Source organism: Cupressus sempervirens, chromosome 9 (assembly GCF_028749045.1).
Source record: "Cupressus sempervirens isolate cs-2001-9-10 chromosome 9, ASM2874904v1, whole genome shotgun sequence".
Classification (NCBI taxonomy): domain Eukaryota; kingdom Viridiplantae; phylum Streptophyta; class Pinopsida; order Cupressales; family Cupressaceae; genus Cupressus; species Cupressus sempervirens.
Genome location: NC_143126.1, coordinates 698,673,541 through 698,745,629, shown reverse-complemented (window position 1 = coordinate 698,745,629; position 72,089 = coordinate 698,673,541). Strand labels below are relative to the sequence as shown.

At 34.1% G+C, this 72,089-nt stretch overlaps 1 protein-coding gene and 2 long non-coding RNA genes across 4 annotated transcripts; all 3 read right to left on the bottom strand.

The window, feature by feature from the left end:
- Positions 1-6,590: 6,590 nt before the first annotated feature.
- Positions 6,591-7,061, bottom strand: LOC149540644 (uncharacterized). Its single transcript, XR_016356034.1, has 2 exons — positions 6,957-7,061; positions 6,591-6,817 (listed from the first exon to the last, which is right to left on the bottom strand). It is a non-coding gene; the product is annotated as an uncharacterized LOC149540644 (long non-coding RNA).
- A 5,755-nt stretch (positions 7,062-12,816) lies between these two features.
- LOC149540643 (uncharacterized) lies at positions 12,817-13,336 on the bottom strand. Of its 2 annotated transcripts, none has more exons than XM_089799681.1 (2): positions 13,020-13,336; positions 12,817-12,898 (listed from the first exon to the last, which is right to left on the bottom strand). In XM_089799681.1, exons 1-2 carry the CDS (start codon positions 13,326-13,328, stop codon positions 12,872-12,874), a joined length of 336 nt encoding a protein of 111 aa, XP_089655807.1. In that variant the 5' UTR covers positions 13,329-13,336; the 3' UTR covers positions 12,817-12,871. The 2 variants fall into 2 exon arrangements, with proteins under 2 accessions (XP_089655807.1, XP_089655808.1); XM_089799682.1 differs by having other exon boundaries at positions 13,024-13,336.
- Positions 13,337-20,685: 7,349 nt separating this feature from the next.
- Positions 20,686-32,533, bottom strand: LOC149540642 (uncharacterized). Its single transcript, XR_016356033.1, has 3 exons — positions 31,653-32,533; positions 30,269-30,479; positions 20,686-20,822 (listed from the first exon to the last, which is right to left on the bottom strand). It is a non-coding gene; the product is annotated as an uncharacterized LOC149540642 (long non-coding RNA).
- Between the last annotated feature and the right edge of the window lie 39,556 nt (positions 32,534-72,089).

The following is a 72,089-nucleotide window of genomic DNA, read 5'->3' as shown; positions in this document are numbered from 1 at the left end:
GACATAGGTTCATCAGCATGATCTTGTGCCACATGAGTCATTAGAGGTATCAACAATCCCATCATAAATGAGATCTTGGATCTTATGTTTCAACACTATGGAATCTTTAGTTTTATGAAATTTTCTTCCATGGAGAATAATTTAAGAATGTCCCATGTGTATGTAAAGGTCTTAAGGGAGATTTATTTAAGAATGCAATATTCTCCTCTAACCTTTTCTGAAGTTTAGAATTGATTTCTATCATGTGCTTAGAGAGATGAAGGTAAGAAAGATTATTTGTCTCTTCTAGCTCTTTGTATTGAACATAAAGAAAGAGAGATGACAAGTGAACAAATTTAAGTGTAGTCAATAGATCAAGGAAACCATTTAGTGAAATGAATTCTTAGTATGCATATCATAGACCATGAAGTTAGAAAATACCAATAGCTCTAAGACCAAAGAGCCATTTTAAGCATGTTCAAGCACTAGAGACATAGAAAATCAAAGTCAATTTATGAAACTCCCCTTAGCAAAAAATGCAAACAAATATTTGCATTTGACGTTTTGACTTGGTTGAAAAAGTTTGACAATAATTGATAATATTGCAAGCTTGATGTTCAAAAGAAAAAAAATTTTGAGGAAAGATAGTGACACATGGAGTAGTCTTCAAACAATCAAGCAAGTCACAAAGCAACCTTTCATGATACAAGTCAAAGGGGTCAACCTTTCTTGACAACTTTTCAAAATGTAACTCCTAACAGCTACAAGTCAGTACCATTAGCTCCAAGTGGGTGCATGAACCATAGTGACACCCCTTTTCCAACCACATAGATCCTCTATCATTCGTGGCCACCCCATACCGAGGAGTCCCCAAGGTTCTCTAAGTGCTTTTTGAGGTCGATCTTCTGAGGGTCATAACTCGGAGCTCGTGAGGACTATCGATAAACTATTGAATGCTACAAGATGCTGATGTTGAGGCCTAAAATAACCTATCTCATTTTTGAGAGATCACATTTCGTTTGGATTCGGCATAGCGATCTCGCTCGATGCCAAAACTTGCAGTGTGCCTTAGTTCATAGGTGCACCGCAAGGTAACTTTGAAACCGCTGATCTTGGCATCGAATCGTTAGTGCCATTAGCTCTAGATGGGCGAGTGAACCCTAATCACACCCTTGTTTTGACCATAGAGACCATTCATCATTTGCGGCCACCTCGTACCGAGGAGTCTCCAAGGTGCTCTAAGTGCATTTTGAGGTCGATCTTTCGAGGGTCATAACTCAGAGCTCATGAGGGCTATTGATGAACTATCAAATACTATAGGATGGTGATACTGAGGCCTAAAATAACCTATCTCATTTTTGAGAGATCACATTCCGTCTGGATTCAACACAGCAATCTCACTTGATGCCAAAACTTGCAGTGTGCCTCAGTTCATAGGTGCACCACAATGTAACTTTGAAACCGCTGATCTTGGCATTGAATCATTAGTGCCATTAGCTCTGAATGGGCCAGTAAACCCTAGTCACACCCTTGTTTTGGCCACGAAGACTATCCATCATTTGCAGCCACCCCGTACCGAGGAGTCTCCAAGGTGCTCTAAGTGCATTTTGAGGTTGATCCTTCGAGGGTCATAACTCAGAGCTCCTGAGGGCTATCAATGAACCGTTAGAGGAGAAAAGTTTGTAAGGATAGAGTGGCTTAGTGTTTTTGCTAAAATAAGTTAGTGGGAAGGCTTTATTAGAGGGTCTTGGCCAACCTAATGTGGTGTTTGCCCACTCTCTAATTTTAGAGACAGTTAGGTTTTGGAGAGAGATTAGGGGAGCTCTACTACAACTATCCTTACCCTAGCTTGGACCAAGGTTGGTATCTCAAACTTGCTTCTTTTCCATTTCTTTCTTTTAGCATAATTAAGCAAATATGCAAGTATGGAGTTTAGCAATGGAGTATGCATTGCATTGCATTGTGGAGTAGCATTCATTTGAGTGCTTGAATGGTGTTCATTCCATGTAGATTAGTGTGACACCATTGTGCATCTTGTTGTATTGTGTGGATTATTGTGAGTATGAGGTTTGGATTTCATCTATTTCCTTGTCATATTATGGGTGTTGATATTGTGTTGTGAAAATGTGATGTGCTCTTGAAAATTTCTTGTTTTATTTCTACTTCGTTTTGTTTTCTTTGTTTGTGCTTGAGTATTGTTATGGGCATGGGACTTAAACTCGCCCTTGTGGGAAGGGAAGAGAAGTCCAGGGTGAAGGGCTTAAGTTGGGTTCAAAAAATGTATTGAGAACCTTGGAGTATGGGCTCCATTGTATGCCATATCATTTCATATCTTGCTGGGGGTGATAAGGAAAGTATGGTGTAGAAAGGAAGTTTGAGGAGTTACAGCTGATGGTAGTGGGTTTGGAGGAGGAAATGTGGAGGCCCCGAGAGGGCATTAAATGGTTGATTTATGATAGCCCTGAGAGGGCATGAAATTTTTTTATTGCAAATATGGTTTGGTATGGAAAGTCTCCATTTTAGAACACACCTTCACCCTATGTTTATGGTTCCATCTGTGAAGCCATTGTGAAATAGCCTTGGGGGGAAATTGTTCAAGTTTGAAATGTAATGTTTATGCATTGAAAGATTGTATGTGTATCCCAGTTTGAGCCTTGTTCCCTAGCACGGGGGTGGTCTCTTTGAGGCCTATGGTTGGGTGGAAAGCACCCATGGTACTTGTTATTTTGTTGTGTTGAATATGCAAATTTGTGTCCAAGGGAGCAATGGAAATGGCTTGGAATGATCATCTTGCAGATTGATGTTGGATGAGAAAACTTGACATTGTGTCCTCATTTGTGAAGGAGGATTCACCAGCTTGTTCATGTTCTCAACGATCATGTTGGACAATGTTCATGTTACTCATTGTCCATATCTTTCAATGTCCATGTTCCTTATGATTTTGAAAAGTCCCTTATGTTGCCCCATTGTGATGGAAGGAGATTGTATCATTGTTACCTAATGTACGTGTAGAAGAAATAATTGATAAGGTTGTATATGCATGTTTCATTTGGAGTTTATATTGTTATGAAAGCATTGGTACGAGTCACAGATTTGCTTTGACATCATTGTTATCATTTGAAAATGTGAAAGAAAGTTTTCTCCTTGTGGTATTGTAAATGACTAGTTGATAATAACAATCCATAGATGTTATGTGATACCATTGATTGTATAAATTTAAAACTTAGTAGATTGCTTACAATCTTGTTGTGCACTCAATAATTTGGAAGGAAAATTTTATGTTCATATCACATGCATGGATAACATTGATTTTAATTACCAAGCTTAATGCAATTCTAAGCAAGGAAATCATCAAATTAATTTCATGATGTAACAAAATGAAGTTTGTTGTAAGAGAAGACATAATAAAATCTATGAGATACATTGCTGTAGGCATGCATTTTCCTCTCTAGAGAATGTATACTAAAGGCAAATAAATCCCTTCCTTAATACAGAGCAATAAAATATTAAAGAATATTCCCAGATTCTAGACTGCTATCCAATAAAAATAATAATAATAATAGCATATAGAGACTGAGTGTCCTAGACTAATATATTTCCTAAGTGACAGAATGGTACACATTACAATCTTGTGACCTCTAAGTCACATCCAACACTCAAATAATAAATTAGTAATTAAATAAATAAAGGCATATTAGTGTGCATGTTAGAGAATATGACAAATTTAAATATTTAACTCAAAAATAAAATAAAAGCCAAGATTGATCTTGACCGCCCTTCTATAGTAGCCCCCAACATTTCCTAAGCCATCATAATGCAAAAAAATTTCTCCACTCCCCAAGGCGTATTGTTAAATCTGACATTCATTCTGACATGTCATGTCAAAACTTTTATCCTTGAGCTTGCCTTCTTGAAAAGGGGTTTCATCCCCATTAATATACTTGGGTGCATAGGAGAAACGGTTTATGTCACATCCTTGTCTTATGCACTAGTTATCCCCTCCTTGCAACAGTGGTCACGTGTTCCCAAGCATAGGTAGTCGACTTGAAATTTCTTGTAGCAGTGGTCACATGTTCCCAAACATAGGTAGTCGACTTGAAATTAAGGGGGAGTGGGATAGTAATCCCAAGGGATTTGTACTTAGGAGAATGTCAAGTTGACATTTAATATGACTTGTTCACATTAGGATTGTTGATTGGAGGGATGGGAAGAAGATGTCCTAAGGCTTGGATTAGTCAAAATTCTGCACATGACCCACGTGGGACCTTTTGGGGACCACATGTAGGAAGAAATGTGTCCTTTGTAAGAGTTAGGGAATGATGAGGATTTAAGATGGATAGGAGATTCACCCTTTAGATTTGTTTTTATTTTTATCAAATAATTATTTAATCATTTCAAGTCTTGAATAGAGGATAATGGCACTTAGTGTATTTGACCTTAGTTTAAGGGTAATGTTTATATCAAGGGGCTCATTTAGAAACATGTAACAATTAAACCATATGGTAATGGAAAAGCTCAATATAGGAAAATAAATTAAATGAAATAAATAAGTTTATGAGAATGCATATATAATTGAACATGATATTAAGTACGGAGGGTTTAATTAAATTAGTGTTAAGACTGTAAATTAGGATAGTTGGATGTACATATAATAGGGTTAATATGAAGTAAGTTGTCGGGATGATGGAATTGGAGAATCAAGGATAAGGATGGATGGTGGATTAAAATAATAACTCAAATCTAGTTCATCTACTCAATAAAGCACATTGATAGATAAGAGTTACTAGATAGAATTGAATGCATGACAAACCTGTGTAGATGTTGGATTTAATGTCAAGTGAATTTTATATTTGGCTTGAGGAAATGTTAGTTAGATAATGAATGTTGTGGATTCGATTGAAGATATTAGTAGAATATCAAATTTGATAGAATATATATACCAATTTGAAAATGTAGTGTAGGAATAAAGCATTAGTTAGCTAGTATGTAATAAGGGTCAATAGGCATGTCATTAGAGGTAGCTCGTCAGCTCATGTACCCTATGTATAATTAATGATAATATGATTCATGTACACCACATTTTACTATGTTAGTTGCATGAATTGATGAATACATATATTTTAGAATGACAAGGTATGTTATATATAAACCTTATTTATATGCTTGTACCTAATCCTTGCATAAACAATTCATCTAACAAATTTAAATTGACACACTCAATACGATGGTGTAGTAGGATGTGTTTAAATATAGATCGTGAATTATTATTGAGTTAAGTACTTTGAATTGGCCCTTAGAATTACTAAGAGTTCCTCATTCTATGTTCTTACTAATTCGTACTATGAAACTACTTTGAATCTTAGCATGCTTTGATAATAATAATATTGATAGTGAGAAAGTGAGCTTATGGTGAATAGTTAGATGTAATAATGTAAAAAGTAAATGTAATAGTATAGTAATTATAGTAATTAAAATAGTAAATGTAAAAGCATGGCAATGTAGCTAGATTAGTTAGTAGTTGATGAGCTAGATAGTTAGTAATTGTCTTTTGTTAGAGTGAGTTTAATTTATGTATTGAAATAGTAATTTTTGTGTTTAGAAAACTGTAGTGAGTGCTAGTTTCGTGAGGAAGCAATGTTGATAGAATGCATAAGGATGACTAAATAGAGTAAAGAGGGAGAAAATGACTCAGTATTGGTCCAATCTTCGAGAGGACCTGTAACCAGTAAGATATGGATGCAAGCACATGATACACGTTTGGCACATAAAACAAATTGTTTATTCCATAAGTTGTGTAACTAATGTGTTGAATGATGGTTACTATCAATGCAAGTGGCCCCTTCTCCATCATGTAGACTTCGAAGCTGGGGCATATCTTTTCTAATTTCCAATGGTTAGATCCGATATAGTGTGGTAGATAAGTGCACATTTTCTTATTTGACTAATGGTGCTCATGTGATGAGTACTAAATCTAAATTCTCTAGATACGTGTGTTTAATCGATTAAGATATACTACACTTCCACACCATATAGTAATTGTGACATTAATATATATTGTAATGATTAATGAATGTGTATACATTGGTAATGAGGATAATAAGTAATTCTGATCCCCTTCCCTTACATGCTAGAATCACAACCTAGTCCATATGATACAACTGACAGACCCTAATAGAATATTAGTATCAGAGGCTTGTTAGGATATGAATTACTTCACTAATTTATGAGTTTTGTATCTTGAACTTGCTCATTTGACTCATGATGCTAACTTGAACTAGACTATCATCCAATCTATTTGAAAACCACCTGTGACTAAAATGTTAACACCTTCACACTATCCACATGAGTCTTGAACTCCTATTCAATGATAACCTTGTTTTACAATATGTAATTTCTTATGCAACTTCATAAGCTACAAAAAAAAAAAAAAAAATTGTTGTGTTTTTACTAGTAAAATTTGAGGCATGACACATGATCCATGATAAATTGAACAATACTAGATACTAAATTAATATGTATATCATTTTGCACGTAAATGAAAAAAATATATATTAAAATACATGTATCCATAGACAAAATTTTACACAAATATATATATCAAAGATCATGTATCCATAGACAAAGTACTCAAATATATATCCAAATACATAGATCCATATACAAAATGTGGCTGATCCTGCCATCAAAATGTGTATAATATCAATGTTTCTGTATACAATGTGGCATATGCCATCTCAAAATGTCTCATGATGCATCCTACGAAAACTATACTATCTTAGGGTGCTAGTGGATGATCAAAATGCAGCCTCTTCACTGCACTAGGTGGATCGGATGCCTCCTACATAAACAAAAAAGGAAAACCCAAAGTTAGACTACTAAATTTATATGATTCTACGTATCTAACATTGAATTACTCAAATGCATAATGATCTTTCCCGTAATGGAGATTAATACTATCAAAATTTCATAATAAATACCTCTCTCGTCGACCTCCTACACCAGTCAAAAGTCCTCTCGTATGCCCTCGGCAATGCTGGTACCTCTCTGATTGTGGGCTGTATATGTTCAAATACCTTTGTCAAATGAATCTACAATTTAAACTATAACATTATAATTCATAGCATGCTAAATTTATAACATATTTAATCATGAATTCAAACTACAACTTACTATTGTAGGCTCCTCCTCAGGAGTGAGTGGACGCGTCATCAAATCTACATAACTGTCCTGTCGGACCTCATGTGCACTAGGAGTCTCCTATGAGATACAAAATAGTAGTTGTTAATATCATGGAAATTAGTTTTGAATTTATTTATGAAGATAAGTGATGCAGGAGCATCCCATGCTCATCAGGGGAACATTGAAGATCCAAGGCATTACAGAGGTCATGGAACATCTCTTGAAGTCAATTGGGCAATCCTTGCACCAATTATGGCTCATGGAAACATACAAAGTTATAATGTTGGACTCATATGTGGAAAAAAGTTGTAATTGGGCATGAGATAGGATTTTAGGATTTCATATGGTAGATGAGTCATTTGATAGGTTCATGTAGGTTGGTATGATCATATCTTGTCATTAGATAAGTCAAAACATTCTAGAATTGAGTTTTGGGGTTTGAACAAGTAGGCCCTAGTTTTTAAGCCATTTTAAGTAGCGTTTTGAAGTTTGGGTGTTTAGGAGTGTGACCAAGACCTATAATCTTGAAAATAATTTGATTTAGATCATTAATAGAGAATATGAAAAAGGATTAAGTTAGATTTCAAGTTTGAAGGGTACTTGCTTTGTAAAAGTGGTCTAATTAGGCCTAATTCTGAGACAAACTGCCCTATTCTGTACAATCTTTTCAAAGGAGTGATATCTGATTTTTTGATATGTTATAAAACTCAAAAAAGGGTATCTAAAAATCTAGTTTATTTTCTTGGTGTTTTGAAAAGTTTGGGAGGAAAATTAAGAAAATAGGGTCTGTTGATCCAAAGAAGAGAATAGCCTAGTAAAGGGCAAAACTGGTCTCTTTTGTATCTACTAAAGATTTGTGGGTTTGGAAACCTTAGAAACATGTTGGTTGAAGTTTTTTAAGGTGTGTAGAGGTGGAGGGAACACTTGGTGAATGTAAATCCAAGTTTGGAATCTTTGGTGGCATTGTGTGCATTTGGGAACACCATTAAAACATAGGGGTTGGGTCCATATTATGCTTGAATTTGCAATTTTGTGTTTAGATCCTCAATCCTCTACATCAAATAGTATCATAGGATCAAAAATTTCTTTTGGGAGTAGATAATTTGTAGGTTTCGTCATCATAGGAGTCTTTGTCAACCTTAGTGTGCTAGTCCCTTTGTTGAAGCCTTGGCATGTCTAATTCCTCCTTGTGTGTCCCAGAGTTGAAAGGTACATAAGTGGTGTCCAGAGATTTCTTAGTGAGGAAAGAAAGAGAATCAATGAGTTGGCCCTTGGGAAGGAAGAAAACTTGTTGTGAAAATGCCTCCTAAAAATCAAATGGCTAGAGAACTTGAAGAATTGAGAGAAGAGTTGGCAAGAGAGAAAAGAGAGAGGAGAGAACTTGAAGCATCTAGAGTGAGGGAAGAAAGACAGATGAGAAGAGAGAGGCTAAAGCTTATTGCAAGGATAGAATCCTTAGAAAAGGAAAGGCAAGAACCTAGAGGAGAAGAGGTTAGAGGAAGAAATCATGGAGAGAACCATGAAGAAGAAGAGGTTGGTAATGCAAGGCAAGAGCATGAGACAATAGATGATCTTGAAGAAAGTAGATTTATGAGAATCATTAAGGCAGTACAAGGTAATGGTGGGAAGAACCATATTGATTTTCCAATATACCAGGGTAAAATGGATATTGAAGAAGTGCTAGGGTGGATAGAGGCCCTTGAGAACTACTTTGATCTTGAAGACATAGAGGCAGATAAGAAGGTAAAAGTAGCAACAGCAAGACTGAGAGGAACAACACTCACTTGGTGGACTAGTGTTCAAAATGAGAGAGAGGAAAGATGGTGCAGGGTACCTAACCTATGTGGCAAGGGGGAACAAGTATCTATGTTGTCGAACACCTTGCCACTCCATGAAAGCGATGATTCAAGTACATTAGGAAGTTGGAATAAAGGTTTGGTCCATATTTTACAAGTTGGTCTATGTTTTGTAATAAAGGCACATGTAAGGCCCACAAGAATTTTTGTGTGGTTATAAACCAAGTGACTCCATGGGACCAAAAGGCCTTAGAATAGGGTATTTAGAGTCTAAACAGTATTAGCAAAAAGTGGTTGTTTGTTTGTTTTATGGTTGGGAACACCTATATGGTTGTTCCAACAGTCATGTAGACCTTTATATATGTCATATGTGATCTCAGTTGAAAGGGGGAGATCAGAGTGTATGGTGGTTTGAAGAAAAAAAATAAAAACTTCAATTTTATGGAAATTTACTAGTAATCACTCGGCTGTTATGTTGGTACAAATCTGTATGGAACTTTTATGATTGCTAAGTGTATGAAATAGTTTCAAGGGTGAGTTAGGAAACTTTTAGTTTTGGTTTGACTCAAAAAGGAGTTGAGGTTTAAAATTTATCTGCATTTTAGTAGAAGGTGGTCTGAAAAGCCTTGTTTCCTAGACCCTTCCACAAATGCATCCCTAACTTGCATTCCCACTAGTGGCACCCTCTAAAACTGAGGGATATGCAAGTTAGGAGACTAGGCAACATAATGCCAGAGGTTGGAGGCTTGGAGAGAAGGGCAACTATTTTTCCAAGTCGGCCCTAGGTCAAGCATGCCCATGTGCTTGATCGATTTTTACAAGGTAATTGGTGACAATCATGGTTGCAAGCACTTCTGATCAGTCTGAGTACTGGAGTTGGATGCATTGACTATGTTGGAGATTTCCTTAAGTGTTTTGGGTCTTGGAAACCCACCTTGCCCATTCTTCCTTGAAGCCCTAGCCTAACTGGATCAACTAGGCCTAGGTACCAAGAAGCAGTTTGGAGGGTGCTGGAGCAAGATCAACACAAAAGCTTTTGGATTCTTAGTAGGTGCCAAGAAGGGTGTTTGGACCTATGGAGAAGTCCCTATGCTGTTAAGGGATACTAGGATAAAAGTTCAAAGAAGCTAATTAGAAGGCTACAAGGTTTGTAGGCCTAGAAGTGCAAAGGTGTGGTGGGAGTTCGGTGGAACCAAACAAATTGATGAGTTTGGGTTGAAGTGGGATTGCCTTGTTTGGCTTGGAGGTTGAGTATACCCAGAGTGGGTAAGAGGACTTGTGAGAAGTCCTAGAATCCTAAGTTGGATTGTGACAGCCATTTATTGGCTTTTGGAAGGTAGTTGCTGCAGACTCTGCATCAAAAGGGGATTGAATAAGATTTCAAATTGGGAGAGAATGAAGACCATGGTGAGAAATCAATTCTTGCCATCTGATTTAGCAATCCAAATTTAAAGATAAGAAGGAACAATTTGAAACAGAGGGATATGTATGTCATGTCCTATACTGAGAAATTCCATACCCTAAGTATTAGGGGAGGAATGGAAGATGAAGATGAGAAGGTGGCTAGATACATTAATGGCCTCAAGTACAATATTCAAGATGAAATAGGATTGAATGTACCAAGGACACTTGGAGAATTTTTTCAGTTGGCAATCCGGGCAGAGGAGAAGTTGAAAAGAAAGAATGAGAGGCAAGCAAATCAGAGAGGAGGTGGAACAATGAGAGGAAGAGGTGTAAGAAGTCAGTTTGACACTTCAAACAATCAAGAAAAAGATAAAGGAAAAGAGATTACATCTGAGACAAGAGGAAGTTTCAGGGGAGGAAGATTTGTAAATGGAAGAGGTAATAGTGTTTTCATAGGTAAATGCTTCACATGTGGAGGAGTAGGCAATCAATCCTACAAGTGCCCTGAGAAAGGTGTGGATTTCAGGAAGGAGGAGATGAGAGTCACCTTGACCCAAGGAGAAGAGGAAGAAAAGAAGTACGATAATGCAGACCCTGAACTTGAAGGAGAATCTTTGATGGTGAGAAGAGGACCACAAATGCAACAGCAAAAGGAGACCAAACCATCCATTTTCAGGACAAATTGCATGAGCCATGGTAGGATTTGTAAGATGATAATAGACTCTAGTTCCTTTGATGATTTAGTGTCTTATGAAATTCTAAATAAACTAGGATTGAAGAAGTATCCTATTGATAGACCATATAGGGCATTTTGGGTCAGTGATGCACAAAATATTGTTGTAAGGGAGCAAGAAATAGTGGATTTCTCTATAGGAGAATATAAAAGATCAAGCTATATGTGATCACATTCTAATGACATGCTGCCATGTAATCCTTGGAAGGCCTTGGCAAGCCTCAAGGAACACTATTCATTTTGGCTCATCAAATGTTTATATGGTACACAAAGATGGTGTGAAGTTTAAGCTAAATCCTTTGACTAGTCATGATGAGGAAAGAGTTATTTGTTTTGGCAAGAAAGAGTTTGTGGACTTGCAGGAGCAGAGGGAGAGTAAACATGATATGACAGATCTGCCACTGAAGCCATCTCTTTTGGTTATGAAGGATGAGATTGTTCAAGAAAAAACTCATAATTCTTCTTAGAAGAAAACAGTGATAGCAAAAGGAGTGATGATAGGAATAGTATGGTGTCCTTTGGTGATGAGAGTGAACAAAGAAGTGAACATATCCATGGAGGATAAGAGACAGGGTCAGCATGACCTCAGACAACAAGTTATTCAGCCTTTGTCAAGGGTAAAACATGATTGTTCACAATCAACAGGCAGTAAGGTTACCATGACTGGTAACAAGGATCCAATGCTTTTTGTTTCTAATGATTTGTATCTAGTTGTGTAGGGTAATACATTGTAGGTTCAAAGTTGCAAACATCCCTCTAGAAGGATGGGAGGAAAGAAGATAGTACCCCTTAACTCTTGGGACAAGAGTTGCTTTGAAGGTGGGATTTTTGGTGTAAGGGCACCTATTAAATCATCTAAGAGAGCCTTGGTACCAGATGAAGATAGAGGATCAAAGACATCATTGATTGTTAATTGGGATATATTAAAACCAATAATAGAATTATGTAATAAACAATGTACTTTGAAAGACAAAAGTCATAAAAGTCCTAGTAAGGACCTAAGGGCAACATGATGTAAAACGGCCAAAAGAGCCATATGGGGTAGTCTTAGGATAGTTTCATACTTAGTTGCATTTAATAAATCCATATGACCAATTTTGAGTCAATGGAATAGTTTAGAAAGTTAGGGAATGCATAAAAACTATAGTTTGAAATTTGAATTTCAAATTCAAACAGTCATATTAGTTTTGGAGGGAAAGTAGTAATTTGGTATTTGTTTGATTAAATAAACCTTTGTAACCAACTTGGTCGGTTGGACAAGTGCATGTAAGCCTATTTAAGTTGTAATGAACATATGAAAGACATGAATCATTATTGGTATGGAAAAAATCACAGAAATTGTATGGAACAAAAATCATACTTTCCTCTGCATCAATAAGAAAAATAAAAAATAAATGATACTTATACATACAATGGGGCTCTCTATGCGAATGGAAATCCCTAATGATCTAGGACGCCGAATCTGTACAGGCTCATTGCCAGTAGCCACACCCTATATACAATAAAGAATGTAATTAAATGAGATTACCACAAACATTTTACAATAATGCATCGATATTTAATCAATTAGAAAACATCTAATTACCTTTCCTTTGTCAATGCATGCTGGCTCACCCCCCACACTTTGTCCCCCTGGGGTAGGTGGTATCTGCAAGATAAAAGAAAGATTAGCAACCATATATGCTACAATATCAAATAGGAAAAAAAATGTGAACACAACATAATGTACCATAGATTTCTCAAGGCCAAATGAAATGGCCAAGAGTGTAGCATCATCTATCTATCTGAGCTCCTCCTCGGTCATCAACTAAACATGAATGAAGATCACATACATGTAAACGTTAGTATGGCTTTAAAATTAAAATTACTCTATTATAAAAATTAACTTTAAATCGCATATGTCATAACAAAAAAATGTATACACATACCGACATCGAAGGAGTCCATGCCTCTGCATTCCCCTCCTCTCTCGCATTAGGGTCTGTAGCCTCTGCACGTGCGTCTAGTGTATCCTTGTCTAATACAAAATGATACTCAGGAAGATCACCTATGGGACCCAGGCAAATATTCTTGCATGTAATGCAAGTGTGAGGCACACAAATGTGTGATGAGCTAGCCGATGATGAACTGGCACCAACATCATCAACACTAGGAGGCAGGACTGACATAGCCTGAGATATCATTAGGCTACTCAGCCTATGAATGGCTCTAATGGTCTGAGAGCTAGCCTCTACCATAATAATTGGATGCTGCACTCGAGAAGGGGGGGAGATATCGAGGGGGGACAAAAGTGCTAAGTTTCTTCCACTGGGAAGAGGGTCTATCCTGAGGAGCTCCTAGTCCTAAGCCCATGTTGGGCTTCATGCTCCAATAGTTCACTTTAAGTTTCAACACAAATTCTGCATATAATTTTCTAAGGAAATAAAATGGTATGTCTAAATTTCCATGTGGAGGGCTATCAAAGACCATCCACCAATGATCCCAAAAATTTGCACATATGGCATCATTTGTGCACCATTTAATCGATAGTTTGGTTTTTTTGGGTCAACTGGTATACCTGTTTTTGGGTTAGCAAAAAGGCTAGCCAAATCGTCTTTGGTTATGTTGAGGGCCATGACCTCATCATAATCCAAACCATCATCAAAAATCTGGTGCATTTCATCATGCCAACGAAGAGCGGCATTTTGTTGGTTTGTAAGGGTTTCAATGTTATCCACTATGGTGTTTAACATGGATAACATAGGAGCCAGTGCAGGTACATTATTGTATGTTCTATGCAAACCTCTCAACTCGGTGAGATTTTCATTTATCAAATTATCGATCCGAGGAGGGTTTTGAGGAGGTAGAGGATCATTTGGTGGAGGGTTTTGTGGGGATACTAGATCGTTTGGTGGTGTGTTATGAGGAATATTATTTCCTACCTCAGTGTCATCATTTTGATCAGCCATTCCTATTGAATTAAAAAACGTAATATATATTTTAAAAAAATCTAAATTTTAACCATTTTTGTCAAAAAAACCCTAGATTCAACTAAAACAAACAAAATCATGTTAAAATCTATTAAATTTAGGTTAAAAATGAGTTGGGGGGGGAAAAAAACATACCTAATATCTGATATCTGATCTCGTATCTGATATCTAATCGACTATGGCAATACTGGCCCCAAATTTGCGTAAAATGAGGGCCCATGGGTCTGTGATTTTATTTAATCCAATGTACAGGTATCGGATATCTGATATGGCATAATAACATATAATGAGTACAATATATATAATATAACATATAATATATAATATATATTACATTATATTACATTTTATATATTTTTATATTATATTTTATATATATTATATTAATTTACTATATATTATAATATAAAATATTATATTATATAATAATATTATTATTATATTATATTATTATAATTTATAATATATTATACTTTTTTATTATATATTATATTATAAGATATTACTTTTTATTATTATATTATATCTTATATATATATTATTACATTACTATATATTATAATATATTAAATATTATATTATATTATTATAATATAATATGTTATTATAATATAATACATTATAATATTATTATTATAGTATAATATTATACGATTATAATATATTAATAATAATATTATTATTATATTATAGTATAACAATAATTATAATTATAATATTAAATAATAATAATATTATTATTATTATTATTATATAATATGATATTATTATTATTATTATATAATATGATATTATTATTATATCTTATTATTATTTAATAATAATATTATATTAAATAATAATAATATCATGAAGTAAATATTAATATTAATTAATAATAATAATATTAAATAATATATCATACTATTATATGATAATAATTATTATTATTATTATAATATGAAATAATAATAATAGCAGTATAATAACATGTCGAATATTTGAAATCGGATATCTGATGTCAAATCGGATATCCGATATCATATCAGATATTCGATAAGGCTCGGCTTAACCTTTCAGGTTTGGTTCCTGGATAGGTAAAAAAAAGTCAGAACGGATTTTGAAGCACTTTTAGGCGTCTTCAAACTCTTTTTTTTTTACATCGCCACTTTTTGGCACACCATGATCCTGCACATACCCGACTGCCTTTGTAGGACACCTATTAATTAGATAAACTGTTGTTGCCACAGCCTCTCCCCAAAATTCAGTTGGGAGACCTTTCTCTTTCATCATGCTCCTTGCCATTTCAACAATGGTCTTATTTTTTCTTTCAGCCACTCCATTCTGCTATGGTGTATAGTTGGCTGTGAGCTCTTTCTTTATGCCATGTTTCCTGCAAAAATTTACAAAAGAATTGGAGGTATACTCCCCTCCTCTATTTGATCTTAAGACCTTAATATAGTGTCCACATTCTCTTTTAGCCTGGGCTTTAAATTCTACAAATTTATCAAATGCTTCAGATTTATTCTTTAAGAAATACACCCATGTCCTACGACTGAAATCATCAATAAGTGTCATGAAATAAGTACTCCCCCCAATGGAAGTAACTTGCATAGGACAGACTAGGTCAGTATGCACCAATTCTAATGGATATCTAGCCCTCCTAGAATTTCCAGAATTAAAGGGAAGCCTATGTTACTTACCCAAAATACAAGCCTCACACTTGTCACATGAATTTCCTTATACTTGCCAAAACATCTACCATTCTTTTATTTGATAATAAATTTAAACCAACATAACCAAGATGACCATACTTGAGATGCCACAAACGTGAAGGGTCCTTAATCACACTCCTTAGAGCTGATTATGTGTGAGGTGCAGCACAAACTTGAGATGAAAAACATGTCTCTATCCTCAAGGGAAACATTCTATTCTTTGTCATTTGAACTGCTGCAAGTAAGTTCTTGTTCCCATCCTTTTCATGGATGACACACTTGTCATTCTCCATCAGCACTTTGTATCCATTTTGAATGAGTTGACCAATGCTCATCAAATTGTGCTTCATACCAGGGGCAAAATACACATTTTGTATTTCCTTCTTCTCACCTTTCTTGGTGCGGACCATAATAGATCCTTTTCCCACAACTGGTAGGGTTCCATTGTTACCCATCTTAATTTCTGATTTGAAACTCTTGTCAATGAATGAAAACAAGGTTTCATTACCACTCATGTGGTTGCTACATCCACTGTCGAGGTACCAAAGCTCAGGGCTTCCTTCTTCACCAACATTACACATGATGAAGGCAGTGTTTTCACTTCCCATATTCACGTCAGCCACATTTGCTTGTCCTGACTAATCTTTTTGCTTCTTCCAACATTCATTTGCATAATGCCCATATTTATGACAGTAGTAGCATTCTACATTACTCTTATTTGAGTTGTAGTTTTTCTTACCTACTCTTGAGGCATTTTGAGAGCTACTTGCTCCATCTGCTCTTCTTGAGCTTTCTGCTGTAGCATTTTTTTGTCCTCCATTACCTCAACCTTTGCCTCTGGAGTTTCTTCTAGAGCCATTTCTTCCTCTCCCCCTTCCTCTTGGATTTTTTTGAGCCTTGAATGCTTGCTCTTGGGAAGTAGAAGATGTAGATCTGTTGATCCTATGCTCATGGGTTTGAAGTGTACCCATCGACTCATCCATTGTCAAAACAGTGAGGTCTTTTGCCTCTTCTATGGTCATGACCAAATTGTCATATTTATGAGGTGAAATCCTCAATATATTTTCCACTATCCTTTGCTCTTGATAGTCTTCTCCATTTGACTTCAGCTGGTTAATCACATTGGAGGTCCTTGAACTAAAGTCTGCAACTGATTCATTTTCCTTCATCTGAAGGTTCTCAAACTCCCTCCTGATGTTCTGTAGCTTTACAGTACAGACTTTATTAGTCCCCTTGAAGTTTGTCTCAAGGATATCCCAAGCTTCCTTTGCATAATTTTCTGCTGCAATCTTTGGGAATATTGTCTCTGTCATTGCTGCTTCAATAAGACTTAATGCCTTTGTATCTTTCCTCCTTGACTATTTCAAATGAGTCTTCTGTGCATTTGTGAGGGCAGCATACTGAGTTGGATCTGTCACATCATCAAATCCATTAACTACAAACTCCCACAAATCATTAGCAACCATTATGGTCTTCATCTTCTTTGCCCATGTATCATAATTTTGTTCATTAAAAGATGGTGGCTGCTGCCATATCTTTTATGCATCTCCTGCCATGATAAATATCCTAGAAAAACAAATGCCTTAACTCACTGTGGATGTGGGGCCTCAAAGCTCTGATAGCTTGTGAAAAATATATTAAAAAATTAATTTAATACTCATAACCCTAAACCAAAAAAATCTGCTCAGCACATAAAAATTGCTCAACACATGAAGGTGCCGAGTGCCAGTTTTACTCAGCACTTGAAGGTGCCAAGTCACAGATTGCTCGGCACTTGATGGTGCTGAGTGAAAGGTTTCTCAAAACTAGAAGGTGTCGAGTGACACGCAACATGTGCTGAGTTAGCTCGGCACTCAAAGAAATAATACTCAGCAACAATGGATGCTGAGTAAGCTCAGCTCCAAAGGAAATGCTCAGCACTTGAAGAGCTCGGCACACAAAAAATGTAGTAGGTGCCAAGTGTTCTGTTCAACTAAAAAATTATAACTTAAGAGATTCCAATGTGAATGCTTTCACCATTAAAACCAGAGAGCCAAAGCTTTAAGCTTTCAAACAAATTACTCAAATGCAACATACAAGGGAAGAGCAATGGATTCAAGTATGTCTACTTGCCTTCTATTTAATCTTTCATTCAAACTATTACAAAATTTGGGAGCATTCGGCTTCAACCAAAAAAACCCTAAAATAATCCTAAATTGATAATACTTCAAACTTTAATAAAATTTTAAATTTGCAGCTCTAATGGCTGCATACAATGGTGCCTGGAGCAATCACTACTTCAACAAGACGAATCTAACAATGACAAATTTATAGAGTAAATAGGGGAAGCACATGCAACTGCAGGCACAAACTTCTTTCCTTCTTCCTTCTCTGCTCAGCTCTACAACTTCTCGCTGATCTGCTTGATCTGCTTGAACTCTACTAAAAATTGAATGTCGAAACATTCCTTTTTGTCATATTTTTTCCCCCTCAACATCCAAATTCAAAATCTCACCTACCAAAAATAAATGCCTATGGTGACCTGACAGGGTAGATGGGCGTGGGGCTCGAGGACAACCTGTAAGCGTTTGACGTTTAATTCCAACAAGATTCCTCTTGGACTTGGGAGTGCGAAGCTGCATGAATTGTTTTTAGAGAATAATAAGTTTGAAGGCAATTTTCACTTAGAATTGGTCAGTGGATGACTCTAATTCAATTGATGAAAAGAAACTACTACTTCAAAGGAATGATTCTTCTGGAAGATGGGTGACTAACAAAAATTCAAGTGCTTGAAGCTAGAAAGACCAGATTCAGCAGAATGGGGACTTTACTGTAAGAGGAAAATTATATTTACCTTAATCCACCATCAAATGCATGCTTCCAAATGATCAACCCCTCCTCTATAAACAAGCTTGAATTTTTTTTGATATTTGGAATACGAATGTGGAGTTTTGGGCACTACGAGAACCAATGGAGTCATGTAGATAATAATAAATGAATGAATACAGTCCATAGATGCTATTAGGGAATGAAACTATGGCTGGAATCATGCTAGACACTACAACATGAAGGGGCTTTTTAAGACAATATTGGAGACAATTTTTAAGTGAATTGTCGTAATTTGAGATTAAAAAAAGCTGTGTATTGTCTTTAAGTGAGTGTCTTAAACTATTGTCATAAATTATTGTCTTATAAAGACAATAAAGAACAACACTATTATTGTCTCTTAGAGATGATTTTGATTTTGTCTTTAATCTCACTTATTGTCTTTCTTAAGATGATTAGATAGAAGGTGGTATAAACTAATAAATTTAAAAAATCATATCATTTAATATAAACTAAAATATAATTAATTAATTCATGTTAAGGCACAATGGATTCGAACCACCGTCCCCTGTTTTTAATGCAGGTGCTCGTCCATTGAGCTAGCACCTTTTAAAATAAGGAAAATTACTAGTCTTAGGGTTTTGCAAATATGACCTACAGGAAGGGAGCAAAACAAATTAATTCAATGAGTAGGAACATTGGTGGTGAGTTGGACTTGCATTTGGATAGACGATGCTAGGTTTGGCACATTCAAATCTCGCACTCAAGGTTGCTCGCTCATCACACAAATATTTGAACAAATTGGATGGGACTTGGAACTTTTTTAATTGTAGACTATAAAGCATGATTTCAAATGTTGATTAAAAGCTTTTGATAGTTTAGAAAAAATTGAATTCTAATTTAAAAACCTTTACATGTATGTTCTCTACATGTGTTGACCTGAGGCTTTGAAAATGGGTATGCACATACAACAACAAAGAGATTTTAGCTACAGCTGATCTAGTACACATGTACACCTAATGTGGAAGCAAAGATAGGCATGTCAACCATTTGTCATCACCATTTATGCCAAGAATGAAAGCCGTTAAAAGTAACTAATTTATCAAATCAATTGTAAATCACTACATTCCAAGACCATTCAACTCCAATTCTAAACATGACAATATGCATCAAGTAGAAGTTGAATCTCCTTAGGGAAGTTGAATGGAAGAAATTTTTTAAAAAGAGGGAGTTGCATTCAGTTTTAATAAAAGAGGGAAGTGCATTGGAAATTAGGGAGGTTGTTGTTGACAAGAAAGAGATGTGGGGTTGTGGGTAAAGACAAGGTTATGTGAGGAGGAAGAAAATAGCTAAGAAGGGTGCAATAAGAGGGAAAATAACCCAGTGCCTACGGACTAATAAGTGTGTGGGAAGATAAAAACAGAGGGAAAAAAAAAGATAAAAGAATGCATACCAAAAAAAAATACAAGACTGGAAGAAGAATAATGTATGGCTAAAGAAAGACAGGGATTGTGTTTCTTATTTGGATTCATCATTGATTACGGAAAAGTGAATCATTGTCAAAGACAAATTTTAGATTTCAATATATTACAAATTGATGCCATTATAATATAAGTTAGTTTTTGCAAGCTACATCAAATCTCTCTAGATGCACAAGGAATTAAAACCATGAGCAGTTTATACCAAAAACTCGCTAGTTTAAGTCTAGCATTACCATTCCTATTTGGAGGCCGATGTATGTGAATGGTTTTGACAGGCTATAAACACTAGTTTATGGTTTTTGGGTCTCTATCACAACAGTAGAATCCATTCAATCAAATAAAGTAATTTTTTACTAACCTGGTGTGTATTTAGTTCCAAAAGCTGATGTTCTAGGCACGGTAGAGAAGATAAAGTTATCAGTGTGATATTTGTAGTCTTGAAGAGGACTTTCCCGATCAAGAATTCCTACACAAAACAATGCATACCCAATTGTAGTCAATCCATGAAAATAATTTGTAGTAAAGCATCTACTTAGCTTTATTTTAAATAATATAAGACAGAAAATACCAAAAATGAAAACTTGAAATAAATTAGTACCCACAACTTCAATTTTTTGTACCTTTGATAAAATCACTCTGGTTCCAACATGTTAATTGATCTACCCAAATATATTGTCTGATCCATGAGCTCTGAAACTCTAGCTATTTTCTTGAATGTAGATCAAATATTTGTCACTTTTTATTGCTTCATATATCCACCTAGCTCCCCGCAAAACTTCATCCTAAGAGAACACCCAAGAAAATCAATTCAACTAATATTTTGCTGCAGTATAATCTAAAAGCATACCACATTTATTTACTTTTACCTCTAACCCCGAAGAAGAGAAATAGAATGGACAGATTGCAAACTCAAGCAAGTTACTGTAAGGTCCTTTGTGCTTATTAGCGAAATCAAAAATCTAGAATAGGGGGGTTGATGAGCTACTCAACAAAAATACGATTTAGTAAGATTGAATTCATGAAGCTGTTAAAAATTTACCACAATGAAAGTGTGAATGAGCCTCCTAGAATACCTTAACAAATATGGTGCCTAGGTGACCAGTATTCTTGAGAAGATATTATGTGGCCCATCGTATGGAAGTCTTTGCATTGGAGAGCTCACTACCTATGAATCTACCAAACTCCAAACAACTCCAAGAGAGCATTTACCTATTCAAGTGATTGTTGGGCACAAAGTTTATTGGGCTAGAAGAGGAGACATTCCTAGCCACTACAGCTTGGCATAACCTTGAAAGCTTGTTGATGGGATTTATGGGGTGTGATACAAGAATTTTAAGGCTTGACATTGTATTTTTTCTAGATAGATCATAATAAGCTTAGTTAGGGATATTCCTCATTGATTGGGAACATGAGGAACTTATCACACCTTTCATTATGAAATGATGGTCTCCTGTGTTATGAGAAGCTCCTCGGTCAAGATTTTAGAACTATATGAGGAAAGAATAGACTTTATTGAAAGAATGTTGGAAGAATTACTTCAAAGACTAGGAACAATCTCTGCAAAGACATCTAGAGATTTTATATGATCAAAGTACGAGAGGTGTGGATGATGTTGAAAGGGATTTGCAATCCCTAAATAGGCAATGGAACATGCCTGTAATCTCATAATAGATGGGGGCGCCTAAAGATAAAGTGGGTCTCAATCTCTATCTTTGATATGGTGCAAAGACAACACACTTGTTCCTCTCTGGTCAGGTGGTGATCACTCTGGCAACAAAGTCAAAGTGACCCAACTCTAAAAGACCCCAAGGCGATGTAGAAGGAATGGCTCCAACGTCAACTCAAGTAAGAGTGACGAATGGTAATGCCATCATAGGTCACTAGAAAGTGCTACAAGTAGAAGGCAGTCTAAGGGCATAACCCACCAGGAGGGCTCATCTAAGTCCTAAGGATGTCCTGCCTGAAAATGTCGAGTCTGACATGTCCATTCAACTCCTACCAAGAAGGGAGGAGATGGGTGGGAGCATCCAAGGAGAACTCATATGGGGAAAGATGATGGATGTCAATCCTGATCAAGCTCAATAAGATAGTGGGCTGGGTATACCAAGAATGAGCCTTAGCCATCCCCGCTGAGCTAGCAATGTCTACAAAGGAATGGTAAAAAAGGTACAAGTATTTGAGTCAGCCCTCAGCCAAGTCTGCAAAGCCTCTGAGATGGTAAATCAACCATCTCGATCAAGACCCAATCATAATCAAGTAGAGACAGTCCCCAAACCACCGCACCAAAAAGAATTATGGGTCTAACCATAGATCAATATAAATATTAGTTTGAGAAATATGTTAAGGAAATGCTATAGCAGTAAGCTTATGAAATACAATGAAGTCATTGCTGCATCAGTGATGATAGCACTAGGGCAACATGTTATTGTAGTGGTAAAGTGTAAGTATAGGAGTTAATGCACTCATTGAGCAGTCCTAAATCAAAAGAAGTCATCAGCAATAAAAGAAACATTAATATAATGAATACTAATGATATCTCATGAAAGGAAACTGTATTGTAAAAAGCAACATGATAGTACAATGGAGGTGTTAGCACTGATTAATAATACCATTGTCAATTGCAAGAGATTATTATTTGATGGTCTATAGAAGTGCACTGCCTTGAATGGCAATCAACTATGTTTATAGTTAATATTGATGATGATCAGCAAAGTCATATATTATGACAATGTCACCAAATATGCCACTAAAATAGAGATGGCATAAAACCCCAGGATTTACTCACTAACGTATCATGCTAAAAAATAATGAGCATTTACAGTACACAAATAAACAAATACAAACCCCAAAGCATTAGTTGTAGATTTCTTCAAAATGGAGATGCATGATGGTTTATTAAGTAATAGCATACAAATCAATTATGTCTTGTGGCAGATAACATCTTCCAGAAACCAATCAACGATTCTGAGAATCAAGTTAGCTATTGTTATTAAAAAGTGCAGGGACAGAAGCTATTGATCAAACATTCTGAGATTAAAAAGAACTTGCTTCATGTTCATGACTAATGGCTAACATCTCCCCTCGATCTAGCTTGTGTTTTCTAAGGCCTTGGGAACCATGAAACAAAATAATTTTTAGGTACTTCTCTAAAGCTTCATTTTGAAATCGGTGAACTTGCATAGACAAATATAAAAAACAATTATAAAGTATCATGATGCCATCACTTATTACCAATAACTTGTTTGAGTATGTTTTCCACCTATGAACTACTTTTGTATATAAGAATCTTTCCTCAGCTTTCGTAAATTTTTTCACCTTATAATATAAAGGGAGTGGTCCCCAAGAATAAGAAACTAGTGATTAAAGCAAACACATAATTATCAATAATGATAAGAGTCTATAAGTCTCAAATAAGTGAGTAAAATTCCAATTCACAATGATAAAAAATTATACTTAACATGAAAGAACATGTCTATAAAACTGCTATTTAGTCATCAATTTATTAGAAATACATAATATAGAATACCCAAAATGGATTCACTCCAGATGCATTCTTCACAAAGTTAGTAAGATCAGAAGAGCAAATATTATCTCTTGATAATATGATATTTCCACTGGCATTCAGTGTCTTCAAATTTCAAACTCAACATTTATCATTTGTATTGTCAGTTTATTTTCAACATGAATAACACATTGAGACCAATATAAACTATGAATTCAAGCAAGAATCAAGTCCAAAGGGATTGTGATGACCTCCAATGGAATACTCTTCACCGTATTCCAGAAAATAGTGTTCTGAAACAATTTAGGGTGCACCTGTGAGAGCAGGACCTAGATTAATATCTCTATTACTGAATTCAGGAGACTAGTTACATTATTTGAAAACTTGATTAGCTATAAAAAGTTCTTGTTTGCTGGAGACACTTGAATGATTTTCACCATTCCCTCCGTGACCTCCAATTGCGTAAACACAACTATCCAACACTACACAAGAAAATTCATAATGTGCCACATTCATTTATGCTAGGTTGCTCTGTCCAGCACACAGTCCAGTACCAAGGGCTTATCAATCTGGCATTTCCTTATGGCAGAATGGAGTTAAAGCCTAAAGAAATTTGAAATTCAATTATCTCACAACCTTAAAACTATCTGATCTAATCGAATTTAATGTCAGATTTAGAATCTCAAACAAAATCAAGACTGGTCAAATTAGATTGTTACTTTCCCACAATTTTAGTAAACTAAACAAACATATTACTTTCCCACAATTCCTAGACATGTCACCCTATACGAGTGGAACTGCCGAAAAACCACCGTTATATATGCTATATGCTGTAATAGTGCATTTAGATATGTGGAATGCTTCCTTTTTTGGGCATTATGTATGTTATGTGAAGTATTTGCACGGGACCTGGTACAAAATTGATGACACCAAGGTTTTTACTCTCAAATTAAAACTATTGATATATTTATAGACATTTTATTCTCTGCAATGTGCACGAGTATCAAATTTTATTTTCTTAAATGTGACACCATGCTAGTTGCAAAAGGTGAACATCTAAAATAACTAGACTTTAATGCGAGGGATTAAACTAGTACAATTTTTATCACTTTCCGTTGTCCATATTCATAAAAAAAATCTGGTCTTGCATTAATTCCCAACTTTGACTGACGGGTACAGCCTGTGGTGATTGATACTGTAATGGAAGAAGGTGCCTACATGCTTTTGTACTCGAGGTATGATGAATTAAAACAGTAGCACAAAGAATGAAAACAGAGCATAAAAACAGAGCTTAAAAAACAGAGCAGCAAAAAACAAGACTCAAATATATCAAAGAGCTATAAAGTTTCTTCATGTTATTACAGCTGAGAGGAATGCTCTATGTATAGAGCTCATACATATTTCTAGAGGGTTCTTGAGAAGCTTCAAGAAAGGAAGCATTCTAGAGATTTCTACATAATTTTAAATTCACATTTTGCACAAAGAGAGAGGCTCCAAGAAGCAAGTAGAAAGTTTTGGACTGTGCATTAAATGCCCAACTACTATAATAAACATTATTTTTAACACCCCCCCATAATGTTTATTTGGAGAGAGTAGGAACATCTTTGAGTTGCAATAGATCTCTAAATTTCGTAGATTTTACAATAGACAATGCTTTTGTAAATATATCAGTAAGTTGATCTTCTGTTCTGCAAAATTGAAGCTCCACCTCTTGTCTTTCAATTAGATCTCGAACAAAATGATGATGCACTTCTATATGCTTGGACCTTGCATGATATACCGGATTTTTTGCTAGCTTGATAGTACTTTGATTATCACAAAATATTGTTGTTGGAGAGTCTTGTGGATGATGCAATTCTTCAAGTAACCTCCTAAGCCATAATGCTTCTTGAGATGCCTTTGATAAACCAATATATTCAACTTCTGTAGATGAGAGTGACACTGTTGATTGCTTCTTGCTACTCCACGAAATCGGTCCCGATCCAAGATGGAAGATATATCTTGAAGTTGACTTTCTATCATCAATGTCACCTGCATAATCAGAATACGTATATCCAACTAAAGTAGGTTCTCCTCCATATTTGTATTCGATGCCAAGCTGGTAAGTACCCTTAATATATCTTAATATTCTTTTAGCCGCTTTCCAATGTTCAATGTGTGGATCTGCCATGTATCTCGATACAATACCAACTGCATATGCAATATCTGGTCTAGTTATAGTAAGATACAAAAGATTTCCAACAAGCTACCTATATAATTTTCCATCCACTTTCTTTTGAGTAGAGTTAGCACCTAACTTTACTCCTATTTCACATGGTGTATTACATGGTTTACAATCACTCATATTGAATTTTTAAAGTACATCAAGAGCATATTTAGTTTGAGAGAGCATGATTCTTCCTTCTTCTTGCCATACTTGCATACCCAAAAAATAGTGCATTAGTCCTAAGTCAGTTATTTCGAAAGCTTGTTTGAGTTGATTTTTAGTTATCTCAATATCATGTGTGTGATCTCCTGTAATAATCAAGTCATCCACATACAATACAATGATAACAACCTTATTATCACAATATTTTACATACACATCTGGATCAGCATTACTTATTTTAAATCCAACTTCTAGGAAGTACTTATCAATTTTTGAGTACCATTCCCTTGGTGCTTGTTTGAGACCATAGAGTGATTTTCTTAATCTACACACCAAATTCTCTTCTCCATACTTAATAAATCCTAGTGGTTGTTGCATATAAATTTCTTCTTTTAAGTCACCATGCAAAAATGCACTTTTTACATCCATTTGAAAAATTTTCCAACCAAACTTTGTAGCTAAAGCAACTATTGTACGAATGGAAGTCATCTTAGCTACTGGAGCAAAGGTTTCAGTATAGTCTATACCTTCTTCTTGTGAGAAACCTTTAGCCACTAACCTTGCTTTGTATTTTTCAATAGCTCCATCTGATGTGAATTTGGTTCTATAGGTCCACTTGCAACCAACCACATTTTTGCCTTCTGGAAGTGTTGTTAGTACCCATGTTCCATTCTTCATCAAAGAATTGTATTCTTCTTGCATAGCTGCTTCCCATTCTTCTTTTCCTTTTGCTTCTTCATATGTGTTTGGAGTGTCAACCTGCATCACCTTAGTCATAAGAGCATAGTTAGCAAATATATATCTAGGACCTTCTTGATAAATTTCTTTGATGCTTCTAAATTTCTTTGGATTTTCATTATCACTTTCATTTGATTCTTCAACTTGAGTCTCATCCCATGTAGTGGTTTGCACACCTTGACTTTGACTATTGGTAGAAGTAGGATTTTCTTCATCAATCAAAATTGGAAAGAAAGATAATGTTGGAGAATTATCATTCTTAACATCTTCATCAAACCATACATTTCTTTTAATAGAGATTTCATTAGTTCTAAGATTGTATAACCTATATCCTTTCGATTCCTCACTATATCCAACCATTATGCACTTCTCGCTTTTCCTTTCAAGTTTGCTCCTCCTTTCATCAGGAATGTGAGCATATGCTTTACAACCAAAATTTTTAAAATGAGATACTGTAGGCTTTCTTCCACTCCATGCCTCTTCTGGTGTTATGTTCAAAAATGCCTTAGTAGGTGTTCTATTCAAGATATATACGGCAGTATGAACTGCTTCAGCCCAAAATTTGGCTTCTAGATTTCTAGAATGAAGCATGCACCTAGCCATTTCTATTATAGTTCTATTTTTCCTTTCAGCAACACCATTTTGTTGGGGTGAATAAGAGACAGTTGATTCCTTTTTAATGCCATGTTCTTTACAAAAATCTAAAAGAGCTTTATTCATGTATTCAGTCCCTCTATCAGTTCTTAGTATCTTTAAGTACTTTCCACTTTGTTTTTCAGTCAAAGCTTTAAACTCTTTAAACTTTTGAAACACTTCATCTTTCTTTTGTAGAAAATACACCGAAATTCTTCTACTATAATCATCTATAAAAATGAGGGCATACCTTGATCCTCCAATTGATGATGTTTTGAAAGGATCCATTACATCACTATGGACTAAATGTAGAGGAGTTTTTGCTCTCCATGATTTACCTTGAGGGAAACTTTCCACATGTTGTTTTCCCATTGCACATCCTTCACACACCTTAGGGCTTAATGATATCTTTGGCAGCCCATGTACCATTTGTAATTTCTCCATAAGCTTGAGACTTTGAAAATTGATGTGCCCCAAACGGTAATGCCATAACCTGCTCATATCATCATATTGGGCAATAGCACACATATGTTTATCTCCACATTTAGAAGTAAATTCTTGAAATTTATATAATCCATTCTCCATTTTACCAATTGCAATGACTCTATAATTATCATTGACATCCTTGATTAAACACTTATCACTGTAGAATTCTATTTTATGTCCTTGACTTGCAATTTGAGATACTGAAAGCAGATTTGTTTTTAATTCAGGAACTAATTTCACATTTTTGAACAAACCATTATCAACTTTGACATTACCAGTCCCTTTAACTTCTAAAGCACTATTATCCCCCAAATATATTTTCTCTATATTATTTTCACTTATTGATTCAAATTGATTCTCATTATGAGACATGTGTTGTGTAGCACCAGAATCAATAACCCAATCTTCTTTGAAAGTATTATTTTCTTTAAGTGCAACACAAAATGCATTTCTTTTATAATCTCCTAATTTTGGATAATTATTTACTTTCTTTTCTACATCTCTTTTCTTCTTGAAACATTCATTTGCCTTATGACCCATTTTGCCACAATAATGACATTTCCATTTACTTCTATTATGATCTATATATGAAATACTCTTATTTTCATTCTTCCAATTTCTTTCTTTAGATTCATTTTCTTGTGACTTTTTATAATATTGTTTTCCTTTTATTACAAATGCTTGAGATTCACCATCAAATGATTCTTTTTCTTTAACTTGTCTTTTCTCTTCTTGAACCAACTTAGCACACAATTCTTCTGATTTAATACTTTTTAATTTATCTACAGTATCTAAACCCCTTATAAATGATTGATAAGATCCTGGAAGACTTTGTAATATAATTTGCACAAAATCTTTATCATCTATATCTTTTCCAAGAGAAGCAAGCTCATTTTTCTTTTCCTTTAACTTACTTAAATGTGGGACTATCTCTTGTGAGCTTGACAATTTCAAATTGTATAATTCAGTTGTGAGAGATAAGATCCATACATCACCTGAATTTTGATATAAATCTTTCAAAATCTCCCAAACTTTGACTCCACTTCTCTCATTACGAACTTCTGAAAAAACTTCTTCTGAAAGTGTAAGCTTGATTAGTGCTGCTGCCCTCTTGTCCCTTTTATCCCAATTATCTTGATCATTTCCTGAATTTGTAGGCCTTTGTTCACTACCAGTCACAATATCATAACAATTTTGAAGGGTTAGAGTGATTTCAACATGAGATACCCAATCATAATAATTTTTTTCATTTAATTTAACTGTAGGCAAAGTCACACCAAGTGATTCCATTGTTAAATTCTCTCCCTTTTTTTTGGATGAGAATGAAAGATATTTAAAAACTTGAACACCCAAGCTTGAAACTGAAAAAATCTCACCAATTTGTTGAAGAAAAAACCTTTTCTTTTGCTGCAATATCCTTCCTTTGATGTAGTGTTTTTTTGTCCAAACCAAACTGCTGTTCACTCCTTAGTTACAGCCTGCAAATGTAAAGATTCACACAAGAAAAACACATATATTCATTCCAAAAGCATCATATATTCACAGCCCAAAGAACTGAAAATGCTCTGATACCATGATGAATTAAAACAGCAACACAAAGAATGAAAATAGAGCATAAAAACAGAGCTTAAAAAACGGAGCAGCAAAAAACAAGACTCAAATATATCAAAGAGCTATAAAGTTTCTTCATGTTATTACAGCTGAGAGGAATGCTCTATTTATAGAGCTCATACATATTTCTAAAGGGTTCTTGAGAAGCTTCAAGAAAGGAAGCACTCTAGAGATTTCTACATAATTTTAAATTCACATTTTGTACAAAGAGAGAGGCTCCAAGAAGCAAGTAGAAACATAATTTTTATTGTTAACTCTCATATCCTTTGTATGTATATGCATGCTAAAAATATGGTTTAACGAACTTCCTCCATTAAAACTATTGGCTTTTATTATTATGTTAACTTTACAAGAAACTACAAAACAATTGTGTCATATCAAATCAGAACATCTGTAGATTTAAGTTGTTTCAGACTATGTAAGTGTAAATTTGATGATAATTTGAAGGAAAATACAAAAAGACTGAAAAGACAAGTTAATTATTCAACAATTTTCCAGATCATGCTATTTGTTAAAGAGAAAGAATCTAGAAATGACCATGTATCATCTAATATATAATATAGTTGAACCTAACCTATTTATTCACACTCAAACCTATAGATTTTATTAAAGCAGAGAGAAATCAAGAGTAGAGAAAGGAATATTACAAAAAAATATTGAACAGCAATATAACCCACCCAATGATCACCATGAAAGGAAAACTGAATTCTCTGTTTTGACAGAGTATACTTTGTTTTTAGAATGGTAGAGAAAAGAAAAATTATGTTGTGTTTGTTATTTTACCAAATTATTAATGTAAGCTTCTATGTTTTATGTGGTATCTATGACATAAATTTAATGGAATAAATAAATAACTAACTATTTTAATGATAGTTGCAGACTATGCATACCTTTGTAGCTTGTTTGTTGAATAAGACATACGTCAAACACAATGTCATCATCATTCTTTGCAAGGAAGCTAACACCAGATTCAATTCGCAGTCGATATGTATAAATAAAAATAGATTGAGCACTTTGGGAAAACCATTCTATTATATTCCCTCACTGACACCTCATTTTTTTTTTGGGTTCCGCTTTTCTTTTCTGTTATGAAACAACTAGCTGTCAATTACACCATGTACAATAGAAATTATTTCAGAAGGTTGTCTAATATATTTACTAGATAAAATACAAACTGAAAAGTTTAAAATTTATATAGAATCAGATTGATTTAATGTGTAATCCATACACACAAATAACTTTCCCGCAACACTATACTCTTGTAATGAACTTCTCTCAGGTTTCCCTCTACTAGTGGGAGAGACAGGGAAGTGAACTCTTTACCTAGTGTATGAGGAACCATCCAATGAAGACCGAAGTTGATAATGGCTTCAAGCGTTATAATTTAGATTGAATATGCAGAGCTTCTATTTGTGGAGTCTCTAACAAAAGTTTTGAAATATTTACCATAAACTTGCATGGTAAAGGTTCAAAGAAAACTTCCAATCATACAGCCCATGTATATATGATTATACAAAATTGCGCTAAATCTCATGTATTAAATGCAATTGTTAGTGTACCAGATCTGGGAAAAAGACCTTACTAATATGTCTAAGCCTGGAATTTTTACTTTTGGTATAATGCACAGGCTTCTATGGACAGGGTTGTTAATATCAAACTAATAGATATAATAGAAGAGTACACTAGTATTGAGAATACCAAACCTGATCCAAACTTTGCGTGATACATGGTAGCTACATAGGACTGAAAATGTCTTGAGATACCTACATTCAAAAGAATTTTGCATAATGCCCCTAAATTTTCATTTTTATCTATCATGAAAATTGGAAGACACCTTATTATACCCCCAATATTCATTTTTATCTATCTATAAATTTTAATGTTCTCTCCTATAAAAGCATATTATATAGTTATATGCAGGAGGGTTTATTGGTTTCATGACTGCTCGAAGCAGAGGATTTGGTAATTGTCCATCTAATGTATCTGGATGTAATAGAAAGCTAGAGTTCCATGAGACCATATAGCCTTTCAAATGGGAGAGAAGAGATAGGGAGAATTAATTTGAATGCACCTACCTAAGCATAAATGAGTCACTACATTAACCAGATAAGAGAAATATAGTTGGAGTAGATAAAGAAGTCATGTACTTAAGAATTAAAAGAATCATGTCGCAGCTTTCTTACTAACCTAAATCTAGGGATCAAATGCGAAGTAAATCTATAAACGTATTTTTTATCAACAATAGGTTTTAGAAGTAGTCAGAAAGAACCTTACTAGTGCCAAAGACAGATACTTGCTCTCCCACTTGAACGAGAATGATCATCACCCCATTTTCTCCTACACTGATGAAACCTCAAACCCTTCATATGAATTGGAGATTTATTCATCCAGCTGAGCATTCAATGCCTTTTGGAAGATAAGAATTTGGTAGAAGAGAAGGGGAATGACGAGCTGGGGATCATGTTTAGGGTAGGGGGCTAACAAGCTCTCAGTATGAAAGGGATCTTGAACAGTTCTCTCCTGGATCTACTAGCACTGCCCCTACTAATCTAAAGGGCATATATATATCTATAGAGTGGGATTTTTTATGAACGGATCTAGATGCTTCAACTGTACCTGCCTACACTGAGATAGGATAGTTAGGGCCCTCCTTGGCCTTTGCCTGTAACTTGCCTTTGCCAGATCGACTACTACTGGATATAGTTCTCTTGCTTCTGGATCTAGATCTGGAAATGGAACTAACCAACTGGATGATCTGCTAGCTTTTCTATTGCTGTTGTTAGGTCTACTATTACTGCCTCTGTTCTTGGTGTTGTATGCTATGGATCTTTGGGATATGCTCCATCTCCATATAATTATAGGGTTGCATCTGCTGCTGATTTTACTGCATCCCTGTTAATCAAAATATTCCATGATAATTTGATGCAGATGAGTCAAGAGGTTGCCAAAGAAATTAGAGATGCTAAATGAGGTGAGTTGCATCAGCAATAAAAAACAAAATAAAAATTCAAATAAAAAGAAATCACAGATAATTAACGACAACACTTGGATTAATTGAAAATTTTAAAATTTAAGTTTATTTTTCAGGCACCTTCCTAAATCATTAGAAAAATAAAAAAATGAAAACTGAACAACTCATATAATGAGCTACACATTTCAATACATCCCAATATGCAAACTGCAAAAATAAGAAATTTTAACATTTTAATTTTGTTTCCAAAGGTTCATTATGCGTGTGTGTTTAGAGGTTGAAAGAAGATGACATCAATTGATGTAACCATGGCAGAGGATGTAAAAGTGTATGGTAGATGTCTACTTTTGTTGAGACAAGGCTCTTTCAAAACCTAATCCTTTGCACCACTTTCATCTTTTTGGATAATTAAAGACTTAAATATGATTTCTTTTGGGTAAAAGAGTGCTCCAATGGACATAGATTTAGTTCTAGCTATGAAAACAAATACTAAATCTCCTCAGCAAGATGTCGATTTCTATTTCTAGTTCCTACCAGACATGGCATAAACTATTGCCAATGCATCAAATTGTGATTAAATCAAATGAAACTAGCCGGTCAGATTTCAAAATTTTCCGACGTTCATATTCAATTTTGCTTCTATTTTAATGAAGTCGCATATTTTTAAAGGTAAATATTAATAAAAAAATCTTTGAAATGCAATTTCCTTGGATCTAAATATGGCGATACAGATTGCCAGAAAGGAAACACTCTTATCAACAGAAGAGAAGGCAGAAATATAGAGAAGTCTGAAAGGGAGAAAACTTGGGGCCAATATTCTGCAGAGTATTGACAGTAGGCTATAATTATAAACAATGTTTGCTAGCTAGAATTGATTGAGATTTAACAACCAGTTGTACAATATCAGCCTTGGCAGATTCTCAGTGGCCAAACTGGAGGCACTATAGATTCTTTGAAAGAGAGCACTGAATTACAGAGGAAGGTGGGTGAGAATTAAAGTTTTGGAGTTGCCATTTTGCAGACACTTAACAGCTGGTGATTCAGGTTCTGTTCGGGCATTACATGTTACATTGTATCTTAAATTCTTGTTTGAGAAGACAATCCATTATGTATTTTTTCCCAAATGTTGAATACAATCCTAGCCTAAACATGCAGACAGTCCATGTGCCTTATCTAAGTTTCTACATTCTTGCATATACCTCAAGAAATGAATAAATCTTATCTTGTATCTAACAGTTTCATTTGACGTGCTGCAAAATATTTTTCCTCGGCAGAGTAACACCCCCAAATATTTGGATTTTCTTTTCATTCTCATTGACAATAGATTGAAGTAGTCTGAGACAGCCGCTGGAGACGCTCAAAATAGGGAAACAACATTTGATTGCAAGAAGAAAATGTTTAGATTTCCTATTTTCTGGTAGGAGTCTAATTAAGTCATCCCCTGTTTCACTATTAGGGGGCCAAGGCATTCCATGGCTACCTGAATAAAAATGAATGGCTACTCTTCTACCGGCAATGCTTAGATTGAGCTTATGCTGTAATGACATGTTGTGTACTTGGAAGGTTGCAAAGCATGCCTGGTAGAACGTAGAAAAGAGAAACGAAATGGATATCCACAGATAGAGGTTTTTCCTTATTTGAAATGGTTGTGGTTATCAATGGTATGGACACCAAAAAATTCTTTCTTGAGAAATTAGTTAGTATTCAGTAGATTTTTTACCAACCGTTTCTAGTGTCCTCTATTTCCATCACCAAAATCACTCCACCTTGCACCTTGTTCTACATGTAGTAATTTCCTTCCTTTCTGAAAGAGTATGAAAGAGGGTCTCGGTCACTTGTTATTCTCTAATCACTAAATTTGACTAGAATTTACAAGCCTTATTCTAATGCTCCTGGGCAGGCTAAAAATGAAGGTAGTTTAACTTGTACAACCCTCTTTTGGTGGATTGCAGACAAGTAGTAGAGGCAGAGTAACTATAACTATGCATAGAGTGAGGACAAACAGAATAAGAGCGTTGACAAATTCAACACATGGTTTGTGGTATGTTCTAGATGCAATTGGAATTACTACACAGATTGGAAATTGAGTGCTGGACAACATGTTGGGCACTATGACGGGCTTGGAAAATGTGATAGACTTGGATAGCCATTTTAGTGAATAAGTTTGGCACCTTTACTCCCCCTATAATTTTAGTAATAAACAGCTGTATACATTTGGTATTGTAATTCACTGGGAAAAAGTCAGAACTTTGTATGGCTTTGCATTAGTATATTTTCTTCCACTATACCCACACCGTCATCTATTCAATATGACTACTGGAAGTTAGCTCTGAGATTGATTTGTCAATCTGAAAGTTCATTGCCAATTGCTTTATAAATCTAGAAATACATCTTCTTACAACTGGTTAGTCGCTCATCAGCTTCATCAATACTTAAATGCAATTTTTATAAGCAAGTCTACAATATGTTTGATGAGATGTATGTCACCAATTATTTATTTTACTGCCACTATTAATGTCTAAATTTTTGTGAAGTCTATTGGGTGCAAGTGTATGTTTCTTGTGACTTGAGTCTCACAGTCGCACTAAGTGGTTTTCTTCAGCAATAATAAGCAAGTGAAAGCGTAATCTCCTGGAGCCCATGTAAGAAGAGAACCAAAAACGTTATATTGTATCCAAGTTCACAATAGACAAATTGATTATTATGTGAGACTTCCGCCCGGAAAACCTTGCTCGAAGATTGCCAAACTTCTATTCATGGTTTGAAGGATGCTGACAAACTGTGCGCAGAGATGTGTAGAAGATGCAAATTCAATTGAATAGATAAGCGAATAGCCTTTGGAATTGGACAATGAAGTATTTGAATGTTAGATAAACGTATGATGCCCACCAAATGCAAGGAACTATGAATAAAATCATAGAACGAGTCCAGTTAGCAGTCTGAAGGATAAGACGTTGGAATAGAGCGAGAATATGAAAGAAGGCATTTCACATATTATGTCAAGAATAAATCAATTCTCCCTACACGTCAACATATGGGTGACGTCTGGAGTAATATTTGTGAGTATTTCAAATGAAAACATTGTGATATCGAATGAACCATAAACCCTGATATCATTAAAAGTGAAACTCGGATTTTAATGGAATGGAGAACAAAGGAGGATATGTTTGAATCGCTATCTGTGTACCAGCGAAAACAATCTGAAGACAACAGAAGAAAACTATATACCTTCACAAATGTAATATGCGGAGTCAACTGTGTACACCTAGATATGCTTGCAGTGAAGGTAGAGACGATTTTGAAGGATAATTCTGAAGAAAGAGATGATTTGCGCAACGTATAGGCGTAATATAAAGTTGATTAAAGTTTTGTGTGATGTAAATTTTCTCTAAAGGCAATAAATATGAAACTTAAAAACAATTAATATTTAACAGCAAAGAAGAAAAGCCTGATAACCACAAAGTTAGTAGTGATTATCTTTGAAAGGGTGCGATTAGAATCAAATACAAGGATTCCATTATGTATTGAAAGAGAGTAACTTTTCTATTTGAAAGGTCGCATTCTGAGAAGAAAAAGATATAAATACAAGTTGAAAGTTGAAGTAATAGGACATATTCAAACATTCATATCCACAAGAAGTAGTATTTTATGCATTCACTTCTAAGGAAGAATAAGGAGCAAAAACATGACTTTGTAATGTAAATTCATATATTTGATTTTAATAATAAAATAAAAGATCATTTTTTAATTTATAAATGGCATGGAGAAAATAAGAAGTTCACCATGAAAAATGGTGAAAGGGCAGATGTGAAATTTGCTGCAGAGGAAGATGAAGGGAGAACTGTTGAAGGGGCAGAGGAAGGAGATAATTCACTGAAGGAGGAGACTAGAGATATGTGATGTGTTAGAGATTTAATCTCTCACAATGGAGTATGGTTCACACCAAAGATGGTTAATGTCAACGGTTTACCCAACAGAATCCCTGGCACACAATTACATGTTGTGGTAGACAAAGTCATTCAACCTTGGCACGACTTGGTACCCAGGATTGTGGATGGTCCGCCCGACACTCCCATATTGGTGGGTAATAGAGATTGTCCTCTTTTTGCACTTTGTTATTTGCAGAGAATTTTATTGGTTTCTAATGGAGAGTCATCTAACGGCAGAGACGTGGAGCAACACATTGACCACAATCTAAGCCGGTCTAAGATGACATACACTTTCCCAGTGTTTCCTACCAGCAGGGGATTTAATGTGCCCAGGGGTTTGGAGAATAGGCATGACTGGGTAATCGCTTTAGTGCATGGGCAGATTGTCAACCAAATGAAGGACCAAAAGGATTTATTTGATGACAATTTGGGAAGGAGGAGGCGATTGATGCTTCCATAAAGAGGAATGTAGTGGATCATATATTTATGAGGTTGTTGAATGAGTGTCAAAACTCAGGTAGCAATTTTGATACCACTATTTCTGGTATTAATCCACAATTCTCCCCAATATGTAATCCATAGTTTCACTCGGTATTTATCCATCATCTGCAAAAAGAGGGGTAAAAATTTATTAAGACAGAAAGGAATACAACAAGGAGAGCTCAACAAGGAGCTCAATCCTGAGCAACAAGATCATCAAATTCTTGCACCATCTCAAAGGATAGTTGCCCCCTATCCCTAATATTCCAACCCGGATCATGACTAGAAGCCCATTTGGCTAAACAATTAGTAGTTCTATTCCATTCGCGAGGAATATACATGAACCTAATAAACTGAAAAGAGGAAGAGAAGAAAAGAATCTACTTAACAACAGTGGCCAGCTGCCAACTAACATCCTCAAGCTCTTGCGAAGAAAGCATGTTCACCACCACTTGGGAATCAGACTCACAAATAATCTTACTGCATCCCCGCAAGCAACACTGTTCCACAGCATATAAAATAGCCTGAGCTTCCATGAGATTGTTAGTATAATCACCCTTATGAACTGAGAAGAAAAATTTAACATCCCCAGAACTACAACGAGCCACTCTGCCAATACCAGCCGGACCAGGATTCCCACGGGAAGAACCATCAGTGTTAATTTTCAGAACTCCACAGGGAGGAGGAGTCCAGTGCCCATCCCGGTTAACCCGACCCTTCTTCTGATGGTGAAGCTGCCTGGACATAGAAGGAAACCTATGAGCTGCAACCCCATCCTGCAGATGAAAATTGAGGCGATTACAGATAGCAAGATCAACCGGATCCATACCCCCATCAAGCTCACACTTCACAAGAATAGTTTCCTGAAGAGAATGTGATATTTTCCACCAAAGATTTTAAAACACCAAGCCGAACATCTTGGAATATGCGACGATTCCTCTCCAACCAGATATGCCAAAGCATAAAAGATGGACCAACAATCCAAGCAGCATGGAGTGAAGAAGACTTGGAGGGAGCACTACCCAAGTGGGCCCAAAACTCAGGCAAAGAGGAAGCATGCCAACAAGAGCAACCCCAAGCGCTTCACCAAAGGTGCCATATCTGAGTAGAATAGGAGCAATGGAAGAACAGATGGGAGATAGACTCCTCTCCATTACCACACAAAACACAATAAGAGGGGCCCTGAAATCCACATTTACAAAGATTATCCCAGGTAAGACAACGGTTGTGAGCCACTATCCACATGAAAAAATTGCACTTGGACCAAGAAACTTTATTCCAAACTTGCTTCCACCAAGGGACCTCAGCATCCCCAAATAATTGTCTAGTTATCTCCTGATACCCAGCAGAGACATGATATTTACCAGACAAGGTACCGCCCCAAGCCAAAACATCTGGACCAAGCAAAGAAGAACACTCTCTAGAGGCCAGAATTTGAGAAAGCTCCTGACGATCCATGTCTGTACCTCCAGGAGGCCAATCAGAGGAATGCTTCCATCTGTAACCAACAACAGGTCCCAATTGATAAGGAGTCTTGTAATGAGCCACTTTATCCCATCCAGCGGAAAGAAAAGAGTCACAAAGAGGCTGAAGATGAGGGTATATGGATAAAATGGAAGGGAATCCATCCCAAGCATCAGACCAAAACAAAGCCTGAGAACCTCCTTTACATATCCAGAATAGACCCCTCTTCACCAACATCACACCTGTCTTCAAAGTATGCCAAACCATTGAGCCACGACCTTCAAGAGGAAGTGCAGAAACAGAGCAAGGATCAACACCATGAAAATATTTGTGAGTGATAATACGAGCCCAAAGTTGATTTTGTCCAGAGTATAACGCCCCACCAAGGGATCCAAAAGAATTAACCTAGAGTTTCACTAAGTTTGCTAAACATTTATTTATTTATTTTAAAGTAAGAATGTATAACATACACATCAAACACATAGTAGCAGAAGCAATAACATGTAATCATCAACAAACATACATCACAAGTTACATTCCTTAAGGATCCCAAGACTTTGAGTCACATTTAAATTTAATTAATTCTAAGTCTAACAACTACCACATACATATGAAAGAATAATCAGAAAGTCCAATGTCCATAATATACATTTGTTCCGAATGCCTCTTGGCAATTTAATTCGGAATGCTCAATCATCCACTATACATGTCACAGGGTATGAAAGGCTTAAAAGAATATACATATGTAAAGATAAAGATACATCATCCTCAAATCCATGATACAAAGTACAGTAAAATAAATGAAACTAATAACATACCTGATACATCCATACATCCATAATGATAAAACATCTATCATAAAATCTAACCATCCATCATAATAATCCAAGAACATAACAAACACTTCAGTCCTCTCAAGCGACCCAAAAGCAATCCAAGTATAACTGATCGATGACTCAAAAATGGTTATCAAATATAACTGATCGATGACTCAAAGATGGTTATCAAATATAACTAATCGAGACTCAAAAATGGTTATCAAATATAACTGATCGAGACTCAAAAATGGTTAAGTCAGGTATCTTATATACATACACTTCAGCTTCACACAAGGAAACTAAAAAGCAATAACAAACAGTAAAACATCCCTCATAGAGCACTCCATCACATTGCCATGGTTGGGTTTAAAAGATCAAGAACAAATCATCATAATACAACAATCGTATAATCTCCAAGCCTCTGGTAACAACCTAAACTGGTCAACCTAATCAACTCCAAAACCCCAACCATAATAGCATAAAGAAAACATAACAGTACAAGACAGTTCATAGTTGGATACATTTTCAGAAAACACACAAGGGTTTAAGTTAAAGTTCAATTCATGTTTCAATGTACGTTTTTAGTGTAGAAGTTTCTCATTATTACCCTTATGCTTAAACCCAATTATTTATTTATAATTATAAGATTACTCTCAAGATTAAAAGTCATTTTTATTTTTATTTTATTTTATTTATTTATTTATTTTTTTAATTTTTATTTATTTATTTATTATTATTATTATACATCATTCTTAATTAAAAATTACCTAATGTTATTTAAATAAAAATTACATTTATAATCATTATATAAATATTAATAAAATTTAACATTTAAATCTATCAATAACATTAATATGAAATTAATTTAAAACTTATTATATAACAAAAAACTACTTTCAGTTTAATAAAAATCGAATGCCAATAAAATATGGCTCGGCATCATATGTTTAAGTTTTGTTTTTATAAAACAAAACTAACAAAGCGATTTAATAATCGCTACCTGCGGCTTAATTGCAGCGCAGTGACTGCTACGCAGGGTACTGGTGCATCAGCAGTACCTGCTGTCACAACAGTACTGCTGCGCAGCAGTACCTGCTGCGACACGCGGGCCGATAGGTAAGAAGGGGGGGGGGTAAGTATATATATTTTATTATTATTTAATTTTAATTAATTTTAATAAAACTTGTTATATGTTATGATTTGTTACTCAATTTCTTGTGAAATATAATTTACTTTTATAATAAAAAGAAACTTTGTTATTATAGTAATTTAAAATAATTTTCTTTTAAAATAAATTTTATTTATTTTACTATAAATATGTAAACAAAATTATCAAACAATTTAATAATATATATTTTTAATATATATATTTTTGAAATTATTTTCCTCTAAACTCTAATAGAGAAAATACTACCAACCATCCAATTTTATTTATTTTTATTTTTATTTTTAAATTTAGAATTTCATCTTTAAATTAGAACCCTCCCAATTTTAATCCTACTTTCTTTAATCTACAAGATGGGATTTTTCCTAAATAGTTTTTTAATCTAGATTACAAATGAAATCGAATAGCAAAAGATCCAGAACGAAGAAATGATACATTCAAGAAGACAAGATTCTTACAATCATGAAGTAGACAGAACATATTAAATTTCTTAAATCATTTAGGGGTCAAAATACCAGACCCTACCTGAACCTGATGCTAATACGCAATCCCCAAAATCTGTAAGAGAACTCGCTCCTCTTCAATAACTTTCTTCTTAAAATCTCTCCTAGAATTCTCCTTCTGAAATTTGCTTCCAAAAACTCTCTCCAAAATTCCTGTCTCCAAAATTCACGGTCCAAATTCGTGTCCCCCAAAAATGAACCCCAAAGTTGTGATAAGGAGTTTTATCTTTTAATTAATTTCTTTATTTTCAACACATGCTCGCATCATGCAATCTTACAACTTTTAATAATTAATATATTTTCACTTTTTACTTTATTTTAGAAACTTTAATTGATAAAATATTTAATTAACTTAAATAACAATAATATTTAGCATTTATGAACTCTAAATATATTATTATTAAATTAAATAAATATTATAATGTTCTAAATTATCCTTAAACTTTTATCTCCAAATTTAATTCTTTTTATTTAATTAATTTCTCAATTAATTAAATATAATCAAATATTAAAATATCATAATAATCTTCTATTAAATTAAATCATTAATTAATCGTTTTAATTAATTTCTTTTATATTTAAACTCATGCTTAGACCATGCGATCTAGAAACCTTTAATAATTAATATCTTTCCCACTTTTAATTTATTTAAGAAACTTTAATTGATAAAATATTTATCAATTCAATTAATAATAATATTTAGCATTTATTTAAAAATGAACTCTAAATATATATTATCATTAAATTAAATAAATATTATCACATTCTAAAATTATACTTAAAATTTTTATTTCCAAATTTAATTCTTTTTATTTAATTAATTTCTCAATTAATTAAATATAATTAAATATTAAAATATCATAATAATTTTCTATTAAATTAAATTATTAATTAATCTTTTTAATTAAACTTAATTAATAGAAAATACATCAAGGACTCATAAAGCAACATACGAAAACCCATCATAGAAAAATACATATAAATCAAACAAAAAGGATTATAATCACGAAATAACATCATTTGATGCATTCAGAGGGTACTTAACTCAGATACTTGCCCTAATTATCAATTAGGACAATTGGCTAAAGGGTTTAGGAATTGGACTTAAGAGTTTATCTCCCCTCTCTTACCATTGAGATAATGCGATAGGGTACGCTCATCCTGGCAATTCAGGGAAGTCGATACCCGGTACCTGCAACCTGCATAAAATTCACGCATGTACAGACACGATATTCTAAGCTAAACAGACAATGGCAAGAAGTGGTGCATCGTGTAGATCCCGACTAGCAGGTGACTACGACTCCCTTCCTTAACCACATCAGAAACACCATACATAAAGAAAACAAACACGCACACCATACACATGCAGTATGGGGTAAGTATCCATAAGGAAGCATATGTGATAATAAACCATCTAACTAATCATCATCGATAATTGAAAACATTGAATAATCATCATACATGCATGAAATATAGAGTACCAAGTCATCTCATCATATAATAAATTGAGTGTAAAACAACATCTGATAATCTGAAAGTAATGCTACTAAACATCAAGTATAAAACTGGCCTAAAAGAGTTTGGCAATTAAAACAAAATGTGAACTAGGGGTAGGCACTACACAGAGCACCATCGCCAATAAAGTTTAGCAGCCAAAGCTTGACTACTCAATAGAGCAGATCGAAGACCAAGACCACCCTCCTTTTTAGGCCTACAAACAGTTGCCCAATTAACCAAGCTCCATTTAGTACTACGCAAATTACCACTCCAAAGGAATTGTCGAAAAAGAGCATCAAACTCCTCGAGAAAGTAAATAGGTGCAGCATGAACCATGCTTCTATAAGTAGGAAGAGCTTGGATAACAGCTTGAAGAAGAGTAACCTGGGCAATAGTAGAAAGTCATCTATGAGTCCAATGATTTACCTTATCCTGAAGCGTGGTAATCAAATTTTGCCAGAAGAGACGTGGCTGCCTGGAAACAGCAATAGGAATGCTAAGATAAGTCAAAGGAAGTGAACCTATATGAAACCGTAAGATACCAACAATCCTGTGTTGAATAGAATCAGGAGTGTTAAAAAAGTAAATGAAAGATTTGTGCTCATTAACTTTCTGGCTTGAAGCTGCCAAATAAACATCCAAAGCATGTCGAAAGGCTTCAGATTCCTTGATCCTAGCAAGACTGGCAAGAGCAGAATCATCAACAAATTGAAGATGGGAAAGAGAAGGTAAGCCATTACCCCACCGCCAGCCTTGAATAGAATTCTGGGACACCTGATGCTTAATGAATCTGCCCAAGCCTTCAGCCATGATGATGAATAGATATGGGGAGAGAGGGTCACCCTAGCGGAGGCCTCTAGAAGCACCAAATAGTTGTGAAGGTTGACCATTAATAAGAACAAAAAAAGAGGCAGAAGTAACACAACTCATAATCCAACTCACCCAGTCAGAGCTAAATCCAAAAGAAAGAAGAATACTCCTTAGGAAGCTCCATTTAACTCTATCGTAGGCCTTAGCCATATCTAGCTTAACAAACATGGCTCTCTCCCTTGAAGTAGCCATAGAGTGAATAGCCTCAGTAGCAATAACCACCCCATCCAAAATTTGTCTACCAGCAACAAAGCCACCTTGTTCTTCTGAGATAATAATGGGAAGCCACCTTTTCAGTCTCTCAGCAATCAGCTTAGTAATAACTTTGTAAACCACATTACATAAGGCAATTGGTCTAAAAAACTCCAATTGATTAGCACCCTCTCTCTTAGGAATAAGAGTCAAGAATGTAGAGTTCAAAGCTCGAAGCATCTGCTTGCTAGCATAGGATTCTTTAACCACCTCCAACAAATCATGATTAATGATGTCCCAAAATTCTTGAAAGAATTCAACTGGAAAGCCATCAGGACCAGGAGCCTTCCCCTTAGGCATGCCAAAGACCACCTCCTCCAGCTCTTCCAAAGAGATAGGACGCATGAGATAATCATTCATTTCCTGAGTGATAAGGGAAGGAATACAGGACAAAATAATATTTTCTTCATTATTAGCAGGAGGAGAGTCCTCAGAGAAGAGGGTAGAGAAGTACGAAATAACCTCCTGGAACAAAGCTGGCAAGGAATTCAGTTGGATACCTTGAGAATTAACCAAAGAAGAGATAGTGCTCTAATTCTGGCGAGATTGCACTGTTTTATGGAAAAAGGCAGTGTTTCAATCACCTTCCTGGAGCCAATCAACTCAAGCCTTTTGCTTCCAAAAAATTTCCTCTCGAAGTTCCCATTCTTCTAGAGCTCTAGAAGCAAGGGATTCAGCCTGGCCAAGATCCTCTGAGAAACCTCGATATCTAATCTCCCTTGTGATGACATCAAGATTTTCTTGAGCAAGCCTCTTCATAAAGTGAAGATTCCCAAAGCATTCCCTATTCCATATCTTGAGCTGCCTTTTAACATATTGAAGCCTTTTAGAAAATGAGAACATTGCAGTACCATATGCAGGAGCACTATCTTTCCACCAACAAAAAACAAAATCATGAAGAGAGGAGTCACGAAGCCACATCAACTGGAACTTAAAAGGAGGATGCTTCGGAACATAAGCCCCTATAACGAAAAATTTGATTGGCCAATGATCTAAACCCCTCCAATCAAGAATTTCTGAAGAGATAGTAAGGGTGCCACTAAGCCAGAAGCAAGAAACAAGAAATCTATCCAGGCGTTCTGAGATAGCAGCAACACCAGTCCTAGGATTATTCCAGGTATAGAGGCCATTAGAAGGCTTAACATCAGAGAGATGCAAAAGAGATATGTGTTGCCGAAGAAGAGCAGAAGAAGGCCCCAATCTAACCAAACCACCATGCTTCTCTTCCAGACTTAAAACTGAATTGAAGTCCCCTGCTAACACCCAAGGATGATAAGGATGAAAATTTCTAACATATTGAATATGTTCCCAAAGTTCCTCCTTTCCCACAAGATCAATAGGTGCATACACATTAGTAACCATGATTACCTCTCCTAAGTCTAGAGCAGAAGCTACCATAGAGAGAGCTGAGCGAGAAGACATCCAGCCAAGAGGAGAAATTTTTTGAGGATCCCAAAATATAGCTAAACCACCAGCACTGCCTGTTGCCCCAACACACTGGCATTGGCCACGAGACCAAATACTAGAGGCATGTTGAACCATAGACTCCACAGAGAGCTTAGTCTCTTGGATACAAAAAACATCAGGACTATGATCAACCACCAAGTTATGAATAGCCTTTTGTCTAGGGATGCTATTCAACCCCCTTACATTCCATGAGAGAATAATCATCATTGGGTAGAATTGGGAAAATGAGAATCCAAAGATTTCACTGAACCAGACTCAATCAATATATCTCCTGTGAGTTTAATCTTCTCTTGGTCTGGTATTTATCCATCATCAATAATATAAGAAGATTAAGATTCTTGCTGGCAGACGATCAGATAGCTTACAAAATGTGTATTGTGGACAAAACAGTTCAAGGGGACACTTTCGGTGGTCACTGTCCACGTAAGAATCCTCAGCCTAGTGTTATTTCCAAACAGCCTATATACCTCTTTGATAGAAGCCATCGTAAACCTCTGTCACAACCCTTTTAAAATGGTGAAGGGGGAAACTTTGACAGTTTGATGGCCATTGTTATTGGTCACTGCTCACATTGTGATACCCAGTGTGGGCTTCACTGCACACAAATTCAAGCCTCTCAAAAAAATTTGCACAATAAAAGATTTGGTGACTCCTTGCAACATCTCATTTCCCACGAGAAAATAGGATACATGGAGACTTGTTGTAGTAGCTCCAGCTGTCCTAATAATGCTGATAGCCACGATGGTGAGAGTAAATTCTTTAGTTTTTATCACTCTCTATATAAGGAACATGTTGCACAAGTAGAAATTTTGACCATTGGAAACTATAACAAGGTGTTGGACTACACACTTAAGAACATACATGAGAGCATGTATGAGCAACAGTTTGTCATGGAGTTGGATGACATTAAGAGTGTATTCAAGGAAATGGATGCAGGGAAGGTGTTTTGGGAGAGTGAATTGGAAGTGAATAATTTTAAGAGTTCTTTTGTAGACAGAGGAAATAATTTTGAATCCATGGAGAGTGTAAATTCTGACCTTAGATTCAAAATGGGAAGCAGGGAATGTCAAGAAACATGGATGTACTCATATAGCTATTCATTCTCCCTCAACCCTTCATGCTCAAAGAAATTTCTATTTAATGGCTATGTACAACCCATGTAATATATCAATTTATTAATACAAGTAATTCCCTGCTGGAGTGTGGGCGCAGGCAAGTTTTGCCGAACCACAATAAATCTTCTGTTCTTTTATTTTATCCTCTTCATTTACATTTGTTCCATTTCTATGCTCATTTTATAATTTATACTTCGTAAGTATTTTTTGAATTCTGTGTTCATGTCTGGATGCAAAAGCATATTAATCATAGAAGACGAACCAAAAACATCTTTGACAATGGCATATTAAAACGATCCAAAACAAAAATGCTGAAATATATATTGAGTGAGAAATTAGGTTGTCCTACTTATCAGATACTCTCAGCATTAACCTCTCTAGTCGAAGCAAAGAACCATACAAAACTTTCCCGTAGTTGACTAGTCAATAAAGCAAGAAAGTCAAACTTCTTACTCCCTATCACAATACCTTCCTTCAAAACTAAGAGTACACATTTGTATAGTTTTGTTGATTCTCCTACACCATTCTATAATTTCTGAGATAAATCAGTTGAGTACAATCTATTCCCATTCTCATCGATAAAGGTTACACAGAGAAAGTTATCAATGTATTTAGCATACTCCTGTGTCACACAGTTGGACACATTGATTTCTAGTCCAAAAAAGTAGACTTTTGAGGGTGTTGCTTGTACTTGGTAAACATAGATCAAGCCATTGTCAAAAGAAGCCTCAAATAAACCAGTACGTCTTCTGAATTTTGTATAAAAAAATTAAATTTTTATACTCCTTAATTAGCTTCACGGGATCATAGCATGTGTTTCTCAAACTACCAATTTTCATAAGATCCGTGTTTATATGGGCATAAGGTGTCCATTTAGGGTGTAACAAATAAAAGAATTTATTTCTAAGGCTTGGCCCACTGAGCAGTCCACTGTGAACAAATGAATTCACTTGGAACCGTATTTCAAAAGGCACATTCAACTCCACAGGAGGACTTACAATTGGCACCAATCTTCGAGAAGAAAATGAAGTACTTGAGACTAAGAGCCTCTCAATCTCTGCAATTTCTTTGTAATGAGCGAAATTCTCTCAAATTTGAGAAATGTTGCTGCCATGTGGAAGTGCAAAGCATAGTGATGATGACTAGCCTATGCTACAAAAAAAGGTGAAGTTTATGATTCTTACCCAAGTATCACTACTGCCCTTGTAAAAGACAAGTGTATAAGAATAGTGATTGATGGATATAGTAATAGAAGTGATATCAAATGCATGTGCAAAGAGCATTGATCTAGAATATGTCAAAAAAAGAAAGCAATGTTTAAAAAACAATGAGACCAAAGTCATCAAAAATTGATATCCATGTAATTAAACAAATGTATCCATAGGGTATTCAAGAAGAGGGGTGAAAAAACATTTTTAAAGATTTTCTATAAAAAAAAACTTAGGAGTTAGTCATGAAGAGACAGTGATATATTAAATCAAAGGTACTATTACATCTTCTAGGGAGGGATAAAATGAATGAAAACATATTGATATATATGTCAAAATAAGTGATATATTAAATCAAAGGTACTATTACATCTTCTAGGGAGGGACAAAATGAATGAAAACATATTGATATATATGTCAAAATAAGTGATGAAGATGTAAAAGATAGTCAAAGGGGGATTTATAGTAGCAATGATTTTCACGGTGCCAATGAATTGAGAAGAATTGAATCATGACCAAGGATAATGATACTGTAAGAAAGCATAGATAAAAAATATGATGCATAAAACACAACTAATATAATGAAGATCATAAATGAACTACATTATGAATTCAACCACAAATTACTTCTATGATATGATTTCCAACAAAAATCAAATCATGCCTCCGTGCAATAAAAATAAAAATAAACAATTCCCCAAGCATATAGTACCAAAATGTGTTTCCCATTCATAAACTACCTGATGGCAAGTACGTCATTAGATTTCATGATGAGAAAGAGCCTCAGTGGTGGTGGTAGCAAAAAATGTCCAAGGCAACCACAACCTTTCTTGCAACTAAGAAATTAAAAAATGCCCTTTTTAACAAACCCACAGCTCGGCAGTGGTGTAAAACATCTAGTTACTAAACTTTTGCGACTCCTATGAAAAGACATTTGGAAAAATATGCATTTTACCATTTTGGGATGCAAATCTTTTCCTTTCTATTAAACCCAATCACCACCTAAATCATCACTTCCCTTGCCTGCTATCCCTTTTGGATCTCTCCTGCTTTGGCTTAGTTGAAAAGAAAAGGAGTCAACACAAAATAGATAAATACTTATTTCCAATGGTTTCTTCATCAATCAAAAATTAAATCATACAAAAGAGATGATAACAATAATTCAAAGGACAACAGAGATACCAAGAATCACAGAATAATGGAGGGCAAAACCCTATGGAAATGCATCTCCCTACTATTGCTGCTCCTCTATTTGCAAAGTTGGAGTTAAATAAAAAATATAAAACAAAGGAGGAGTGCATAAAGATGTGACTAAATACCCATAAATGAAAGGAGGCAGATTTTATAATGAAACTAATCAAGGAAGAACATTTACCTGATTTCATTAAGCATCATATCACAACTAACAACTTCTAACATAGTTTGAAATAATATTGCTACATTATCAAGAATTGATACTTCATCCTTTTTCTGTAGTGAAAAGTTGTTTTTATAGTGCTTATAGTAACAACAATACAAGATATATATCATTATAATTATAAAAAGACAAAGTTGATGTATTTCTGGACAACATTTACCAAAACTTCTATAAGCTCCACAAATTTTCCATAACTGGTAGGTAAAGCACTTATTCTAAAATAGGCTACAAGTGTATTTTTTGAAACATTCACTTCAACTTTCTTTACAATATTTCTATAATCCTGTTATGGAAATAAATAGAATTAAAATTAGAGCAGTGAAACTAGAGGCAAAGTAAATGTCAAAATGAAGCTGTTTGTCATTTCCAAAAATCAAGATTAGGGAAATTTATTTTCTATTAAAATACATGGTAAGATACATTTCAGTAGATTAAATATAACCTTATGTTAAAATAAGATGGGGGTTCTTTTCAATCAGATAAAAAATGAGAAATTTTGTTTTTTCTGTTCAAAATGTTCATTTTTTACCAGAAGTTATCACACATGCAAAGACTGATTGTTGCAAGAAAATTTCTTCCATTTATATATGAACACGTATAAACATATTTTTGTGTACATATTGAACTTATATGACCATATACAAACTTGTGATGAATCTCTGCACATTTTTCAAATTATGTAGCAAATCAGACAAATTTCTATTATATTTTCAAATTTTCACTGCATTTGACTTCAAATTTAATATTGCATGTTCTTATTGGCTAACACTCAAGCCTTGAGATTGACCAACGTGAGATCCAAAGATTGACTAGGAGTGAGCAAATAGATTTAAGACTCACTACCCCTTATCCTCCCCTACTAATAGATTCCAAAGTGATGCATTAATTCATTTTTGGTGTACACAAATATAGAGGGCCTGGCTGCATAATGCATGATTTCTTGGTTTTCTCACCCATGTGCATGGACCACATATTTCCCACTTCTACATAGTAACAAATGAATGGCTATTTCATCAATCCATTTACAGATAGAGCGAATTAGGATTAATATATTTTTTCATTTCTTATTTATATTTATATAGATGGGTATTAGATATATCTTTATTTTGCTATATCAATTTATTATATGGTAAAAAAATTTGTATGCATGAACCCAACTTAAATTTGTTTTAGCAAACTCCTCAACCCGAGACCAAACCAATACCACAATCAATAACTTAGGTTTCTTCGCACATGTTCCTGTCAAAACTTATTTTTACCGCCTGCTTGTAGTTGGGCCCTCCTAATATAGCACTACACGCTTTGGAACAATCATAGACAACAACAAAGTTTCTTAGCTCATATTCATATAAAGATCAAAACAGAAAATGAAGAAAGAAAGAAGCAAATAAATTGGATCTACATATGTCACTTATGTTCTCGTATTTGTATATCAGCTCAATTTTATTACAATTTTCATTTTGAGGAATCCTTATGAGAAAGAAAACTGGTTGGTTGATTTTGTTATGTTAAAAGACACTCTATTGCGCAGTCTGTAAGAATGAGTCCAAGCCCCATGGTAGAAACTTGGACATATACTTATAGTCAAAAATGAATTCATAAAAATGGTTTCATGTATATAATGCATGTATAAAAGCAAGAAGATTTATAATTTACAACTTTTCGATGTAAATAAACTCTTAAAGAGTTTGAGATTAGCTGGAACTAATATTCCATGAATTAATAATCTAATACAAAGAAAGACTTCACTTTCAAAACTCTACTACATGATAATAAGTTTTACTACTACATAAATTAAAAAATTAAATTTATATTTAATTTGTGAAAAGTTCAAATAAATATGGTTTGACATTAAGTGTTTTGGTTAGTGACATTGTTTTTGTTTTTCCACTAAAGTTCATACACGATCTCAAATTTGTTTAGTCATTAATCATAGAGTAAAATCAAGAAACCATCTATATTATGCATGTTATGAAATTTAATGTCCATTTTTTGGTTGATTTATTGTAAGGTTAAATTAAAAACATAAATTCTATTGAGGGATATTTTACAACCCACAAATGAGTACAATCCTCTTTAGGAAATAGTCTCATGTATGCTAAGATTGCTAGAATATCATATGATTACTCCAAGGTTCCTTGGATTAGTTTTGTGTTTGATGTGATTGTTGATGATAACAAGGGGCCTTGCTATATTTTCTCATATTCATTTCAAGTCATGTTGGATGTGGGAGTTATCAATAGGTTTTGCAACGAATTTATTTTGTTCGAGTTTTCATACAATATACATAGATGAAAGGGAATGAGGTTTAGAAATTATATTCTAATCCTAAGGGTAGTGAAATGAAAGGGAAAATGGTTTTAAAAAGTCTCACTACTACATGATAACAAGAGATGCAATGCGTTGTAGTTCTTGCTGTTGTAGAGGTGTAGTAGAGGTGTAGGTGAGTGAGAATAAGGTTAAATAGTTGTAAATTAGGATTGTGAATGCTTTGATTTTTGCTTAGAATTGCACTTGTCATCTGATAGATGGCTCATATGTTTTCATAGAATAAAGTAATTTTTAATTATGAAATAATATGTATATAATTTAATATGTACATTTGTAAATAATATATAGATGTAATACATATAAATTAATGTTAATGAATAAATATAATATAATAAATAAGAAATAACATATAACTATTTAATTTTAGTACATAGTTTAGGAAAACTTAATAATAATTTATACATCTTTTAGAATTGAAATATCTTTTTTTTTGTGGTTATTTCCTTCACTATGTTTTTTGATGTAAAATATAAGTATTAATTTAATATTAAAAAATATATATTTAAGCTAAATGATAAATTGTTTAAATAAAAAATAATAATATTAAATGATATAATTTTTAAATTGTAACACTTATCAATTATACATATTACAAACACTATTATAAAATATAATTAAAAAAGAATGTTGTTTAATTTTTTTTAATTTATAAAAGTAAAATGATAGCAATAATTCAAGTACTTTTATTAAACAATCAAAGTTTTTAGAACATTACAAATTGAAATACTAAACTCTATATTTGATTAAAAAACTTGGTAATAAAAATAAATAGTAATAATTGTTATTGATTAGACATATTTGATTTAAAAACTTGGTAATAAAAATAAATAGTAATAATTATTATTGATTAGACATTATTTGTGAGGTGGAGGATAAAAATAATTGTTTTTAAAAAAGTTAATCCACTTTTCACAAATGTGGAAAAGATAAGGAAAAGATGAGGTTGTAATTAATGCATTGATAAAATTCTTATAGACCAATGTATTTGCAAAGTGTTGAAAATTCTATATTAAGCGGGAAAGAAAATTTGTTCAGTTAAAAATAAATTAATAAATGGAAGATATTTTGGAACACAGTCGCTAGGGTTTTAATCGAGGGAAGAGCATGGAATTGGCAGAGTGCAGTGAAGAGAACCAGGGAGGAAAAATACAGTAAATATACCTCCTCACATGTTCTCCGAATTCAACCAGCCTGGGCATGGTAGGGGAATTGATGCCACTAAGAAGCAACATCACCTAATAGAGGATGTGTTAATCACCATTATGTATATAAGCCATCTTCTCTACGATTTCCACTTGACAGAACAGAAAAACAAAATTTGCACGTAGGATGGGAATAGGAAGAAATATGGAAGCCACTCTGTTGAGAGGTGGCAGAAGAGGTAGCAGGGAAGCCCATCCTCGTAAGGTTACTCATTTCCACCATTCTCACCCCTAACATATTTGAGAGCACGCTAACGTTTCATTTGGTGAACAAACTTTCAATCACTTCTTTGCTACCTATCATAGAGATCTACAACCTATTTATCGATGTCTTTAAACAAAACCCTCAAATACGCCATGCTTAGCTTGAAGGTTTTCCTTGCCTACCAAGCGCACTACGTGGCACATTCCTTCTAGTCTCAGGGTCAATTCTCAGTTGCTCTAGTTATCCAGAGTAGGGTTTTTGGAATGTTCGCTATGGACATCCACCCCGTCACTTGGATTAGGGAGGGTGTGCTTTTTGACCATGGAAGGGAATTGTCATCTGAGAGACTGACGTTATTGGTGGCAATGTCACTATTCTACTCAATGTTAGACTCCCTTTCGGCTGCAACACTTAACGGAGCCACTGCCACACTCAGCAATAGGGTAATGCTAATCTTTTCTTTCCTAACATTCAAATTCAACAAGAGTGCTTTTCTACCCTTTTTCATTGTTCTTCCTTTATTCCCATTTGTATAGTGAAGTTTAAATTATATAACAAATATTTGGGATTTTTCCCTGTTCATGCCCTTTTATCAAGAAAAAGAAAAGAAAAGCATGAGATCTGCTATTAAAACAATTGTAGGAAGCAGAACAAACCCCTACCACATCAAACAGTGAATAAAAAGCTATGGCAAAAATGCAAAAAGAAAACCATGATTAGGCTACACTCTCTAAATGGCCTAGATTCACTGAGCACAAACCTTGCTGCTACAATAGCATCCACTTGATGCTTGTTTTGTGATATTTTAGCAAACAGTTCGAGTGCATTATCCCCACCTTCAGCTCATTTGGTTTTATGCCAAACAACTCATGTTTGTCATAAATGACAATTGGGAAAATGTCAATTTCTATAGATAGTAATATACTAATAGAACTGTAAGAAGATTAATGCCCCTTTTCGAAGTTCAAGAGTATATGGTGGTGATCTCTCAGCTCTCTTCTATGTTGCTATGTTCACCTTCAAAATGCTCCTTTAATTTTCTGATTTTTTTTTCTGATAATGAACAGCCAATTATCCAGATTCGTGATCTCTATGTTTAAGTAGATGATTATAAATTGCCGAGGAAGTGCACAACTATAGTAGAGACATCCTTCACTTGAGTTGTTATGATTAGGAAGATTCATTCTCTCTGTCACTTAAAAATGAACCTGGCCCTCAATTTTCCTCAATGAGTTTGTACCTTGAGAGATGAAACAACATCTCCACTGAATGGGTTACAACCTCTGGGATGAAACTTTCTTCCCTATCTCTTAATTTATCTCATATTCTAATTACGCTCTTAATTCTCCCAATGGTATCTTTTGCTCTTTTATTGTTCAAACATATTTAAATTCCAATCGGGTAGGAGTCAATACTTAACATTGTGAACCAATGTGTAGTTTGAGTGGTGTAAATCTTTTCTTGGTTTTGTAAGGGGTGGATACTATTTGCAGCACTGGTTACTTTCTCTGAGACTAGGTATGATCTCGAACTTGCTAGGGCTGCTTAGGTTGACTGTTAGATGTATATGGAGATTTTGAACTACTGACCACATATTTCCCACTTCTACGTAGTAACAAATGAATGACTATTTCATCAATCCATTTATAGATAGAGCGAATTAGGATTAATATATTTTTGCATTTCTTATTTATATTTATATAGATGGGTATTAGATATATCTTTATTTTGCTATATCAATTTATTATATGGTAAAGAATTTTACTATATGTACATGCTAGGAAAATCCAACTCCACTTAACCTCCTTGTAGAGCATCTCGGTGTTTTTCCTCTCCATTTTCAAAATTATGGGTAGGTCTAGACACATTATTGATAAAATCTAGTGGAACTTTTTGTGGTTCAACATTAAAGAGAAGTCAAGATTGAATTTTGTTAGCTGGGAGAAAGTTTGTTGACCAAAAGCTCTTAGAGGTCTAAATTTAAGCAGAATGGGATACTTGAATAAGGCCCTGTTAACCAAAATTGGTTGGAATTTGGTGAGCTCCTAGGGCAGCTAGTGTAACATTTTGAAGTCTAAATATCTCAGAGGATTGTCTCCCCAACAATTCCCTTGGGCAAAAGTTCTCCCCTAGGGATCCAAGATCTGGAACAAGGTGGTTAAAACTAGAAAGATCCTAAAAAAGGGGTGTCACTAGATTATGGGGAATGGTAATTCCATTGGCTATTGTGATGTGGAGCCTAATTAGATTTGGAGGTTTATTTAGTGTGGTTTTCTCCCCATATTAGTTCTACGAGCATTTGGGGGCAACACCCCCAAGACAAGGTCATGGGGTTGTGCCCCTGTGGGGTCTTGGAGCAATGCCTCAAGTGCAATCTTGTCAGAGTATAGCGTGGGATTAAGGGGCAACATCCCCACGGGGGTTTTTGAGGGCAATGCACTCAAAGCCAAAAATGCCCTTATATTGTAAAAGGCGTTGACTGCTATTTTTTCTATTGGACAACTTATTCTAGCCCTAATTTTGTAAGAAACAAAAGATTGTATAAAAAAGTTTAGGGTTAGGTATTTCATAACGTAATGGTGATATTGTAGCTTCTTGTGATGGTATTGAGTTGTAAGGGATTGTGGATTGTAATCACCAAATAATAATAATATTGGACTTGCTATTGGTGGACATAGCCTAGGGATTGGGTGAACCACATTAAATCTTGGCGTCTTGTGTTCTCTTTTGTGTGATCTATTATTTTTTGATATTAGTTATATTTGCATGTAATTGTTATTTCTTTCTAAGGTTAATCCTAACGAGTGGTATCAGAGCCAAGTTGGTTGTCATTTTTTTTAGCTCAAACTAACATCATTTCTTTTTAGCCAAACCTTCACCTTTTTTTTTAAGCAATCCTCTATAGGAAGGTCTCATAGTTGAGTGGGAGTGATGGTAGATGATGGTAAGCTAAAGGTGGAAAATTTTAATGGGTAGAACTTTCAATTATGGAAGACACAAATGGAAGACTATCTTTATCAAAAGGATTTATGGAAGCCATTAGAAGGAAAATCCAAGAAAAAAGTAATTATGTCAGATGAGGATGAAGAGATTTTAGATATAAAGGAACTTGGAAGAATTTGATTATTCTTGGTACCATTAGTGACATTTAATATTACAAAAGTGAAGACGATAGAAGAGTTGATGCAAACCCTAGCAAAATTCTATAAAAAGCCCTTTGCTTCAAACAAGATATTTCTCATGAAGCTTTTATTTAACATGAAGATGACAGAAGGTGGATCATTTAAATGAGTTTGATATTGTCACTAGTTAGTTATCTTTTGTGGGTATTAATTTTGATGAAGAAATTAGGACTTTCTTGATTTTTTGTTCTTTGCAAAAAAGTTGGAATGGCTTGGTAATGGCTATGAGTAATTATATTTTTCGATCTAATAACCTAAAATTTGATGATGTGATTGGTGTTATTTTGAGTGAGAAAACTCATAGGAAAACATCAGGTGGGTCTACATTAGGAAGTACTTTGAAGACATAAAGCAGAGGCAGAACGACTAAGAGAGGAAAAATTCTAGACATTGTGGGAAATCAAGAGGAAAGTGTTGATGATTCTTAGGTTTTGGATTCTGGTGCTTCATTTCATGCTACACCTCATAGAATTTATTTTATTGATTATGTCCAAGGGGATTTTGGGCTTGTTTATTTGAGGGATAATGAACCCTATGAGATTTTTGGAAAGGGGAAAGTTAAGATTAAGTTGTAGAATAGGAATCATTAGCTACTACATGAGGTAAGCCATGTTCCAAGATTGAGTAGGAATTTAATTTCAATGGGAAAAATCGATGATGAGGGTTGTGTAGTTACTTTTAATGATAAAAATTGGAAGGTTTCAAATGGTTCCCTTGTAGTAGAAAAAGGTGTGAAAGTAGGCACCTTATATCTTTGCATCTAGGTCATATTGTTCCTTCTACTTTGATTATTTTAGAGAAAAATGAATGTTCAAGAACAATTGCTATAATTGAGCAGGGAGAACAAATAGTTGTTGTAGATTCTAATACAACGCTATGGCACAATAGACTTGGACACATAAGTGAGAAATTTATGAAAGTACTTCATCCAAAGAAAGGTTTACCAAGTTTCAAATGTGTTAATATGGATTTCTATGAAAGTTGTGTGTATGGAAAACAAAATAGAATGAGTTTTATAAAGAATGGGAAGGAAAAGAAAAGTGAGAGATTAGAGCTTGTGCATACAGATGTATGAGGACCAGCTTAGGTATCTTCCCTTGGTGGCTCTCATTATTATGTTACATTTTTTGATGATGGAACAAGAAAAGTAAGAGTTTATTTCCTTAGACAGAAACATGATATATTTCAAACTTTTAAGAAATGGAAATGCTTGGTTGAAAATGAGATTGGTAAGAAATTAAAATGTCTAAGATCTGATAATGGTGGTGAGTATTATAGTCATAAATTTGAAGATTATTGCTCCAGTAATGGTATTTGTAGATAGGACATTGTTCCAAGGACTCCATAGGAAAATAAAATGGTTGAATGCATGAACAAGACTATAATAGAGCATTCAAGGAGCATGAGGTTGCATGTAGGGTTGCCCTTAAACATGTGGATGGAGATTGTCAATACTATTGTATTCTGAAGGAAGCATGGACTGGTAAGAAGGTGAGTTATTATTTTCTCAAAACTTTCAATTATGAAGCATTTTCTCATATAGATTCTAAAAATAGAACCAAGGTGGAAGCTAAGTAAAAGAAATGTGTATTTGTTGGATATGGAATTGATGAATTTGGTTATAGGCTTTGGGATTTTGAAAATAATAAAATTGTAAGAAGCAAGGATGTCAAATTCAATGAGAAAGTGTCATACAAAGATATGTTGTAGAAACATGAGAAGAAAGAAGATGATTATTTAGTGCTAGATGATACTCCAAAAAATGATGCTCCAATAATTCCTCATGATCTACAACAACAAATACCACCCACACCAATGACTGCTAGATGGTCAACAAGACTAAGTAGACCTCTAGAAAGATTTTCTCTCTCTTTGTATTCTATTTTACTTATTGATGCTAGTGAACATGAATATTATGATGAAGTTGTGTAGGTGGATAGTCTGAAATGAAAGAAGAAATGGACTCTTTGCTGAAAAATAAGACATGGTCAATTTATGCAAGTTGCTTGTATGTAGGTAAAAGGGCTTTACAGAATAAATGAGTTTAGAAGTTGAAAGAAGAGGGTGGAAGTAAGAAACAATTTAAAGCTAGATTAGTGGTAAAAGGATTTGCACAGAAAAAGGCATTGATTTTGATGAGATATTCTCTACTATTGTAAAAATGACTTCTATTCATACTATTTTAAGTATTGTTGCTATTGAAGATTTGCATTTGAAGCAACTTGATGTGAAAACAACCTTTCTTCATGTTGATTTTGATGAAGAGATATATGTGGCATAGCCATGGGGATTTGAGGTCAAGGGTAAGGAGAACTTAGTGTGCAGATTGAAGAAAAGTTTATATGGCAATGGTATCTGAAATTTGACAATTTTATGCATGAGCATGGATATAGTAGGTGTCATTCAAATCATTTTGTTTATTTTAAGAGGTTGGATGATGACAACTACATTATTTTATGTTTATATGTTCATGATATGATTATAGCTAGGTCTAATATGGATCACATTAAGGGGTTGAAACACCAGTTAGCACATACATTTGTTATGAAGGATTCGGGGGAAACAAAAAAAATCCTTGGTATGAAGATTTGCATAGATAGGACAAACAAGAAAGTAGCATTATCTCAAGCTAATTATATTGTGAAGGTGTTGCAATGTTTCTCTATGGAGAATGCTAAAGCTTTGAGCACACCTTTACCTAGTCATTTGAAGTTGACTAAGAAGATGTGTCCAAAGATAGAAGAAGAGGAGGATAATATGTCCAAAGTACCCTATGCTTATGCTAGAGGAAGCTTGATGTATGCTATGGTATGTACAAGGCTAGATATTGCACATGCAATGAGAGTTTTTAGTAGGAATATGAGTCATCTAGGAATTGAGCATTGGAATGCAGTTAAATGGATTCTCAAATATTTGAGAAGTGTCTCCATTTTGGGGGCTCTACTACTAATTTATAGGGCTATGTTGACTCATATTTCGTAGGAGATATTAGTACCATGTGAAGTACTATAGGTTATGTATTTACTATTGGTGGGGTAGCAGTAAGGTGGGTTTCTTGATCGTAGAAGGTTAATGCTTTATCCACTATAGAGGCAGAGTATGTTGCTACTACATAGGTAGCCAAGGAGATGATATGGCTTCACTTCTTCTTGGAAGAATTGGGACACCTTTAGAAAGATAATTATTTGTTTATAGATAGTCAGAGTGCCATTCATCTTGCAAAGAATTCAGCTTTGTATTCAAAGACAAAACACATAGTTGTGGTACCATTTCATTTTGTCAGTTATGGATGATAGACAATTAAAGCTAGACAAGATACATATAGATGATAATCTAATAGATATGTTTACCTAGGTAGTAACAAGGGAGAAGTTGAACTCCTCTTCAGCTTTGGTTGGTCTTTTAGATTGAACAGAATAAAAGAACAATAGAGTCCAAGGTGGTTTGATATTCCAGTGGGAGCTATAAGTTTAGTAGTGCTATGATTAGTCTCCAAGTAGGAGGTTATTGTTGTGGAGTTTGATCACTCTCCAAGTGGGAGATTGTTATGATGTGGAACCTAATTAGACTCAGAGGTTTATTCAATGTGGCTTTCTACTCATATTATTTCTATGAGGGTTTGGGAGCAACACCCCTAAGATGGGGTCCTAGGGTAGCGACCCAGGTGCACTCCCTATTGTAGTATAGGGTGGGGTCGAGGGGAAACACCTTCGTGGGTTTTTTGGGGGGTAGTGCCCCCAAAGCCAAAAATTACCTTATATTGTAAAAGGCATCATCTGAACTATTTTTCCTATTGGATGACTCATTCTAGCCCAAATTTTGTAGGTAGAAATAGCTTGTATAAAAATGCTTAGGGTTAGGGATTTCATAATGTAATGGTGATAAATAGCTTCTTGCAACAATATTGAGTTGTAAGGGATTGTGGATTGTAATCATTAGATAATAATAGTATTGGACTTGTTGTTGGTGGACATAGCCCAAGGATTAGGTGAACCATGTGAAATCTTGGTGTCTTGTGTTTTCTTCTATGTGATCTACTATTTTCTAATATTGGTTATATTTGCATGTAACTATTATTTCTTTCTAAGGTTAATCCTAACATTTCCTTCTAGGAGTATCAATGGATTCATGATGACTAGCTGATGCATACTAAGTTCTTATCATTGCATGAGAAGTTTATGAGATTGTATGGCCCTCGGATTTGAAACTTCATCACCTGTGATAGACAATGGATTACTTTCTAGAACTTTCAGCCTATGGAGGTGGGGCTTTCCTAGGAGCTACAAAACCTTCTCCATACCTATAAGATCCCCCTCGATCTGGTTGAGGACTCCTTAGTGTGGAAACTCACACCATTGGGAGAGTTTATAGTTAAGTCTACTTACCTTTCTTGTATGGAGGGGGTGTTAGCCCAAGATGACTGGAGAAAAGCTTGGCACCCTTGGCTCCTACAAAAGATAAACTTCTTTTGGTTGACAGCTTTACAAGGGTCGATCCTTACCATTGATAACCTCCAACAAAGAGGGAGTTAACTTGCTAACTGGTGTATTTTATGTCTCCAAGATGTTGAGTCTTTTTTACACCTACTTATGCACTATCCTTTCACCATAGTTGTGTGGTGGGGAGTTCTTTTCTCTATGGGAGGTCTAGTGGTGTATGGAGAGTGAATTGAAGTGATTTTTTCATTGGAATGGACTGGCTACTAACCCATATCTCAAAAACTTAGAGCCGATTATCTTCCCTTATGTTACTTGGAATATCGAGAAGGAAAGGAACAATAGGATCTTTAGGGAACAAGCCACTACTAGTTTGTGGGTGCCCCAATAGATTAGCAAGCTTATAAAAGAATACAACGAGATATGGTGTTGGAAGCCCCTCGTCCCAAAACCCCCAAGTGGTCTAGATATGAAATGGGACTTGACTTGGAATGTTTACCCAATCATGGCACAATCTGATAATTCAAAAGTCTTCACAAGGAACAAGATGATGTGGTACCCACCTGCTCTATCTTGGGTTAAACTTAGCTTTGATGGCTTGGCCATGATGGGTAGCACCACAGTGGGAGATGTACTCCATAAGAGCATGGGAAATATGGTGGTCACCTATTTTAGAAATTATCGAGGAGGCTTTAACAATGAAGTTGAAGCTCTAGCGCTCTTGTCGGGGTTGAGAATTACAAGAGCAAGGGGAATGAATAAGTAGGCCATTAAGGAGGACTCTATGCTTATCATTAAAGCTGCTAAGGGGAATGGTTTGAGTAACTAGTCCTTTAAAATCATAATATATAAAATATGAAGATTGATAGAAGATTTCCATGAGATCCATGTGGCATAGATATATCAGGAAGTGAATGGAGTGGTAGATGAGCTGGCCAAATTTGGCCATGTTGTCATGAGATTAGTAGAATGGGAGGACGTTAGATTATTACCATCATCAATGCAAGTGGTGATAAAAAGGGAGTGCACTTTTAATAATGCCATATGAAGAATCAAATTAGGTGGCAAGCTTCCATTTTTTTTTTGTAGACATAAGGATAATGCACTCCATCAAGGGCTTATTTGGAAAGATTGTATGATGATATGCATTAATTACTATTGAAAAAAATGCAAAGGGGGGAATTTATCGAGATATAGTGAACAAGCTAATAATCAAAATGACAAGTTGCAAAATTCTTCTACAAATCATACCTGGCGTTGGTCATTTATGGATGGAAAGAGATTTCTCACATGTGTTGCCGAGGGTGGATTTTTTTTTCTAGGAAACATTGTGGAGTTATGATGAGTATGCAATGCCTTTTCATTTTTTTCATTGAGGCTTTTCATTTTATAATCGATAACTACCATACTTGCAACAAGGCTATGTCGTTTGAAGAATTGGTGGTCAAAATTGAAGAAGGCATGAGTGTTAGTGATCACATTGAACTACTAATGGTGAGGAAGGAATTCATAGTAGTGAAGTGGCGATGGTTTACTTGCAGGAAGGTAGCCTCTTACCATATATGGAGGGTATGTGGAAGCACGATGAGATTGTATCGATGTAGTTCATCTAGTCTTGGAAGGACAAAAAGGTAACAATCAATAGAATGGGATTTGAGATCTCTAAGGAAACCATAGTGAGAATTATAGAATTTTCTATGGAAGGAAAGAAATGGTGGAGACAGGCTAAGGTCCATGACAAAGTCAATTTGTGGAATTTTTTCAAACTCAAGGAAGAACCAATGCGAATGTGCGACGGGTTTTCGCGAGGAGCCTTCCCTAAGCCTTGGGATGTCATTTGTTATGCAATCATCTGTTATATCACCCTAGAGGACCACTTTTAGGTAATCTATTATTACTACTTCCTTATTTTAAATCACTTCAGGAATCTTGACCACATTTCCTTCCCGCATCTGTTATTGCATTTACTGGAAGATTGTATTTTTAAAGCAAGAAGGAAACATGAGGAGGGAAATAATTTCTACCTAATCCACTTGGGGCTTATGAACAAATTGTATACCCAACACCTAGCTCAAAAATTGCCTCTTTTGGTTAACTCTCTAGCCTTGATCACCCCTCAAGTCTCCATGGACTTAAGCCTTGGCCCTAGCTACAAGAAGTTCAAGAAAACCCCTAGCCCAGAAGTCAAAATTTACCTTGAGGTCAAAACTAGCCTTATAGAGTCAAATTTAGATACTACGAAGGGTTCATAGAGCACTAGGAGAACCAATAAACATCTCTAGTTAGAAAAAATTATGTCCACCCCCAAGCAAGATTCCACCTCTGAGTCTTCTGAAAGTGATGTCAAACCTATGAGAAAGAAGAGATTGTCTCATGTCAACAAGCTAGCCTCCAACCCTCTTAGCCCTTGCCACATATCTGACACCTTGGAGGCTACCCCAGCTAGGAGTTGGGGGGGGGGGGGGGGGATATCACTTCCCCTAGGAAAGAAACTAATAAAGACAATGGGAAGAAAGGGAAGCACAATCACAAGGAGGCAAGATGGGAAAGGTTGGAGTAGTCTATGAAGGACCTAGCTGACATTCAAAGTGGTATATATGCTAGAGATTCAATACTTTGGTGTAGTTCTCCACCAAGGTCATGCATTTTGCAGCCACAACTATATACTTATTGTAGGTTAACAAAGAGGAGATGACCTAGGAAAACCTACTGAGACCACCCAGTCCATCTATGGGTTCCTAGCAGAGGACTGGCTAAAGACCATCCTAGATAAACAAGGTGGAGTGGAAGGATGTGGTTAGGGATGTTCTCGAGGAAAAGAAGGAGTACAAGAAAGGGTAGGAAGAGGACAGCTAGCCCTAGCTCTAGTATTTTTTTCCTAGGAGTGGGGGGGAGGATATCACTTCCCCTAGGAAAGAAACTAATAAAGACACTAGGAAGAAAGGGAAGCACAATCACAACAAGGCAAGATGGGAAAGGTTGGAGTAGTCTATGAAGGATCTAGCTAACATTCAAAGTGGTATATATGAGCTAGAGATTCAATACTTTGATGTAGTTCTCCACCAAGGTCATGAACTCTACAACCAAAACTATATACTTATTGTAGGTTAACAAGGAGGAGAAGGACCTAGGAAAACCTACTGGGACCACCCAATCCATCTATGGGTTCCTAGTAGAGGATTGGTTAAAGACCATCTTGGATAAACAAGGTGGAGTGGGAGGATGCTGTTAAGGATGTTCCTAAGGAAAAGAAGGAGTACAACCAAGGCCAGGAAGAGGGCAACTAGCCCTAGTTCTAGTATTTATTTTTCCGAGCTTTTTATTCTCAATACTTTGGACTTGGTATCCCTTGGGGTTTAGTTTTTATGTTTATGTTGATTGATACCAACATTTTTTTTAGAAGCTATTGGTTTATTTTATAGTTTGTTATGCATATTAGAGTAAGGACTGATAGTATGGTCAATTATGCTATGGACAAATTCTATTTTTTGAAGTTTAAAGATGGCATAGGTTAGATAACTAGGAGGTTACCTCCAACTGATTCTTCAGCCTTTTTGTTACTTGGGCTCAACCCCTCATCTCTTTTGGTTGCTATCTAATACTTCAAAAAAATTACCAATATCATATAATAATAATTCTTTGAACAATTATTAAATACAAATTTTGATTAGTTAAAGCAGGAAGGACCTGAACCCATTAAAAAAAGTAACAGGAAAAAAATGATCATAACCACCAACAACTACACCTAAACAATACCAAAAATTTTAAACCAAACCATGCTGATTAAAATAAAAAACAACAAAAAAGAGTTTTGAGATGGGCTAATCTGTCACCAACATAAAGAAGATTAAGAGGTACTGAAATATTAAACATCAACAAAGTGAAAATATTACTACTAGTAGATTGCCCACATGCTACAAAACTTAACAAACAAAATGATCTATACAAGTTATTTCCTTCCTTATTTTTCTTTTGATTTTGTTTATGTTTTTATTCTAATTATAAATTTGGAAGTGTTTCTTGTGTCTTGTAAATTTTTTAATTCGTGTGCTTTCATGGTGGTGAGGGGAGGTAGACACTTACTCCATCGAATTTCGTTGGGGTTTATCTTAACCATTTTCTTTAGTTTTCTTTTGTCTCCTTTTTGTAATTTTAGTTAAAAAGTACATAGAAATACAAATATCTCAATCATCTCCCAAACACAAAGGAAGTTTTTGATTTCATTGTGATCATATTCAATCTCTCCAACTTGTAGTTGTCAATCTCCTTAGATGGACAAGGTCATTTTTGAAGAATCATTCATAGTCACAAATCTATTTATCGACAAATTTTTGGCAACTCTGTTGGGGAATGAGTGAAGCTAGTGTACATTATTCATCGGATTTTAAAAGCTACCTTTTCTCAAATGAGGCTTGGAAACTCTTTTTGAAAGTTGAATTTAGAATCATGGTTTGGTACAAAGGAAAGGTAGAAAATAATAGTGATAGGGGCATTGATCATGAATACTTTCACACCAGAAGGAACAGGTTCTTGAGGAATCCATATGGGTAAAAGTACAAACTTGTGCCACCTTTTATAAAGGAAAAATATATCAGAACTTAAACTGTTCAATTTTGATGACATAAAAGTGACATTTGTGTTTAGAATTTGAAGATGATATAAACTAATGAAATGTGTATAATTGGATGAAGTTTATGCTTGCAATTTTTTAAAAAAGAAATTGAATGAAAATTTTAGAATTTTTTAAAGATAGGTGTATTTTAATAGATGTATAGTTGCTATTTCACTATCAACACCAAATAAGGTTCTTATGGTATATCTAGTTTTCATTTAATGAATTTACTATAGTATATAGAATATTTTAATTAATATAGTTATAATTTTTTTTATTATTGCATCCATATCATATGGTATTATTATAAATAAATTATGATATTAAAATATTAATATTTTAATAATAATATATACTTATGTAGCAGAAATATATATAATATTTTTAAATATTTTTAATTAAATGAAAATAATTAATTCAAAAAATGATATTAAAAGTATAAACATCTAAACTAACTCATTTATAAACATATTAAATTATTAATAAGTCACATTAGTAAAAAGTCAACTCTTAAAAATATCATATTAAAAGTCATACTTAGCCTACGAAATTAGTACCCACTTAATAGCATAAATAGAAACAAAATAAATAAATAGCAAAATGATCTATACAAGTTATTTCCTTATCTTTTTTATTATTTAAATTTATGTATATTTTTATTCTAATTATGAATTTGGAAGTGTTTCTTGTGTCTTGTAAATTTTTTAATTCGTAAGACCACACTAATTTAAACTGAGTAAAATTTCATCACAAAAAGCAAATTTTGGTTACGGATATATCCAAATATGTTATTTTATGTGAATAACCGCATCTAATAGAGAGATACTTAAATATTAAGCATTTATTGTGTACTCTTAAAAATAACCATGTGTAAGCAATATTTGGTTGGTACAAGCATCTAAGCATCTAAATTTTATATATTCATTACTCACAAGAATTAAGAACCTTCATCGATAAAGAATTGATTTAGGTTTATTAATCAATGTAAATTGCTTTTCTTTTACATCATTACTATTTAAATTATATGAAAGGTGGCACTATCAATACAAATTGTAATGATCTATTAAAAAATCTATTAAAGATTTTTTTAAAATTATATATTGTTCATTATATTTTATTTATTAGTGTTTTGTTCTATTAGTGACTTTTCTATTTAGGATTTTATTTTAACATAATGTAGAAGATATAATATTTAAATATAAAAAATTGAGGGCTATTTTATAACATTCAATAGAAATAGTTCTATTTATTCTTCATACAAAATGGTGCTATTATAAAAATAAACAAATGTCACATAGTGTCTTACTACTTCCATAGGCAATGTACTATTGCATTCACTATGTCTCATTAGTGAATTAGTTTTGAATGTATCAACCAATTATATGCAAGTATTTTTACCTCATTTCAATTTTTATAAAGTTTTCATATTTTTAATCAATATAATATATTATGAAAAAATATTTATCTCCTTCTAATTGATTGAATTGATTTTCTCTTATAAGACCCCTTTTTCTTTTCTCGGAGCTCCCACCATATTGCTTTTTTAACGGCATGAATTTTGCAAATAAATATAGATATATACACAATTATTACATTCATAAACTACTATTAAGAAATGAAAATATACCATGAAGTAAGTTATTGTTCTAATGTATATAAATCTTCTTGAAAACACAATGTAAATTTTTTTAAAATGTTAATTTCATAGATTTTTTTTTTAAATTTTTAATTTTATATTCATATTTAAAAAAATATAATAGTAAAATTAAATACAAGAAACCCTAATTTAAAATTTTAATTATCATTTAAAATTTAAAATATTACCATTAATTTTATTATTATTATTAATTGTTGATGAAAAATAATAATTACCAAGTTATATATTACATTTTCTTTAATATTTTACTATACATAATGCATAATGCATGGTAAAAATAATGTTCAACATACAAAGTTAATTTCTATTATATCATTTTATAATACATATTCCAATACTAAAATATTCTAGTACATAATTAAAAATTAAAAATTGTGCTATATATCTAATTTTTTAAAACTTCAATTTCCTATACATATTCATTATTATAATATTGAATATTATTTCTATTACAATACATTAATTTTGTAGGTAAATTTAATTGCAGTTCTATTATATATCAATGTTCACTTATCATGATTTTATATAATTATGATATAAATAATATTCTTATAATTAAAAAATAAAAAATGTAGAATTATCTTAGTAAGTTGATTCCAATAATAATTGAAATTTTAACAAATGTTAAATATCAATAATTATTTAAGTATAATCTGAACTTAACTATAATCTTAATTTTAATCAAATACAATTATTATATTTTTATAATAACAACTACCGATATCATATAATAATCACTTTTTTTTTTAGGGCTCTGCAAATTGGTGGTATGCCACCCACAAAGCATATGAGCCCTATAGAAATTAATGCAAAATGTGGTAGAATGTGTTTCATTATGCATTCTAAATTGCAAGGATTTACTCGACCACCTCTGACACCCAAGATACCTTCTTCCTCATCCCAGGGGAAAATAGTGGCAAACCCTGGTGTTGGGAAATCCTTTTTCTAGATGCTAAAGAATGACCCTATTATCCCAGATGAAGCCAAGTTTGAGAAAAGGAAAGAAGATTTTGGTAGACAAAACCAACCACGAGACCCAAGTATGAACCCATTGTCCTCCTCTTGTATTCTCATTTCAAATTTGCAAATGAAATATGTTGGCTTCTAATTTGGCAAAATTTTAACCTCTTAAATGATGAGAATGCCTAGGAGTTAGCTAGGAACCATAATGGGTATTTCGATATGCAAATTAAAAGAACTAACTAACAAGACTTTGAACTATCTTCTCCTTTTTGAACTCTAGAAAATTCAAATTCAAAATCTCAACATGAATTCCAAAATAATAGATTGTTACTTTAATTCTTCTAATTCCAGTATTGTAAAAGAGATGATAAATGGCTATTCTTTCAAACCCTAAAACTCTATGAATCAAGTACAGGCTGACATTTCAAATTATCAACAATAGAACAATAAAATGATTGATTTATAAAAGATTTATACTATAGCAATATTCCAAAATAAATTAACTTTTAATAGATGGCTAGTGCCATATCTATTGGGATATTATCTCATATGAATTTGACATCTATTTATCTAATCCATCTTAACACTTTGTGAGAAGAATATCAATATTCATTTCAAGATGTCATTCTTATCAAAATCCTCAATGAAAACCAAAGAATTATTTCAATTTACATCAAGCATTTACATGACCCATTAGATCATAAGAAGAATGTAAACTAAAATATAATTGAAAATGAATTACAACTGGCATTCAATAAAATTTTCTATTAAACCTCAGAGAATAAAATGGAAACCAAAGAAGAGATAAGATCTAGAATGAAAAACCAACTTTATTTAGTGTGTATTAATTTCTTTGAAATGTATACAATTAAATGCCAATAACTATCAAAAGAAAACTCAATTAGACCAGAAATTGTTAACTTTTTTCATTTTATCTTTGGAAAAAACTTTTACAGTATACATGGACCAACTCAAAATGAACAAAACTCTGTTAAGACTAAAATTCTCCTAGACCCTCACTCCACATCTTAGAAATCCTTTTATAGAAATAAGGGTTGCAAAAAGCTTCATATGGGAGGACACATGTTCAAAAACAAGATACAACAAATTTTGATATAAGACAAAATAGCTACAAAAAGAATATTGGAGACAACCAAATTTTGAACAACTATTAATCTAGATGTTCAATATCAACTTCGTAACTTTTAATGAGAGCATACCCATAGCACGTGAAATGCAAAGATAAGGTATCTCTTTAGATAGTTGTCCTCCCTCTTCATGTTCTCTAACTTTTCCTTGCATTCTCAATTGTTGTCTCTAGATGGAATTTCCTTTATATCAATTATAACCTCCTAGATAGTAATATTTGATTCTTTATCTGTGCTCCTCTAATAATATTCAATTCATTCAGGCATTTATTCCATTTTTCATCTTTCAAGGCTCTAACCTCTACAACTATTTTGTCCATGTATGCCCCCAGCTTGTACAAAATATCAACAATATAAAAAATTATTACTATGTTAGTTTCACCATTGTTGTAGGCAACAAATCTTTCATGCTTCAAAATGTTGTCAAAAGAATCTGACCATTCCTACCATTCCCTTAACTTGTTGTGATCATCAACAATAAAGAATACATTCAATTCTTTAACCCTATTTATCATTTTCCTTATGGAAATGATAGTCTCCTTGGGTAATTACTTCTTCTGGGTCAAAATTTGGACCACGTTATCAAAAAATGGAATGTAGGGACCCCACTTAGTGAGCAATGGAGAAATAATGATAGTGCCTCAGTGTATTAATATTTTAGATCCCTGTAATCTAGTGTAACTAATGTGAAGATTGTGGGAAGCCTCATTGAGGACATTTATCTTGTATGACAATATGCTCTTCATTGTCCTAATCTCTACTTCTTTTTCTACTTCTAGCTCTTCCACTTCCATCTACTAATCCATACCCATATTTGGTGCATCAAAATCTATTTGGGTCTCTTGATCCTTTACCTCTATGATAGGTCTTGTTATATTCTTTATATTTCTCGCCTCATTTTTGAGGGTAGCCACCTTTTTCTCTAATATATAGATCTTCTTCATTTCCTCCTCATAATTCTTCCTTGTTTCATTGGATATGCTATATGTCTAAAATAATTTTTCTTCAAAAATATCCATTTTACTCTTCCCCATGAGTGAAACAATGTTCATCATGTTGTGAATCTGGTCACTTGATACCATTCTAACATTCCATTCTAGAATATCACATTTTCTTGGGGAGGGTCTCTAACATCCATCAATGTTGGTTTATTAGAGTCATGGTCTATGCTCCATATTTTCATTGTCCTTGCATTAAAATCTAACCCATACCCCTACAATTCTCCAACAATGTTGTTCTCCTCAAATGAGATAGGTCTTCTTTGCCTTCCTATTTAATTTCCTATCCAAGGAAGAGAAACATCCCACTTCTTTTCAACATCTCTCTACCCTCATCAATAGTGAGAGTCTTACTATTTGGATCATATTCTGGTAGTTTTTGCAGCAGTTTAGCCACTTTCTCTTGGGAGTCTCCTGGCTACAACTATAGAGTGATTCATTCTATTTAATTTTAAACAAGAAAGATTTGAACTCCTATTAATTTATGAATTCATCATCCTTCATAAACTCATGAGCTTGGATTATTCTTTCATCCAGCATGCTTTCTTCAAGCTCAAGTTTATTGGGAATTTGTTCATTTTGGGTGGCTTGCCTTATGAGTAGGTTATGTCTAATATCATCAAAATATTTGGTTCCCTTGGGCATAATTTGCAATGCTTTATCTCTTTCCCTATCTAGGATCTCAATCAATTTTGGCTTCTTCCTACAACCTTGGGCCTAGGATGAACTCTTTGGTCGATCCTCTTCAACATCAATCTAGATATGATATCATCGTGCTTTGGAGATTTAGGTGTTGCTCTATCTCTTATTTTAGGAGGCACCCAAGACATTATAGCATCATAATTACTGATGCAATTATTATATCTATCTAGGTACCTCTCCTCATGATACAAACCTATAAAGGATGGAACTATTATTTCCATCCCCTCTTCTATTGCCATGATTTCTCTCCATTGCAATATTGTGTCTCAACAGTTCTTTTTTTCCAAGCAATTCTTTATCATGACCTCTTTTCAACGGGGTTTACTACTTGGTAGATTGAATTTTCTCATATGCTTTAGGGAACTCCTAACAAGATCATTAGTATCATAGGTCGTAACAGGAGCTGAAAGTAATAAGAATTCACTCATGAATTCATTTATTTCTTCAATTGCATCTTTGCCTATTAAAAAATCCCCTACTTTGATATTTCTACCTACAAAGAAACCTTTTTTTACTATAGGTCCTAGGTACTACTGGTTTATCAATATTAATTTCCAAAAGAATTTTACAATCCCCAATCTCTCTAGAATATACCTAGGAAAAACATGAGGGGGTTGGAGCCATTCATAAACCCTTAAAATAGAAAAATTTCAAATAGAAAAACACTTCCACATTCATGTCCCAACCTCTTATCCTCATTAAGTAATGTAAATGGTCTAATTAGTATCCTAACACCCCTAGGAACCCTTTCAGTTACATCTATTAACATACTAGAAATTAAAAAATAAAAAATCATTATAGAAAGGTATAGAGTTGGAATAAGGGTAAAACCTTTGCCATAACTTGGTCCACAATTGCACTAGAAAGTTTTCTCCATTCTCCTATTTTCCCTCAATGAAATTAGGACTAATGTGGCATGTGTTCTTGTATAGAATGATATGCATCAACAATGAATAATGGTGGAACTTAAAATTCCCCATATCTTCCCTTAGAGCACTAGTAATCTCATTGTGCATAACATTTATAATATGGGTCACAAAATCATGCCCTCAATTATGATGCAAGTCTTCCACAATGGGTGATCCCACAATAATGGGTTCCAATTTTTGACCAATTTTAACACTGAAATCAATAATTTTGAAGCAAACCTCACATTCAAGTGATTATATCTCTAAAACTATGAATAATTTTAAGATGATGTAAACTAGTGATTTCTAGTACTCTATTCGTACTTTGTAATAATATTTTTTAATTTAAAAAAAAATTATTTAAGTCAATTTTTTCTTCTCCTCTGAAAAGTGGTACATATGAAAAATCAATATTTTAAAATAGTGATAGTTCATTTGATACACATAAATTTTTTTTTCTAGAAATGATAATGAGGTAATTCTTTTGGTGTTGGATTTGTAACATCAATATCTAGAGGATGCATTTGGTTTGATTCAATTTGGTTGAATATTGTATAGTTTATGAAGTTTTCAAGTGACATCAATCATAATTCAAACATACGCTTGTTTTGACATAGATAACTTGAACTCAATTTATTAGAAATCTAATTTTTTTTTAATAGAAAGTTATCTCAACAACCTATTTCCTAGATATTTTTCAAAAAAAAAATTGACCTAATTTACAAATTTTTCTGAACTATTAAAGGCAATTGATGTTCAACTGTTAATGAACCTATAATGAGTTAAACTCATATTTGAAAGTCTTAATGAGTATAAATATGTATTACAATTATAGTTATTGGAAAGCTTGCTCCGAGTAGCACAAATTGACATTTTTTTATTTTATAGTAGGAGATCATTCAATCTCAATTTTGGGGGTCAAAAGAGCCAATTCAAAAAAAAAAAAAAATTCAGAAAACAACACTAAAAATTTGTAAATTGACACATTTGTGTGAACATAGTGTTTGCACAAACATATTAAACATGTTCGCATGAACATATGTTTGCATGAACGTATGAGCAAAAGCAATCCAGTGGCCAAAAATTTGATTTGACAAGTTCACCCAAACATGTAAAATAATTTGTGTTGGAGCGAACATAAAAAGAAAAAAAGAAAAAAGCATGACATCACCTACAGTGATGAAAAACAAAGCTAAAACGATGATGTCGCA

What these genes read in the sequence shown, in the direction of transcription:
- LOC149540643 (XM_089799681.1), bottom strand. Translation starts at nt 13,328, where the DNA reads ATGGTAGAGGCTAGCTCTCAGACCATTAGAGCCATTCATAGGCTGAGT. An exon ending in CATGGACTCCTTCGATGTCG is followed by an intron (nt 12,899 to 13,019) that starts GTATGTGTATAC and finishes ATTCATGTTTAG; the next exon opens with TTGATGACCGAGGAGGAGCT.